This window comes from Aulonocara sp. 'chitande type north' Nkhata Bay, linkage group LG18, assembly GCF_057382095.1.
Source record: "Aulonocara sp. 'chitande type north' Nkhata Bay isolate Kocher_YH1m ecotype deep benthic linkage group LG18, A_spYH_male_GT1.1, whole genome shotgun sequence".
Taxonomy (NCBI): Eukaryota; Metazoa; Chordata; class Actinopteri; order Cichliformes; family Cichlidae; genus Aulonocara; species Aulonocara sp. 'chitande type north' Nkhata Bay.
In genome coordinates this window covers 16824812-16895882 of record NC_141361.1, presented here as the reverse complement: position 1 = coordinate 16895882, position 71071 = coordinate 16824812, and the positions used below count along the sequence as shown (strand labels likewise).

At 40.9% G+C, this 71071-nt stretch overlaps 5 protein-coding genes across 11 annotated transcripts; 2 read left to right on the top strand and 3 right to left on the bottom strand.

Moving 5' to 3' along the window:
• Nucleotides 1–28508: 28508 nt before the first annotated feature.
• On the bottom strand, nucleotides 28509–35446 carry snap47 (synaptosome associated protein 47). 4 transcript variants are annotated; one of them, XM_086271264.1, is made up of 5 exons: nucleotides 35161–35446; nucleotides 33913–34438; nucleotides 33285–33793; nucleotides 32856–32980; nucleotides 28509–30055 (listed from the first exon to the last, which is right to left on the bottom strand). In XM_086271264.1, the coding sequence occupies exons 2-5, from the start codon at nucleotides 34407–34409 to the stop codon at nucleotides 29909–29911; spliced, it is 1278 nt and encodes a 425-aa protein (XP_086127390.1). In that variant the 5' UTR covers nucleotides 34410–34438; nucleotides 35161–35446; the 3' UTR covers nucleotides 28509–29908. The 4 variants fall into 4 exon arrangements, with proteins under 4 accessions (XP_086127390.1, XP_086127391.1, XP_086127389.1 ...); XM_086271265.1 differs by lacking the exon at nucleotides 35161–35446 and adding an exon at nucleotides 34759–34836; XM_086271263.1 differs by lacking the exon at nucleotides 35161–35446 and adding an exon at nucleotides 34560–34828.
• On the top strand, nucleotides 34820–39439 carry jmjd4 (jumonji domain containing 4). Its single transcript, XM_086271262.1, has 6 exons — nucleotides 34820–35528; nucleotides 35613–35778; nucleotides 35864–35989; nucleotides 36081–36348; nucleotides 37763–37909; nucleotides 37998–39439. Exons 1-6 carry the CDS (start codon nucleotides 35276–35278, stop codon nucleotides 38331–38333), a joined length of 1296 nt encoding a protein of 431 aa, XP_086127388.1. The 5' UTR covers nucleotides 34820–35275; the 3' UTR covers nucleotides 38334–39439.
• Nucleotides 38647–42304, bottom strand: iba57 (iron-sulfur cluster assembly factor IBA57). Its single transcript, XM_086271268.1, has 3 exons — nucleotides 41763–42304; nucleotides 40457–40806; nucleotides 38647–39220 (listed from the first exon to the last, which is right to left on the bottom strand). The coding sequence occupies exons 1-3, from the start codon at nucleotides 42122–42124 to the stop codon at nucleotides 38829–38831; spliced, it is 1104 nt and encodes a 367-aa protein (XP_086127394.1). The 5' UTR covers nucleotides 42125–42304; the 3' UTR covers nucleotides 38647–38828.
• A 1141-nt stretch (nucleotides 42305–43445) lies between these two features.
• gjc2 (gap junction protein gamma 2) lies at nucleotides 43446–57234 on the bottom strand. 3 transcript variants are annotated; one of them, XM_086272032.1, is made up of 3 exons: nucleotides 57096–57234; nucleotides 48185–48314; nucleotides 43448–46069 (listed from the first exon to the last, which is right to left on the bottom strand). In XM_086272032.1, exon 3 carries the CDS (start codon nucleotides 46038–46040, stop codon nucleotides 44784–44786), a length of 1257 nt encoding a protein of 418 aa, XP_086128158.1. In that variant the 5' UTR covers nucleotides 46041–46069; nucleotides 48185–48314; nucleotides 57096–57234; the 3' UTR covers nucleotides 43448–44783. The 3 variants fall into 3 exon arrangements, with proteins under 3 accessions (XP_086128159.1, XP_086128160.1, XP_086128158.1); XM_086272033.1 differs by lacking the exon at nucleotides 48185–48314 and having other exon boundaries at nucleotides 43446–46069; nucleotides 57096–57161; XM_086272034.1 differs by lacking the exons at nucleotides 48185–48314; nucleotides 57096–57234 and adding an exon at nucleotides 47016–47062 and having other exon boundaries at nucleotides 43446–46069.
• Nucleotides 57235–63306: 6072 nt separating this feature from the next.
• Nucleotides 63307–70734, top strand: LOC147308297 (7-alpha-hydroxycholest-4-en-3-one 12-alpha-hydroxylase-like). Of its 2 annotated transcripts, XM_086271972.1 has the most exons (2): nucleotides 63307–63608; nucleotides 67786–70734. In XM_086271972.1, exons 1-2 carry the CDS (start codon nucleotides 63552–63554, stop codon nucleotides 69310–69312), a joined length of 1584 nt encoding a protein of 527 aa, XP_086128098.1. In that variant the 5' UTR covers nucleotides 63307–63551; the 3' UTR covers nucleotides 69313–70734. The 2 variants fall into 2 exon arrangements, with proteins under 2 accessions (XP_086128098.1, XP_086128097.1); XM_086271971.1 differs by lacking the exon at nucleotides 63307–63608 and having other exon boundaries at nucleotides 67791–70728.
• Nucleotides 70735–71071: the final 337 nt, after the last annotated feature.

Genomic DNA, 71071 nt, shown 5'->3' with positions numbered 1-71071 from the left:
GACCGATGAGACCAAAGTGGGGATGTTTGGTCAAATGCACAACATCATGCCTGACAAAAACCAAACACAGCAGATCAGCACAAACACCTCATACCAACTGGCAAGGACAGTGGTGTTATGGGCTTGTTCAAAGCCACACAACCAGGGCACCTTACAGTCACTGAGTTGACTTTGAGCTCCTCTGTGTGCCAAATTATTTTAGAGTCACATGTGAAGCCATTTCTCTGACAGCTAAAACTTTGATGAAATTGGGTCATGCAATGAGACAATGATCCCACATCACTGCAGTAGATCTACAACAGAATGGCTGAAAAAGAAAAGGTCAAGGTGTTACAACGGCCCAGTCAAAGTCCTAACCTCAACCTGACCAAAGAGAGTCGTGCATAAATAAAAGTCCACAAATGAACTACAGCAGGCCTTCATGAAGGTCCAAGTGTCTTTTTAATATAACTGCATCTTTTTGATTGAAATAAATCCTGAAGGCATATTGTAGAGGCTGTAGACTAACGCTATCCTCGACATTTAGACTGGTTAAAACTCATATTACGCAATTCTACCTTCCACTTTAAATTGCTAGCAAACTGTAATGCAGCTAACAAGTCAAAACCGATTGTATCTGTTAGTATTTTCTGACTACACCAATTTGAGAGTAGTAAAGGAACATAATTTTGATATAATCCACTTTGTCTTAAATAGTATTTCAACATGTTGTCTAAATCAGGAGTTAATGATGCCTTGAAAGCCTCAAAATGACAGATCCAGTCATCTGGGGGGCAAGAGACTGTCTAGCAAAGAGAGATTTAGGTAAACAAAACCAAAAAAAACCTCAAATAAAAACACACCTGTCACAGCCCAGAATGAATTAAGTCTACCTCGATTTTTCCCTTCTTTCCAACCACCATTTGACCTATGATGGCCACAAGAAGACGCGGGTGGTTTGGACTGACTGCAACCTGAACTGCCACATAAAATGACTCACCTGACGCTGGCTGGGCGTGACCATCGTCAGCTCACATTTTCCTCCAGCAGTTCTTTTTGCCAGCAAAGCCGAAGTTGAAACTGAAGCACAAACCCACCCAGCGCTTTTCGGCCCACTTGTTTTCTTTAGTGTATATGTTGCTGATGCAGAATGGATAGAAGGATGAAAAATGAGAATCAGTGAGTCACTTTATTTGCTTTTCTTCGTCTAATGGCAGGCACGATGTTTATCATGTTACTATGGTTGCTCTGAGGGTATCCCAAGTTCTGTGATGTGCTGTTTTCCACCATGTTTCCATGTATAGGGGTCATTCAAAAGTCTAAATATCCCCAAGACATGTATTTATGTTTTATTTTGACTGCAGGTAGCAGACAAACATGCAGTCCCTTGGAAACTCCCGTTTATGCGGCCAAATACTATACAGGGATAGTTGTCGCTCACTGTCAGGACTGCAATGATGCTATCTGTTGGTGTAAACTTGACAGGTACTACACATTTTGGCTACAGATCCTGTGAGGGTGGAGGGCCACAAGGGACCTTAAGGCAGTTATGCAAGGAAAGGTGTTTAAGCAGGAGGTAAAAGATGACATCAAGCAAAAACAACAACTGAATGCAGACTGTGTGAGGACTGTTTGTCCATCAACTTATTTGGGTGTTTGTTTACCAATGAATGTTGTTTATTGCTTTGGATGTTGGAAGTGGAAGCATTCTTTAAGACAATTACACCCACCACGTAAAAAATAATCTGTGAAAACATCATACCATTTTAAAAGTTGGTCTGCAGTTTTTAATCAGACATTATATTGTGAATTTTGCCATTTATGGAAACTTAGATTAATTAAAAAGCAGAAAACTACCAGGGCTTTTATCCATTTTTTTTACACATTTCTTTTTACAGTGTACTACCTCTAGTTAGTATCTTTCTGAAGGTTTTATACAGCAGCAGCAGCAGCAGCAGCAGCAACAGCATAATTACAACAAATACTCCTTTTGACTAATACAATTCGAAATGAACTCATACTGAAGTATGAACTCACAGTACTTCTGTTAAATATTTGCAGTATGTCAACACTAGGATTGCTTAAACAGTAACTAATTTGACAATCTTACGGTACTCTGGTGGCCTGGGGTTAAGGCACACACCATGAACCACAACATCCTGTACAAGGCTTTTGTGGCATGTCTTTCCCCATGACTCTTTCCCATCAGTTCCTGTGATCTGTCTAATGTACAATAGAAGCATAAAATAAATAGCCTAAAAATTGCCATGTACTTTGCCATGCAATAGAAAATAATATTGGATAATAATATCCTCCTGACCCATGGATAGATGTTATAGCCGAAGCCTCGAATCAAGTAAAACTTAAATATTTTTAAAGTGAAAATGATTGTAAATTTAGCATGATAAATATTTGAAGAGCAACACTGGTTTTCAAAAGACAAAACATAACTATGTCATTCAAAGCTGCAAAACACAACAAATATCTTTATCTCTGTTTAGACATCTTAAACTTATCTTATCAAGAGGGACTTCTGCTTTCCAAACACAGCCTCAATCTCTTTCCTCTCTAGTCCAAAGAGACATGCAAAGCAGCTCTCTAGTCTCAGGATGTCTGTACCCTGTTTGAAGTTTATCTAACTACCATATGTATTTGTTTTTCCCAGCAGAGTAAATGATGATTCTCTCTGTCCGCTTATCATCCAACGCTCCCATCTCCACCCACCCAAGTGCATGTTATTTATTATGAAATGACACCTCACTGTCCGGAGAGCCTCGCTGCAGTGGGCATGATTCACGGAGACACAGGATGAGACACAGGAAGACCATTAAAAAACCTATCAACATCATGATGCAGTCGGTGTACTAAGAGTAAGAAAAGGGGAAGCCAGCGAGAAGTCGTGAGTTCTTGTACTTTATTGATAGTCCAGATAATGGCGATATAATCCAACATTTATCCCTGACTTGACATGATTTTATTTTCAGTCATCTAAATCTTGTTTGACATTAATCTTCTCAGAGTCAGATTATACCACTGCGATCTAGGTTTAATTTTGAAACCTTATTGCCTGGAGGTAACTGTTGTTGTGATGTAGCTCTATATAAATAAACTGAATTGAATTGGTAACACTCTACTAACACGTAATATGTCATTTATTTAAATGAAACAATCATTTAAATAAATGATTTACATTTATTTACATCATTTATTTAAAATTTTGGCTTTAGTAACTCATCCAGTCAATGGGTTTTGGACTCTGATAGGGCCAATAGCATTCATAGTCTTTGTACTCCAGCTTTGGCAAGATGATGAGTGAGTGTGATTGCTGTACGGGTCTCTTGTGGTGAAGAGAGAGCTGAGAGTGAAGCTGTTGGTTTCCTGGGTAATCCACATTACTGGCCTCTGTTACTGATGTGCGCTTTGGATATTGACTAAACTAATGAGACTGCAACTGCAGGAGATGGAAATGAACATCTCCACCTGTGCATATGAAGATAGGGTGAAGAGCTCATTCAGTTCAGCTCCACATAAAAGGGAGGCAGCTGAGGTGATTCAGGCATCTGACTGGTGCTTCTTGGGCACCTCCTGGTGGCAGGAGGATGCCTCAAGGGCAGATGAATGAATGGTGATTTAGAAATGACTGGGTGTACACATAGAAGAGTTGGAGGAGGTGGCTAGGAAAAGCAAGGTTTGGGCATCTCTGTTTAGACTGCTGCCCCCACCCACCCAGACCGGGGATGAATGGATGGATGGATAAGAAGGTATAGCCATGGCTATATGTAGAACAATCTTAAATATTACATGCAATGAAAATTTTTGGTTTAATTATAGACATACGTACAACAATTAATTGGTAAGCTTTGAAAGATAGATTCCCCTTCATGTACCACACAATGGATTGGTCCACTGCCTACCATTCCCTAACTCCTCTACTTTGCAAACTATAAACAAAGAATGTGTGAGACACTGTTATTTACTTCTACTACTCAGTAAAATTAAACACATTTAACACAGATTATATCTTACTGGCTCTATTACCTCACTACTAAACTTTGTTCTGCAATGTGACTATGATAGGACTACTGGGCAGCTATAATTTCTGATGCATGTTTATGGAGGTCTGTGGACCATAAAATTATTATAATGATTTCATGTAATATTTCTGAAAAACTTTAATGAAAACAGCTATTAATGAAAATCGAAGGGAATGATATGCAGATATTAATTGAATTTTTAGAATTTTATTTTTAGCTTTGGCAATCTGGTTTAATGTTAAACATGAGCTAACTTTCTCCTTTTTCATATCTATCAAACAGACTTTGTACTGATACTAATCATCTCGCCTAACTCGTGGGATCTGAATCTCAATTTGAATAAAACAATTTTCCAAAGTGTCAAACAATTTCTTTAACAGCTTGTGTTCTGTGAAGGAAAAAATGACTTTCTGAGTAAAAGGCTGCAAATATTAACAGGAATCTGGTCTGTTTGAGTGCATTTAAAGACACGAATGATATATGTGGCATTACTAAAGCTATTGCAGACACACATGAACGGCCTTGGCAAATACATTGAAAATATACCGACAGTCGTAGATGTCTGAGCTCAAATGGCATGCATCAGTCTGAGCTGAAAAACATCCAGCATGCAATGTTTATGAAACTAAATCCTTAAGAGCCCAGAAATTTCAGCTCAGTGATAAATTTCCTTTTTGGATTTTTTCAGTCTTCAAATGCACTTAGATACACATTCAAGCTCCTTTGAAGACTGAAGGTGGACATATGGCTTTCCCTTTCCTCCCTTCAATTTACTGATACATACCAGGTGTTACACTTTGCAAGCTGAACTTCCCAAGATAAAGGTTTCTTTCCTAGTGGAAAAAAAACAAACTTATTGATGCGCTACTAATATTTATTGTATTATACTGTGGCAGAAATGAATTTGAGTTTCTTTGTCTGAGAGGCAAAGGATGCAAAGGAATTTGTTACGTCCCATGTGGTCCTCAGATGTTACTGTTATTACCACCGTGCTCAGGCAATTTATTATGGTGCCGTTTGTGGCCACAAAGAGACAAAAAGAAGCATGAATTTCCTGCATCCTGCAGAGGACAAAAGCTGCTATGAACTAAATGGAAAAAAAAAACGAACTCAAACAGCATTTTGGAAGGAATTTTGGAAGGGCATCAATAATAAACAGACATGCATGCATTATGCATAAAGGTCTCTTTTTTTTGTATATTCAGGTATACGGCTGTTTTACTGAACAATTTCGATAAGCTATTACTTTTTATATATATCAAATATGTATACTTAAGTTTGTTTACAAAAACTGATAATGTGATGTGCGATGAAGGTCATGTTTACGCGATTAGACATGTAAGGCCTTGTATCGGCAAACACCAGCCCACTTTCACTCACCCCCAGAAATCTGTAATAACAAAGCTGAGTCCTCATCAGGCACAGATGAAGTCAATTAATACTTTGTTATGTTTTACTGAACACAAATGATTGTTTAGTTTGACTATAAAAACAACCTACTCACAACACACTTTTCCATCAGTGCAAGTAACAGAAAAAAAACACACTGGTTTATTTCGTGGAAACAAAGTACAAAAACACAAATTTAAACAGTTATACAAGTTGTATAAATAACTGAATGGCACAGACTAAAAAACACAAACGCGAATGTGTTTGAGTACCTTCCGAGTCACCACACTGCTGCATTACTGACTGAAAATTTGAAAGTTGAGACACTGGGATGATAAGTGATTCTCTACCAGGTGTGCAAATCTGCACCATAAGCTCACTAAGTTTCTCTCAGCCCACTTGAGTGTAAATCCTCCGGAAAATTTCTGAGAGGAGACTTATAGTGAAATGAAAAGTCCTGCCCTGTCAGGAGGGACTGTAAGAACAATCCAGGTTTATGTTAACATTCCTGTCAAGTCTGTGTCACTCTTTTTTCATAATCACATTTAAAGTTTTAATCAGATTAATCATGTACAATACAAGCTTACCCCATGTGTGGTCTCCTACCCTCCACCCCACCCCAACCCAAATCCTATTATCACCCATTTTGATTACAGGATAATACCTGTGGGATATTATATCATTATTGTTGCTAATATTATTAATATACAAGCGACTGTTGTTAGAGTCGCATGTTTTCCCTTTTAGAATACCTTTTCAGTAGTGAAAAAGCGGACATGTAGTGTTACTGTATGGTCGGTGTGTTATCATAGGGCGAAAGATGCTACCACTGAATCCTATTACTCAAAAGCTTTTGGCAGTTAAATGTCAACAAACCAAGTTGGAAGGCTTATATTGGATATACAGCAGCTGTTCCTTCTATTTTAATATCATGTGAAGAGTGCATTAAGTAGTTTTTGATTCAGCTGCTAAATGTAGAGAGCATTACATTCATTTGTAAACTCTGCTGCTGTAAAATTTTCCCTGTTAAGCCTTAACGCGCTTGGCTCGTGTTATTTTTATCTACAGTGTTCACAGTGCTGAATCAAACTCTTTCTAATTAGAGGGAAGTGAGGGCATCGAGAGGCAGGGAGGTCTGAGGAAACCCAGCCACCGAAGGTGTGAAAGATGAGGACAGATGTTGTGCTGTCTCTGATGGTGAGGTCACTTTGATGGCTTTGACCTCATACACACGAGTCAGTAGGACTCTTGCAGCCAACAGGTCATAAATATATGCCTGGGATCGAGAGGCAGACATTACCAACATAGCGCTGCATGACCTAATGATCTGGCAGGCTATAGATGGCGTAGTGTGTTGTTTTGGTGTGCCTATACTACCATTCATTCACAATGCAACATAGATTTACTGCCCCGGTGTAATAGAAGGTACAAGTGATTTTTTTAAAGGATGGATTTCAGTTTATTTTTTCTCCACTTGGAGCAGTTTTCATTTTCTGTGCTTGCTATAGATATCATGCCAAGTAGGATGTCCTCGACCTTGTACTTGTGTGATAGCAAAGGTAATTACAAATTGGCTAATAGAGCACTCATTATAGCCTCATTATAAAAATTAGTGCTGGTCTAAACATGACCCGTGTTTGATAAGGTGCAAAGGGTCTTGATACAAAAAACAGTGATGCGTTGCCCACTGTTGGCAGGAATTCATAGTAACAGCACGGTCCCCATTATACCACACATCCATCACCTAGCAATGTTAGGTTTTGGGGAGGTTTGCTTAGTATGAGCTTTGTTTTCTGCAGATTACAAGATTGTTTGGGGACCACAAATATGATGACATTCATAACTGTTCCCAAGCTCTTCCCTGTTGTTTTGCAAAATGACTGTATCACTGATCACATCCCCGTACAGATCAGGCAATTCCAGTTGCAAAGCCGCATGGAGGATTTATTAGAACCAGATGGGCTGTGCTCCCTTACAAGCTCAGCCGAGTCGAAAAACACTGGGCTGGCTTCTCCCAGGCCTGCTTTGGGGGAACGGAGAGCGACTGGTCCACCCATTTCCTTTCCTTGCCCTTCCCAGGCATGTCAGAGAGGAGCCAAGCCAAAAACATCAAACCTGCAGTGGCTTTTGGACAGGCTAGTACTCGAACAGTGTGGTAATTACGGATGGCAAGAGGGAAGGTGTGCGGTAGAGAGGAAGGGGGGGGTGCCAGCCGGAATCATCCCATGACCAAAAGCTTTAAAAGTGCCACAAATGAACGAAAAAGAAAACAAACAAACAGATCACTAAAAAGCTCTGGCACTTTTTTCCCCCTCTGACATTCTCTTGACACTGACAGCATAACCAGCTAAGGTTGGGTTTCTTTATACTCACTGATCATTTACAGTGACACAACATAAAGCCCATTGGGTCACTGAGGTTATGAGGATATAAGGGAGAGTGAAGAATCATGGTCAACACAAACAGATTCACTGTCTTGTATATAATATCGATGGAGCTTGTGCCCTTCCTTGAATATATATCAGCTGTCTCCTACCTACTCTTTGAAGGCCCTCAGTTATTACCAGCAATTTACACTTCTCTCTACAACTGATTCAATTCTGTTAAGCCACCTGTTCTTCATTGGTCGGACATACTTCTGCTACCCCTCCACATCGCATAGCTAAGGCAACCACTTTGCTCCCATGGACTAAACCTGGCTGGCAGAAGTACAGTTAACAGAGGTTTTTAAAAGGCTTCTCTTGGACTGTGCAGGAATTTAGAAATTGTACTTATTTTGGTAAAGCCACAGAACATGCTCACCTATCCATTACCAAAAATGGTAGGGCTCTGCACAGGCCTCTTGTTAACAGACTGCTATTTGCAATTTTGATTTAAGACTTTGGGCCAACTTGCCTTGAAATCAAGTCTCAAGTAAAATTTCAGGCATGTGCATGGACTTAAGTTTAACAAAAAAAAAAATTTGTTTCCAAACAAAATGGTAAATGGCCTGCATTTGTATAGCACTTTTCTAGTCCCTAAGGACCCCAAAGCGCATCACAATACATTCAGTCATTCACCCATTCACACACACTGGCGATGGCAAGCTACATTGTAGCCACAGCCACCCTGGGGCGCACTGACAGAGGCGAGGCTGCCGGACACTGGCGCCACCGGGCCCTCTGACCACCACCAGTAGGCAAACATGGGGTTAATATCTTGCCCAAGGATATTTGGCATGCAGCCAGGAGGCAGCCTGGGATCGAACCACCAACCTTCTGATTAGTGGCTGACCTGCTCTGCCACCTGCGCTACAGCCACCCAATAAAAGAATATTTGTATGTTGTAACAATTTTTTGCACCTTTCTAAATATAAGTTGAGATAAATGCAAAATCAAAATCCCAATATTGCATTTTGCATTCTGTGTTTGCATGAATCTGTGTCAGAACAGAATTTGTCTTAACAGTTGTACTTTAAATACAGAGCACATTCACGCATTTGGGCAGTTATTGAAAGCATGAACATAAAAATGTTGAGTTACATTACAAGGATTTGGACTCAGCAGTGGGATATCAAGGCTCAGTTTTCCCATTCTCCCACCAGTTCCTTTTTGACATGTCTACATGAATCATGAACAATATTAGGTGTTGCAGAAGATGAATCTGCAGAATGATTCATTTGCTCCGATTTTGGGTGCAAAGCATCGGCAAACTTTATTTGCTCATTAAGGGCCTTGCTTATGATCCTTCACAGGGACCAGAAACTATTCAAACATATTTCCAAACAGGTGGAGAAACTTATGAGCATGGGTGGATTTCCTGAGGAGAAGCATAAAACAGAGGAGAAAACTGGAAAAGTTGCACAGCCCTATTAGGAGGATCTGGCGTTTTCTCTTGTTTGTAGTAAAGCAGTGGAATAATATAACATTACACAACTTTGTTTTGGGTGGCCTTCCATATCCCCCCAAGAAAATATAAACAGACGCTGTCCAGGGAATGCCCAAACATAATTCATTGCTTGAGGAGAAGATTTTCCTTACAGCTGCCATATTTTGCCATGACAAGTACATGTCTCAGAAGGATCATGTTAGAGAAACATGGCCAGAAGTACAGTTGATTTACTCCATGAGCTGCTCAAAATGAGAGGGCCTTTTGTTGCTAAACATTGATTGAGGAAACAGGTAAGTATCAAGGCCAAACCCCAAAACCAAGGACAGGGGCATGTCTGCAGTGCAGCAGTAATGATGGACAACTTGAGAAAGCAAGGAAGATGCTGATGTTAAAAATGACTAAAGACCTTGGAAGAACAAAACCGTTTATTATTTATCTCCCAAAGGTTTTGGTTTAGTATCAGTTTGCTTAGATTCATGTTTCTACTGAGACCTGTCGAGTCTGCAAGGCTCAGATGAGATCAGACGTGCAAGATTTACATGCTATTAAAACACACACGGGTGTACTACATTGCATTTCCCGGGAACAGCCAGAAGCCTAATAGGCAGTAAAACTGAGCTATTAGGAGGGTATTTGCCTGTGATATGCCACTCAGTGAGAAGAACATCAGTCAGCCACTGGAAAGGGCAAGCAAATAAATATTTATAAAAGTGTCAGGGCATTCAAAGGTTGCATGACTTACAAACTCCCCATTTATGGGCTCGGTTAATCATAGCTAGTAAATGAATAGTAGGAATCAATAGAAATTATACGAAATATTCAGTATTTAATATTCAGAATAGGAAAATGATGAAACAAGTTGCGGTTTTGCAAGGGGCAGCTCTGTCGTCAGCATGAGGCAAGCAGCTGTCAGGTTTTCCTGGCTCATTCCTCCATTATTTGTATAGCGCTTCTGTGATTTGACAGTTTTTGCACATTAAAGTTGCTCTTTTTGAACGATCTATAAATTATGTATAATACAGAAAGAAAACAAGCAGGAATTTGGGCATTTAAATTCACTGATCTCAACAGAAGGAAGGAAAACAATTGCTCAAACTGAAAGCAGCAAGAATCAGTCGGCAGGTTTAACCCATGACAAAATTAAGAAGAAGTCACTTTGGAGCATTGGGTTTTGTTTAAAAGAGTGAGACCAATCACGCGCTTGTCATGGATGCAAAAAATAAACTCTAAATTGCAACCTCTCATTATAATAAACTAGCTCGAAGTTTATAGAGTTCTTTCCCATAGGGGTTTGGACACTAATGACTTGGCATTTCAAATAACTAAGCACATTTGCTGGTTTATTCTTGAGAGTGTGATTAATGTAGGTAATGTGCATGTCAAAACTAGCATATTTTTCTATTTGAATGTGCTGTTGTGCAGGTGTAAATATTTGCAAAAGACAAATAAACAGATTTCAACCTGCTGATGGATACTAAAGCGTCTCTCTTTATCCTGTAGGCTGATGCGAGCCCTCGTGTCAAAGCAGCAGCCAGACCCTTGATGTGGTCAGTCATTTCCTCTGAGCTAGCCTTGCAACAGCATATGGGTTTGCAGGAGTGTGGGAAAAAAGCGGTGTGAAAGAGAAGAGAGGAAGTGTGTATTTATCTCTGTTGGTGGGGCATGATTTTAGACTTTGATCTGACCAGCTCCTGGACTGCCTTGTAGGCAACAGGAGCCTGATGGTCACTGTGTCAGCCATGAGTGGTCGGGCACAATGTTTGGGCACCAGCTATTTAGACGAGACAGTCCCCACATCCGGTGGAATAGCAGCAGGTGGAGTCAAGATTTGTTGACTGTTGCTACACTGTAAATGATTGACAGGGCATGGCATAACTTTTATGTAAGAAGATTATTATTATGTTGTTCAGTGTCATGACAACTTCCCTTTATGCCCAAACCAAGTTTTATTTATTATTGATCATTCAACAGCAATCAAAGGATTTAAACAGCCTTAATGGCAAGACAGACTCTGTTCAGCACTAATGAATCGTGAAGTGAGTTTCATGGTGGAAGATTTACAGTAAAGGATATGATATCATGGGGTTTGGTCTCTTTTGTAGCTATCCATCTTCAATCCATCTCCAAATCTTAGTCACTGAGCAAACAACCCTTTATTTGCTCTTCTCATTCTGCTAGGAGTGGCTGATTAAATGATCCATTTTCCATTGTCTGGAAAATTGTATATTTAATTAACGCACAGGCTGCATGTCAACACTTCCCCCAGTGTACAGAGTGAGATAATACAGTTGCGTTTACGTGTCATTGTGTCTTGAATCTGTAGACAACCCACACTTAAGTCTGCATTCAGAGTGCTTTTTACAAAATGGGGGTCCTTTGCCAGGAAAACCGTTTTCCCAGAATTTAGTTGCATCTCATGTTTGGTCATCCTCTCCTAATGCACGTATATCTACACTCAGGATTTCCACCTGCGGGTACACCCAGACCATCTCCAACTCCTGTGCTCACATGGAGGAAGTTGGTCAGCAAGAGTGCAAGCGGCATATGGTAGTAAATGGTGGCCTGAGAGAAGATTAGCTGCTTCTGTGTATATCTGGTGCTGACAGTTCACACAGACCCCTTTTTTCCACTGCCCCTGGGCGTATCAACACACTGTTTCCCTTCTCATAGGGCTATATCTCCTGGCCTCAGAGCTGACAGAAGACATTTTACATAGAAGGAGTGGGCATAGAAAGGACATGAGAGGACATGGAATATCAGAACAAAATCTAAATGTACTCAGAAACACATGCATTATATAAATGAATATTTATAATAAAACATGGCAGAAAGACAGTGCTTGTTTTGTGCTTGAGTTGTAATGACAGTGAGCAACAAGCAGTATTCAAACTTAATACAAACACATTAACAACGATGCTAAAAATATCACACATGAAGAAGAAGATAGGCTGGTAGAGGTATCTGCTGCAGCAAATAGCACTGGCTTTGGCATATCAGTTTGAGTAATAGTGTGAAGTGTTTGCATATAACAGGAATCCTGCTCACCAGCATGAACATGACTGAAATTCACTATAGTCACCTGAGCCACATAGCTGTGAATGAGCCACTGATAGCAACAATGAATCAGCAGATGCAAATGCAAATGCAGTAAGATGATGTAAACATATTCATCCCTTTGCTCTCTTATCAGTGAAAATATTAGTAGGCTGCACATAAGAAAACTTTTAAATTGATGCCCCCCTGGGGTAAGATATATAAAAGGCCTATCATCATCTTCTCTGCTTCCTTAGTGATATGACGTGTAGACATTGGACTGATCATCACAACTGTATCCATGAAACCAGGCAACACCTTGTCGTGACCAAGTTGCAACCTCTAGTTAACAGTCAAGAAGTAGTGTCACAACCTGCAATTTCATTAATGGCCACTTGAATCTGGCTCACAAAGTAAGTCATAATGAGCCCAAATAGATCTGCGAGTCCTAAAACCCAGAAATCTGTTACTATTTTTATCATTGCCATTTTGGATCAACATCTGGGATAAGATCAGCTGCCCCTCCCTGAGTCTGGCTGTGCCGGAGGTTTCTTCCTGTTACCAGGGAGTTTTTCCTTCCCACTGTTGCCAAGTGCTTGCTCATAGAGGGTCAACTTAATGCTGGGGTTTTCCCTAGTCTTATTGTAGGGTCTGAATAAACACATAAGAAAAGTCTTTACAGATATGCAACAGTGCCATTTCTATGGAACTGGGTGTCTTTTTTGCAGCCACAGATGTCACCTCCTACAGGCCAATAAAAACAATGCAGATTCAAGAAAATTCCGACTCTAAAGCTACATTCATCTTTTATACGGAACTGAAACTATATGTTGCTGAACAAACACATTTCTCATCTCATAATAACTATATAGGGTGATGTTTTTTTTGTTTTCTTAAATATTGTATACTTTTGATTTGCTGACAATTAAAATTAGGGGTGTAGCTCTTTTGATTGACAGCTGTGCTGACAAGAACAGCTGCTGCTGATACTGTCTGCTAGACTTCACCTCTGCTAATTTCACTAACAACTGGACCTATATGTTTGTTGAGTAGGTGTGTTTTGGTGCATTTATTATGAATTTATTTGAAAAAAAAAGACTTGCTGTGGATTACAGACCATTTTACAGACCATCCAAGAAGTTGTTCTACAGTTTTAGTGAGTGATATCTAGCATTTTATTACTTTTTAATTGCTATTTAGCAGGTATCTGTGATTAACGCTTGACTCAGTTCATTGATAGTTAACTGATAACAAGGCACCATGTGCTCTGGTCTGAATCATTTCTGGCTTAGGATTTAAAAAAAAACCCTAACAAGAGAGAGGACGAAATGCCAACAGTGAGGGGTTCAAAATGCAGAAACCAATGTCACGGTGACTAGGTCCATCTTTTATATCCAAGTCTATGGTTACAACCCAGCTCATAAGTCAAAACATAAAATGGAAACTGACACTAAAGTATATGAAAGCAATGGTTTTATCTTACATGAAGTTCAAATCTGGAATAATGTGTCAATGCGTTTCAGCTAGCTGAAAGTTTTGAGCCCCCCCTGAAGCTACTACATGCATGCCTTTACTCACACCTCCTCAGGTCTGGACAGCACAGGTCTTGGTGAAGTGTTGCTGCATGTTTTGCCAAAAAAGGTTGAGTAACAAGGTAGATGGGAGCTTCATGAAATCTAATAGACTGCTTTAAGTGATATCGCTTGAGGCAAAGACTTTTTAGCTTGCTAAACTATAAAGCTGACAGAACTGAGCCATATTATCTTGGTGGTAAATAGTGTTTGAACTTCTTGAAAAGGAGAAAAATGTGCAACATAAAAAAGGCCTTTGTGGCTTTAAATTTGATCCATTTTTTTCAGTACTGTGATTATATTACTGTTTTTCATATCAGATAAGGGGAAAGCTTACATGTAGCCGTGAAGGTGGTGGAATCCACTGAATCTGATCTTTGGCAAAGTTGCCTGACATGTATTTACTGTGGTTATTCAAGGTCAAAATCACCCAAGCATCCGGTTTCTATATTTGAATGTGTCCTAACAAACACATCCGATGTCTTCACCCCTGACTGACTCCTCAGTGTGTACTTCAGGCACCCATTAGAGCACCCATCTGCCTCATTATTTTTATTAATGATGTTCCTTCCTTCCCTGTCACATCAAAGGTTTTAACTTATGGTTCTAGCGATACTGGTGGTCATTAGGAAAGCTCAAAGTGTGGGATCCCATCTGGAGTGTCTCACACCAAAAGCTGTCAGGCCAGCAAAGCTGCTCCAGCAAACTTTCAGCAGTTGTCTCAACCAGGTCCCATGTTGTGGACTACGGGGCTGAGAGAGACAGAAAGTCTGTGGATTGTAATTCTCCACGCAGATGGCTCACTGAGTGCACCAGAAAAAGTAGTCATATTATTTGGAAAAGTCTTTAAGGGGAAAATTAATGAATATTCAGCATGGATGTAGTGGACAGGAGCTGGCGAATAAAAAATTTATTACAATGAAATGAGGTTCTCATATCAACAGAAAAATAATTCCCAAAGTATGAAAAAAATGTATATCTCCTTCCAGCTTTTAATTATTTATCCATATCAAATTGCCAATCATTACGAAAAAATCCAATTGTTACTGATTAGCATAAATAAATGAGAAGTAAATATTGACACTTGGAGCCTTGACAGTTATGCAGGCCTAAAAAAACTTTCCATTTGTAGTCACGCACAGTAATGTCATCACTTAAAGGGAATTTAACCCTCCCGAGTATTAACAATGCCAGAAAGTTTTGCAGAGCAGGTTCAAGCACCTGACGTCACAAGCTGTGGTGGGAGTAGGGTCTTTCATATAGGCTGGCAAGGGTGTGGTTCTCTGAGCCCAGAGACCATTAAACTGTCACCACTCTATTTCTGTAGTGGGACTACAGAAGGGGTTCTCTCGTCCCCTGCAGCACTGGTAATGATGAGATTTGAGGCTGGGCAGCCACTTTGCCATGTGTGCAATTTAAACTCAAGATTGTATTTGCAGCTACTGTTGAGCTGTGGCAAGTGCGTGCATGCAAGGTGTTACGGGCACACTTTGCTTGCATGTTTCTTTTGCAGATGCATGTTCAACACTTTAAGAAAGTTGAATTATAGTTGTTCAAAAAGGGGCAATTAAAACCGATTGAATGTAATTGCCAGGTACTGTATGTGAGTATATCCACAGGCATCTCTGTTACACACTCTGTTAATCGGTAGCTATAGCAACCAATGTTTTTGTGTTAATCACTGTCAACTTACAGTTTACAATTTACTCAAATCAAGGGTTGCATTGCAAAGAGCAGTTTTGCTCTTGTTATACCTTCTTATTTTAAGACTGGGATGTTGTTCGTGAAGCCTTTAATTTTCTTACAGGAATGGAAATGTAAGTTTAATTACACAAAAGGACACATATTGAATCTATGACTTCATAAAAAAGAAACCTTGACTGAATGAAGAAAAGCACGAAACTGTAACCATTGAGAATATTTTACACCAATGGCAGTATAGTCTTCAGTACAGGAACCTTTAATAATTTTGCTCCTCTAAGATGTTGAATTGGTTGCTTAAATTAAACATAAGCCCTGACCTTAAACACATGGCCTTTACCCTGTTAGTCCTTTGTCTGCTACATCAGCAAAATAGCACAAAGATACTGTAGCACCCCCTTGTGTTGTGACACAGCTAAAGGTTAAAAGGTCTAAACCAATGGGGGTTTTAACGTTATCAAATGTAACGTTCAAAATTAAACTAAATCACATTACTGCATTATCACTGCTGATAGGGGCAGGGAGGACATTAAACATTGTAACTCAAAGACTGAAAGAGACCACAAACATAATATGTAACCTCACGACTTGGTTATACTTTTTCAGCACATTTCGCTCTGGAGAATTTCACAAGCACTCAGTGACGAAGCTGGGCGGTATGAGGGCATCCCCTTGGCCTTTATGGCTTACGCACAGAGAAGAGTAGAATGGCTTGTGTTGGCTAATCCTCTAGCCAAACACAGCCAGACACTGAGTTGCTCTGGCATAATTAGAACCTGCTGTAGATGTCTGAAGTATTACCTCATTGCAAAGAACATGGCTTCCCCAGCTAACAGCCCCAGCTGGCTGGATCTGGATTCTGTTCCACTACTGATCAATGGGGAGCTCCCTACAATAACATTTACCACTGGTGCTGTATATTGACCAAATCGAACAAGAGGAGAGGTATGGTAGGCAAGATTCGCTTCTCCGTCAAGCTCTTTGCTGAGGGGAGGCCAGTTTTCCGTGTATGAAACTGGCTTTCATGCAGTTATAAGGGTCTTACCCCAAAGGTCATGCAGTACAAATGTATATGGATATGGACTCTATCCAGAGCTGGGACTGGGCACTCCTCGTTTTTGATGGATGTTTTTCTAGTATCCCAGTGTTGTAAATGTGCTTACACTTTTATACTCACCAGGGGAGACTGTAAAGTGCAGAGTAAAGTCGGACTTTGCAGTGAAACAGTATTTTCTTCCATAACAGCTGATAAATGTTTGATGTATTAATAAAGGAATTATTACAGAACTTATATCACATAAGACTATGTTCTGTTATCAATACACAAACACAATACTATTTATGGGTGCTTCCCACAGCTCTGCAGAGTCTCAGTCAAGCACTTTGGCTGAATTGTTCCTGTGTATTTACACTGCAAATAGCAATACAAATACCAATCACATAGGCTGCTAGGGATTGATTTTGTACAAGTTACAAATGGGTGATAGACATATGCATGCCTGCAAGAGATTTATCTTCATTTCTTTCCCCAGTTTCATAATGATTTCACTGCTAGTCTGTCTGAAGCACATTTTAATAATTTTCATATCTCAGAGGAAATGTGTAATTACTGGCTGATATTTTCTCAGGGATATGAGTGTTTTTAATATTCGAGACGTGGTGTCATTGACATCAGGCACATATTTGTGGATGTGCTTTGCTGGTTGTGAGTCATGTTGTCACGGCGGGGTGCGCCGATGTGTGCGGAAACAGGACCCAAAAGCAGATGATGACGAGGAATAGTAATGATTAACAGAAAAGTGAACCTTTATTGCGATGACGGCAGGAAATGAACCAAGAGACCAAAGCAAACAGGCAAAACACTAAGAAACAAAACACTGAAGGTACTAAGACCAAAAACTATAACTATGACCAAGGTGGAAAATAAACAGGCTATGACTATGACTGTAACTCTGGTGAGAATAAACAGACGAACTGACAATGGCATGAAGAAAACAAAAGGCTTAAATACAGACATGAGGTGATCAGGGGAAGTGGCGACACATGAGGAAACAGCTGACTGACATGAATCTAATGACAGGACCAGGAGGAGTGAAACTAAATACAATGACCAAAGAACACATGACACTGTCAGAATAAAACAGGAAACACTAAAACTAGACATGACAATACAAACTTAACATACCAAATATGTGATGAATAATGCAAGAACTCAAACAGAAAACCCAGGAGCAATAACTGCCTAAACTAAAGGCAAATAGGAAATAACACAAAACTAACAACATCTCAAAAAATAAGAACAATACAAAGAAAACTCAAAGTGCTGGGTCGGAGACCCAGCCTGTGACACATGTCATGACTCGTCTGTGTGCGTTCCATAACCCCTGGTCCCGACAGAAAACCACATCACAAAGAAAATGGTGGTAATTGTTTTTGTGACGGGAAGAAAAATCACATTTGTCAGGAATTCTGAAGTGTGCAAGTCATATTAATCACCAGATATAGCCAGATATAGCCTAATGCATTGGTGGTGATGTCAGCTCAGGTCAGCTGCAGAAGACATGGGTCCGATTTCTCAAATCTATCACTAAATGATTTATATCTGAGGTATGCCTTGGTGGGAAAAATTCAGGATTTGGCAGTGATTGTACACAACTAATGGGAGAATGAATAAATTTACATGCATCAGTTGGATGGAACATTAAGAGGACTCCCTTGGTGTTTTCTCCAAGCGGCAACTTCTGGGACTGAAAAATTTAGTCAATGGAAAAAGTCTTCACAGGCCCACGTTAAAATGCCAATTTGGCCTGAAACTAACATGGTATAAAGACTAGCTTATCAATTCATAATAAATATATGCATTTGTTTTTGTTTCTTTCTTTTCTTTAACAACTGAAATTTTTAAGATTTAGCAAGTCACAGGTGCTGCTAGACCTCACTAGCACTAGTCTCCATTGTGTTTTGCCATTGTAAACTCTTTTTAGTGTGGTTATTTGACAAATATTATGAGTTGCTGTGTGGTAGAGCAAATCCAAAACATCTTTCCTGCTGTTTTGGTAAGTCTTATTCTAGTATTTCTTTATTTTGTTGGATGATATCTTTGTATAGATGCAACTAGCTAACCAAGCTTGCTAGTGTTTGATGGAATTGCTAAGGTAACCATTAGCACTAGCACTGTAACACCAACACTGTATCACAACACACAACACAGATATCTGCTAAGTTATTAGTTAGTGCTTAACCATCTTATCGTCTTCTATCTATCTATCTATCTATCTATCTATCTATCTATCTATCTATCTATCTATCAGTAAGTCTTCAAAATGGAGTGGGGCACAGAAACCAGTGGGCAACTTTATTGTGGTTCTATCCATCTATACTGTCTGTGAATTTCTGTGGTATATTAAAATGTTTTAGTTGAACACTTAATGGTCACTTGGTTTAAAAATACATTACTCAAGTACATAGTTCAGACTGTAAATCCATTGGTGCACAAAAGCTCATGTGTAGCAATGAACTTAGCTTTATTTTAAAATGAACATGGTCCTTTACTATCGAAAACCCCTTGACAGAGGATGTCCATTTTGATTTATGGAGAGGAAATAGCAGCTTCCTCCTTGCGGGTGGGCCTGTAAAATGTCCCACCTCATTCTGGTATGGTGGCCTTGTGTAAGCAGCAGCATAAGCCCAAATCACAAGAGGTCACAGTCTCCAGGAGTGAGTCGCAAGCCTCGGATTACAGCTTAGTCACTGTAGAGAAAAACTCCCAGATGTAGCTTCACTTTGACAGGCGAAACAGAGCGAAGATACTTGATCAGCGGAAAGGAAGGGCTGTCCTTTGCATATGTTTAAAGGCCATAATGGAGTGAATCCCTCAATGATTGAGAAGGTAACAGAAATGTCTGATTGAAGCAAGATAGTTTAAAATCATAGCATGCGTAGAAGTTACTTTAAATGATTTGGAAGACAAAAAGCTCTGGTATTCTGGTATTCTTTATAAGGGAGTAATGAGTGAAATGTCATATGAAGGTAATAATAAAACCAGACATGGTCTCATAGCTGAGTGCTCATTTACTGCTTCGCTGGTTCTCAATACCTTTTTCAGTAGACTATAAAAGTGCAAAATGAATTCACATAATCGATGGTGGTTACTACCTCCCCAAAGACTTCAAGGAGAATGTATCAAGCACAGGTGTGCACATGTAAAAACCATAACAAAATCACAGTATGTGACTTTATAAAATGATAACTTTATTTGACACCTGGAAAAAAAATTTAATATCACTGCTCAGTGGGCATATAAAACTAAAACAATCATCCTAGGAGGTTAATAGGGGTCTATAACCATGAATATTTTTGCAAAGCAGTCCAAAACAGTTCAGATCTCATGAGTGCCTACAACAAAGCAACTAATTTTCTTTTACATGGTCAGGTTTGCTGCTTACGCAAAGCTGTGACGTCTATGCTCGGTTGATTTCAGCATCACCTCAGCGAGATGTTCTCATGCCGTCATTGAAAAATATGTTTCTGTAGGACTGGAGACTGTTATGTCTCTAGCTGCTTCATAACACTGCAACTGAGCTAACAACCACAAAATTGACTTTCTCAGAGGTCCGTCATATCTCTCCGGAAAACAAATTGTGAGGACCAAACTAATAAACTCAAGCTCTTAAACACAGTGAAACGTTAGAACGCAATAAATCAAGTTAAGGATCTTGACAACAATGGGTGTGAACAAGTAAGGGACCAAGCAAAACTCTGGTCTGTCACTCATTGGAGTTTAAGAATGAATTGAAGTGCATTAAATGCAGTGTATCGTCTGTAATGCTTGCTATATAAAACTGAATGTAAGTTTCTGCTCATAAATATGGGAGTATATTGCTTTTAATACTTTTTTTAAAAAACAACAACAAAAAAAACAATGAAACGATAATGATTGTGTGCTGTAATTCTACGAGGCATTTTCCATTACTATACCAAAGGTTGTTCATTTTTCAATGGCCATAATCACTACAGAGCTGGATGAACTCCACTGTAAGAAAAAGCAAGCAAAGCATTTGGAATGATCTGCCTTTAAAATTATAATTTAATTTGTTATTTGGTACTCAGCTAAATCCACCCTAAAGTCATAAAGGTAAATGCTTAATGAGGTAAGGAGAAGAAGCCAGATCTTGGCGCTTGATACCCATTAAAACTGTAATTGCTGGTGTGATGTCATTATTAAGCATGTTATTAATATTTAAATGAAGATGAGCATTTAAAAAAACGAATGCAGAAAACTGGGGAATCCTGTGTCTAAATACATTATCTTTCCCCTGTATATGTCAGCCAGTTGTTTTATGAAAAGGGAAAGACTCATTATACGTCTTCCTGTTTACACATGAAAGCAATTTTTAATGATTTACCCCTCTAATTTGGAGATTGAAGCTTACCACTAATGACAGAACACAGTTACATACGGATCTCACTGTAGTCCTGAAAACCACAGAGGATGGTGGAAAGTGACTCATTTTGTTACATATATAGACATAGTGATTCCACCTCTCTTTCACCAGAATGGAAGGAATGTTTTGATAGACCCATCCCACACACGCATCCATACAGAGTGAAAAACAGCCACAAAAGAAGGCCCTAAAATGATTCTGCAGACACTCTTATTACACTGTTATTAAATAATAATATCATACAACTACAATACCTTTAAACGTGTGAGTTCAAGCCTAAAAAAATCATTTTAGGATTTGCATAATGGCAAACCAGCAGACACCTAAACAATGCAGACAGAAAGAACATACCATAAAGGAAACATAATGTTGCTCACCAACAAATGCTGCTCAGTAATTGCATTTTCAGATGCAGAAAGTGGCGTGATAAAGTAAAGCAGTGACCCTCATAGTTTTAACAGAAAGTTGGCAAGAATTGTTGAAGCTGTTAGAACACAGACAGGAAACTCTGGCTTCCAACTTGAGGTGGACTGACAGCAAATATGAAAAATGGTAGATGAACAAAGTGTATCAGTGCTGACAGCAGTAGTAGGGAATAAAGCACAAACAGGATTTCCTTCACAAAGCCACCCTGAAGCAACAATACTGGAATGCTAGATGGTAGTAGCAGCTAATATTGAATGCCTTTTTCTTAAGGGTATGTTGAGTATACGTAGCAAAGCAAGTCCAGAAATACTCAAGACCCAGTGCTTCAGCGATAAAGAATACATCAAAGAGCAAAGTAGATGATTGTACCATCATTGTCATCTTTGTCATCTTGGAACATTTAATGTCTGCTGGTATTAAATATTTTTAAATTCATTTGCAATTCAAGTATCTTGTGGTAAATTAATGGTTAAATAGTTGGTCCGTGGTTGTGATAAATGACAAATTATGCTGCGCCATGAGCCTGAAAAACTCACAACCAATTTGTTCCAGACAATCCTACACATCAGCTCCAGTCTGGAATTGTTTTTTTGGATAAAGCCGGGCTCTTTCTCAGAAGAAAAGAACGCAAATATTCAATGCTTCTGACTTTCAAAACATTGGTCTACCACAGGTGCAAGTTTTCCATACCAATTAGCAAGTGCTCCACCCACAAATTTTCCATCAAAATAAACTGGGAACACATAAAAATTGCACATTAAAATGGGAGTGATTGTCTTTGATATTCAATGCTTTAATTGAAACCAGGCAGCTAAATTACAGAGCTCTGTTTTGACGGCTTCATGGTTTCCATCAGTAAAAGGGGATTCCTGAATGATATCCTGAGGAACACTAGATTTCCTTTTAGAGGAAAACCAAACAGGGTAGCACGTCATTGTTTTGCACTGGCTCCATGGTCAACTGGCATTATAGTTTTTCTTAACCTGTAATGGACACTGGGTCAAAGGTTCATAATGTTTCTGTCTGCCAGTCACACATGTTGTGCATAGGTTTAGTATCCACTTCACATATGGCATGGCTGGGTAAACATCTGTTAATCTTTTTTTCAGCTTCTCAATAGTTCACCAGACTATGGTCTCGCTGTGTGTACTCAATCTTCTCCAATTACATAGTTGCTGGCTGCTCCCTTGAGGTTACGTGGACAAAACGTTTGGGTATTGCGGAAGGAGTTTCCACAAAATAGGTGTTGTCCAAAAATTCCTTGCACTTATGGAAATAAACCCACAAAAAGAGGACACGTTATAGAGACTGAGAAAAGTAGAGAGAAGAAACTTGAAATTTGGTTGAATCAACTCGAGTTTGTTTTTTTCTTTTTTTCATTGGTAGCTTTTCTTTTGCAAATTCTGATGAAATCAAATAATTTATGAGGAAACCTCTTTCAGCAGACATTCAAGTAAAAACATACAGAAAATCAAATCTGTCTCTTAGTAGTTGAAGGACATGTGCACACAACAGAAGTTTCACTTCATTTCTAAATTAAACGCATTCTTAAACCAAAATGATTGCAATTATTCTTTCCATTGTGGTTGCGTTGACTTCATAAATCACAAGTCCTGGATGGTATTAGCCTGGCAGCTTCCTTTTGGAATTTTCAAAAGAAAATGTCACAATTATTCCAGTCTCAACTCGATGGTCCCCACCCTCATTACAGACCCGGTCTATTGTACTGGCACGGTTTAGTCAAACATCCTTCAAGCTTTGTGTTGATGTAAAGCTATCTGCGTTCACAAACTGTAGCATATGGACAGTAACTTCACAGGCCCCTCTGACAAGGCTGTTTTTACCATGTTGGCAGGAAGCCAGACCAGGCTGTCAGCCCTGGCTCCTTTTCCCAAGTTCCACCCAGACGCTGCATGCGCCGTCATCCTGCTGAAATGTAAACCCCAGATTCAGCTGTGTTTGTTATGGTTGCGCCGGCCCTCGGTGAACACACAACGCTGTCACAACGTACCTATAACAGCGGGGCAATCTTTCAACAACAATCTATTTGGTCAGCTGCAATTACATCACTAGGTGGTCAAACGCACAAGTTAGCTGGAATGATAATTAGGATTATTACATGGGCACTCTTAGAGAGGGTCAAACACGAAGTTTTTATTTTCTAACACACCTCGACATTTAACGCAGCGCTTTAAGTCAAATGCTTTTAAGTATGTATTCACAGGGGCTCAACTTGACCCCAGTGGACTGTGTTCACAAGAGCACCATCATCATTGTTTTTGCTATTTAAAAGCATGTCTCCTGTACCCCATTGGTGCTTTTAATCATCCGACTATAGCATAAACAGTAGTTTAGCCTGAACACTAGTGTTGCTCTTGAGATCATTGGCCTGCTGCACTAATGGCTATTTACTTTGCAGAGAAAATGAGTAACCAACAAAGTCTATTTTTATCCCGAAATGACCCCCGAGTCAGACCCACTGAGGTGACGGGTGACACATCCGTAACTTTAATCAAACCATTGGGCCTGCAGGCTGCACGCTAGTGCAACAACCTTTGTGTGATTAATTTTCTTTTCCTCTTTCTGTCCTCTTATCGGTTCATGGGACCCAGAGTCACCATAGCATAGCAAATGCCAAGAGAAACTAATGTTGAAATATAAATCCATAGTATGTCTGCAACTAGCTGGGGGTCTGTGCAGTGTGGCATCAGTCGGGTGGGTAATTTATCGTGGGAGCTAAGTGTTTCCATTTGCAGTAAGAGCCACTAAAAACAGCCTCGCTGAAGATTTCTGGGGGGCCTGCTTGTAAAAGTTCTGATGCGGTACGAGCTGGCTTATGGCCTGACAACCTGTTTGGGGAGCTGTATAGATGGACTTTTAATGAATACATAATCCAGTCATCACAAAAAGGAGCCCTCAAACTTGCCAAAGCTGCAGGTCTGGATTGTTGTGTTCTCATACACCTTAAGCAGAAAAATGAAATGTAGAGATTTGGTTTTTCCAAAGAAAATAAACAAGACCTGCAATGAAATTTTTATTGCTACTACTACTACTACTATAAGTATTACTATTGCTATTATTACTGCTGTTAGGGCTATTATCATTTTTATGAAAAAAGCGTGGAAAAAATGTACTGACTTTAAAAATAAAACCATTTCTATGATGATATACTGTATAATAACAGAGTGTAACGTAAACATTTAAATGCATTTCATATACCTGGTGGACACTCCCCCAACACACACTCTTTCCAACACAACACCAACCAAATAAATTATGGTAAATTAATTTTTTTTATTCAATGAAAATTTCATGCTGTGATTGACTGGTAACGAGACCAGGACCAGGTTCTCCTCTTAGGCTCCAGCACCCCCTGTGACTCTGAAGCTGCTAAGAAAATGGATGGATCAATGGATGGAAAACTGACCATCAGCAACCCACTCCTGCCATCTACTGATTCCCATGAGTACACATTAAGGATCATTTTGCTAGAACAATATTTTCGTTTTTCACCATATTATCAGACCCTGTATTCGTGCGTGAATGAGAGAATGCAATCCTACATGAGCACAGAAATCATGATAGATAAGAATATGATCTGACGTACAACTTCTGAGTAATGGCACACAGTGCTTTTAAACACTTTACATTTAATATAGCCCCCCCCCCCCCCCCCCCCAACCCAATTTGTGTTCTGTACAAAATACCGTCTAAAAAGTGCTGCAATATCTAATATCAAATTCTTGTTTACATTTTCATCTTATTCAGTTATAGTTCAGTAAGTAAGAAGAGCTTATTTATGAAGCAGTTTTCAAAGTCAAGCACTCACAATGAACTGTACAGAAAAAAAGAGTAAAATAAATAAGGATATGATGTACCACACTAGCATAATCAAGTTGAAAACTGTTGAAAACTGTTTCAGTCAATCAGTACATACATTTGTAGTCTGTTAGCTGCACATTGCACTCGATATAAACTGAGCCATTCTCAGGACTTGCGTGTATATCACTATAAGTAATATTATGCAAGTTATATAACATTCATACAAGAAATGCAAACACCTTGGCAGATTTCAGGTAGATTGTAATGTGGGGTTTCTCTTGGAGTTCATTTGAGGCTGATACTACTGTATACAACCACAACCATGTTTAGTTTGGCCGGCTAGCTGTTAACTCTGTCTTGCAGAAATGGGAAAGGTTGGTGAAACAAAAGCCAGAAAACCAAAGTACCAAGGAAAGCATAATGATGTGCAATGGCATATGATATCATCATGCAGCTCAGCATTTGGGAAAGTACCGCATAACCAAAGCACATTTATGATTGTACTAAACTGAAAGAAAGAACATTTCCAAAGAGCAGTTTCATAAACATTGTGTATTTCTATTTTTAAAAATAAAACTCAAATTCAAATCTACAGGTTACCTCATCCCTGCAAAAAATGTTTGTATCTGACCTAAGCAAAAGAGGCAAGGTTATCAAACTGACACGCACAAACAAGAAGAGGATGTTTGATGTCATCTCATTTTCTGTTTGAGACTACATACACACCGCCTAGTTGGACTCAAGCACCTTCCCTACAGGAATGTTTTCTCCCAGTTCTAACATTAACCAACAGGCCTTATTTCCTGAAACCAGAAACTCCCTCAGCAAAAGGAAACCCAGCAACACCTGCACTAGAAACAGGCTGTCCAGGACGTGAGTCAAAAATCAGGCCATTAGACTCAGACATGGTCTAATAGAGCAGTGGAAGCTAAATTTCTCTAATATTTTATTTATGTATAGTAGATCTGCTCCTCGTCAACAATTACTCATGAAAATAGATGTGTAATACTAAAACACATTTATATAAAAACCCATTAATTTCAAACTATAATTGCTGCATCATTTACACATTGCCAAGCAACACAAAGAAAAGTGCTTCAACTTTAACATAAATATAAAACACTGAAGAGCTGGATGGTTTTTTCTGGGATGATGAATACACCCTTTTCTCTTGCAGTCACATGACTCCATATTTTGGAGTGCAGTGCAACCGACTTGTAGCCCACAAACTTTGGCTGGTTTTTTTTTCCCTGCAGCAGTTGATTGATTGGCCATCAGTGCAGACACGCTCCTTGAATGAGAGCGCTCACCACAGAACTATCAAGTAAACAGATTGGAAGTCAAGGCCAGCAAAATCTCTTGTGTCTTCATACCATCCATTGGGAAAGTAAAGCCGGATCTCGTGTATCTGTGGTCAGACAAGACCGCCACCACTTCCTCGTATTGCTAGGCTGCTTGAAAACCACGCCAGTGTGTGTTCTATTTCCCCTAACCTTTTTTAAGGATTGGAATTCACATAACCATGTGGTATGCTTCTGGAGTTTGGGACTTTCAAAACTCTGTTTATCACAGAAATCAACCAAAAAATGACCCACAGTAAAAACATTCTCACTTGTGCAGAAGAAAGCATAACATCTCACTGAGGCCTTCCTTTTTTTGTTTAGTTTTGAGTGTCACATCTTTCCTGGTGGGCTCTGTTTAATAGAAGTGATAAGTTCATGCTAACTGGGACCAAACTGTTGAATGAGGCTGCCAGTCTTTCAAACCTCTTTATGAAAGACTTCTTCCTGATTCATAATTAATTACTCAGACACTTGCCAAATCAAATGTGGTCTCCTGTTGACATGAAGTAGTCCCCCCTTCTGGTAAAAGCAGTCCAGCTGGGGTGGTCAAACCAATGCCAACAGCCCCGGTGCCAACAGGATGTTATAATATTAGAGGGAATAAAGTGAGCGACTTCCTCACAACAGCATGCACAGCGACCGATACCATAATGAACTGTTTTCAAGTCTTCTGTTACAGTTTGTCACATGTGAGCTGACTGTGAGGGGTGTTTCCCAATTACTTTCTGTTAAGACCTAAAGCCTGGTTAAAACTCATTTCACTGGCCCATTTCACAAGTCCCCACAAATAGTAATCCTATTTTTTCATCTAAAAAAAGTCAGTCGTATCTCATTCTTTAATGGTCATTTTCTCTCTAGACGCTATATAGGGGAACACTTTTTAGAAGAGATGCAAATTGTGATGAATATAGTTCATGTGTATCATGGAGCAAAACACCCTGAAAAACTACATTTTCAGACGTTTGCCATTTCCCATCATCAGTAGGCTCCAATGTGACATTTTATAGCTAGAAAGAATGACATATACGTTGGTAAATTAGATATGATTAATGCGTTGGTGAAGTGATGTTTTTATAGCAGATTTAATATTACTTTGTTTGTCATTTATTTTTTATTATCAGAAAGCTCCATCTGGTCAGATGGAAAAACAGACAAATGTGGGAGAGTGGATTTGCACAAAAGGAAATGGCTTTTAATGGACAGATGCAAGGTTATCAATGGCTACATCCTAATGCAATTAAGAGGATGTATGTTGTATCACAAGACAACTGATCAGTTTTATTCTCAAAATGATCAACAATATATATATATATATACATATTTAAACGTGGCCCTAATACTCCCCAGAGCTTGGACATCAACATCATTGAAGCAGTGTGAGATCGTCTTGAGAGTGAATGGAACAAAAGGCAGCCAGTCTTCAGTTCCTATTTCCCTAAAAAAAAAGGGTAACCCAAGACATTTGCACAGCACTATAGCTAATGCCGTCACCCCGAGTGCAACTAACAAGCATGTTGGTGGTTGTGTGGTGGAGAAAAATGATAAAAATGAAACCAGACTCGTTAAACAGTGAACGGAATAATATACAGTAGTACAGTACACATCTTAGTCTGGACAGTATACATTACACTTAGTTCAAGGGGGTGTTATTTGAGGTAATGAGTGTAACAAGAACATGCTGTAACAAGCTGCTTGTCGAAGTAATGTCACCCTGCACTGCTGACAAAAGTACTGAGGGTGAACCAAAACAAAAGACTCAAAGACGCTAAGAGGCCTGCAAAGGGAGACTGCAGTGTGTGATCGTATAATTGAAGCACACGCCTTTGACAAGCACAATGACACAGATTACGGCAACTGTAAGCAGCAGTTTCAAAAAAGAACAAACAAACTACTTGTTTAACTTCAGTTTTATTTACATTATATGCTTTCCAGACCTTGAATGGTGAAAGGAATTCATTCATTGCTTATAATGGTAGTATAGTGCAGACGGTCTTCCCTTGTATTTAGAATGAGCGGTTTAGTTTCATTCGTTGTCACGGTAATTATCACAGGAAAAAGTAAACATTGATAAGATTTTTAAACTAGACATATATTTAAATTAACCTAGTGTCTAATTACACATTCACAGCGACAACAGACTGTTATAACATTACAGAATTACATTGTATGTATCATTTACAGATAATACAGGCTTAGAGGAGAATAGAGGTATATACAATAGATGTGGATCGGTAGTGTTTTCTGTTTAAAGGTCCAAGAACTTGTTGCAAATTTACATTTTTCAGCAATATATTGATATTGATGGAAGATTTTCCCTCGATGTTATGCAAAGCAGCATTATTGGGACATGCAACACTAAAAGGGATACGTGATACACAGAACCTGAGAAAGACAGAGACGGTTATAAAAGGAAATAATGGCAGTCGATTATCAAAGAGAGACCCAACATGCAGCTTGTTTTAAATGAGTTACTGCAGAATGAATGTACAATATATTCTCTTTTCATTTCGGGATGTCTTGTTCTGTACTGCAGATGTGGAGGGTATATACTGCTGCCTGTCTACCCTGAAATCATCTGCTTATTTTTCACCTGCCAACTTCACAGGGAGCGCACGACGTGCACTTGAGATTCCTGCCAGCTCCCACTCAGGTGACATGACTGATCAGTATGAATCACTGGGGCATTAAAATCGATGGGCTCCATCATTGGGTTCCCACTGGTAATATTTTAAATTGGGGTTAACTGGCTACATTTTTTTTCTGTCATGTGCCGATTAGGCTTATATACTAACACCTATTTGCCAGTATTCAGAGGACATCTGTCTTTCAAAATGTTGTGCAGCTGAGAGAATTAAAGCCAAATGCAAAGGCCACAGCTGAAAAATATGCATTCACAGGGAGAGCATTTACTCGTGCTATGGCCAATTAAATGTTTTGACCATTTCCAACAGAGAAGGGCAAATTTAGAATTGATAAGATGCAATTTAGCAAAAAGTTCAAGTTTTCTCATGTAGAAATGTGCACAGCCACATGTTATCTACTTTCTCTAAAACAAACAATTGTGTTCTTTTTAATACCAAAGTGAAAACTTTAAAGATGTCTTGTTTTAAGTGGCCATTGCTGTACTTCCCAAGAATTGGTGGCCATCAAATGCAACTAAATTAATTTTGAGACTACACACAAGTCCTTGTTGATGTGCGTTTTTCATGGTTCTCAAACTGCATGTGAACAGTAAAAAGGTGTACGGTGTTTTTCTCAGGACACTGAGCCTATGTGCATCTCCTTAAGCGTCAGGACTACAGGAGTCTTTTCATGCGACAGGTGTGCTTCTCTATGTGCATGGTGGCCCGGTCTGTGGAGCTCGTCAGGACATCCAGGGCTTCATCCTGGCGTTCCAGCTCAGTTTCAGCCTCCAAGGCAAGGTTCTTTAGCTGCATGAGCATCTGAAAGCACACCCACACACCACAGCACAATAAAAAGACACAACGTTTTGTGTTAATAAGAAGTAAGGCACATTAAAACAACACCACATATGGAGAGACATAGACATTGGTCCTTTCTAACGCTTAAACCATCTGATTTAAGCGTTAGAAAGGCTTGCTGTTAATTGTGCGCTGATCAGAAAGGAACAATGGAATTCACCACAATAATAGCTGTTATTCATTTTGCAGATGAAACTTGATGACACACAGAGGGGGAAGTCTTGGCTTGATTCTTGGGATCGGTGATATCATACTGGGTTTTTTCCCTCACTTTCAGTGACTTTAAGGGATATCACAACTACATGACCATGATCCAGCAACTACATATGCTGTAGTTGATGGAACAGTTTTAATATATTGTGATGTGCCAAGCAAAGCCTAATAAACACTCACCTCAAACCCTACCACTATGGTTACTTAACTGGTAGTATTTTATGCTACATGATCTGCCTCACACACGCACGCACGCACGCACGCACACACACACACACACACATTATGTCATTATGTTCTCTGGCTGGTTTATGTGGACATTTCAGCTGAGCACAAAAACAGCTCGAGTTAGCAGTTTGAAAAACAGATAATATGTCAATACACACCAAGGAACAACGATATTCATTCACTCAGGTCTGTGACTTTACAATTTAAACTGAGAGGACATGACTGAATCACACCTTGCAGTTAACATTCACAAGAGCTTCGGTGTGTCATAGAAAAACAGTAAAAATGAACACTTCTTGCCGCTGTTTATATAATGGCTAGGGGACTTAAGTCATGTAGAAACCCTTCAAATCAAACATTTAGGCTAGAGCTAAAAGAAAAAATATATTAGCAAAAAAAAGTCTGAGTGTCTTGTGTATTAGGTGCGGTAACTTTGGGACTGTGCATTAGCAGCACACTCAATTTCATATTCTTACAGCATATTTTTAGCAAGTGGGAATTTCCAACCACAAACAATAATAAAACATACAAATGCTGACACCAAAAAGACTATTTGGCACGGCACTTAGGGCAGGACATGAAACTGAGTACAAGTTATCAGTACCAGTTGGCCCACAGTGATTCTAATCTTGACATGGATTACAGTAAGAGCAGGGTGTGTACAAAAGCATAGCATTAAGGCAAAACTGGCACGCTTTGAAATGTAACCCATTATCAGCCGCAGATAACATGCCATTTAAAGCACAATAGGCTAGCCAGTGATTGGCCTGGTGCTATTATTGCTATGGTGTGCTTGTTTCTTTTTTATATTATTATCCATCCATCAATCTTCTTCTGCTTATCATGAAGAAGGTTGGAGGCAGAGGAGGGGGCTGGAGCCTATCTGTCATGGGGTGAGAGGTCAGGTCAGCAGTTTACTGCAGAGCGAGACAACCGTTCACGCTCATATTCACCTCTACGTACATTTAAGAATCACCAATTGACCGAACATGCAGAGCAGTGGTTAGCACTGTTGCCTCACAGTAAGAAATTCCTGGGTTTCATTCCACTGGCTCGCTGGGGCCTTTCTGTGTGGAGGTTGCAGGTTTTCCCTGTGTACATTAGTTCTTGCCAGGAATGTTGTTAGGTCCTCAGAGATATTATGTTATATACTACTATAAGGCTGCAAGCAAATCTTAAATGGACTGGTTCTTATATAGTGTTGCTTTAATCTACTGGAGCACTCAAAGCGCTTTATACAACTTGCCTCATTCACCCATTCAAACACATTCATATAAGCACTTTTTTCTATCCCTCTATCTATAAAATTCACACTCCAATAAATGCATCCGAGAGCAACTTAGGGTCTTGCCCAAAGATACTTTGGCAAAGTGACCAAACAGCCAACCTTTAGATTAGTAGATGACCTACTCTACCTCCTGAGCTACAGCATGAAGCTATTTGTTAACCCCAACACAGTATTTGTCTATGGTGTCACTGCTGCTGTTGACAAGACATTTGTATGTTGTTGCTTCAGTTTTTGATTTGAGGAGTTGAGGGCGGTAATGATGTCATGAAAAACTTTGAGTTAATATGTTTATGTGTTAATATGTAATGCAAAGCCATCTTTGTCTGCTACATATTTCAATACTGGCACATTTGCACCATTATTAACTGTATTTGCTTGGTTTCTTCTCACTTGTAAATGTTAATATAGTTTTTTTCCTTTACATATAGTAGAGCCTTGTAGACTGAAGTCACTCATTAACTTTGATCATTTAAACATTATATGATAAAACAAAGAGCAACTTTCTGAAAGTTTTACATGAAAAATCCTAGTCTAAGCAACCTGTAATAGTGATTCACACACACATTATAAAAAAATTAAAAAATAAAACTTGCCCAAATCACGGGTCTGAATTTGCGTCACTGTGTAGGTCTTGCCACCACAGACCGTGTCTGTAACAGCATTCAGCGCTGTGAGGTTCTGAATGGAAAGACATTGTAGGTTCTGACCAAATAACTAACCGTGTTTCTTTTCCTCTCTTAAAACCAGGATGGACATTGGTTTGTGGTCTCACCAAATAACATTTTAAACATACAGGATGAAAAATAAAATAAAAAATCATTATGGTGAATTGTGGTTTGGACTGGAAACATCAAAATACGTGTTGCTGAGACTCTGGGATTATTTACAATAGCAGCTACCCCTATTTGAATCAATCCGTTCCCGGAGCACACACGGCTTTTCATTTGTGTTACTTGTCTTGTGAATACAAATATGAAACATTTTAAGGCCACGGTAGTGTAGTCATAAATTTGGGAGTCCAGCTTTTCTCACCTGTTTGAGTTCCTGGGCCTCAGCCTGACTGACAGATGGCTGGAAGACATGCACCTGCAACTGGGACAGCTCTCCAGCGGGGACCTCCAGTGGGAGCTCTGTCTCTTGGCACGTCTGCAGTAAACCTGACTCCATGGGTGGAGATGGTGAAAAAGTGCAGAGTACATATGTTGTTTATGAGGAAACCAGACAGTAAACTCAGAGTACAGCAACTGAGGCAATCAGGGTGAAGTGACTCATCAAAATACATTTCTGTCAAGGAGACACCAATAACCATGATGAAATGTTTTTACATGTGGCTGCACACTTATAAATACACAGAGGTGGAAATGCAGACCTTTACTGCCACTTAGTGGTCAAATCTATACCAGGCATGGAAACCACTGTGGAATAAGAGTGTCTTTATTTATTTTTTGATGTGTTCCTTACCTTCAGTCCAGCTTTTCCCTTCTGTGTCACGTGGCGATGAAACTGGAGTTGTCTTAAAATCTGTGTATTCGCTTGTGAACTCTATCTTCTTTTTGTACTGCATCTCTAACACGGACAAAGCCTCTGGCATCTTGGCGGACAGGAGCCTGTAACATATGTCTGGCTTCCCGATGAAACGCTGCCTGACGGTAATCTCATAGGGGCTGTGCACCCTGATTTCATCAATTTCATTTCGCTCAAATCTGTGAAGGAGCTGGCAGTTTGTGTTTCGCACCTCCAGCGAGGACACTAGCACCGACAAACATCCTGGCTTCAAGTCCGATTCTCCACCTTTGGACAGCACTGCTGGGATGCTTGTGATTAACTTATTTCTGCTGGAGCCCCTGGCTGCTGAAGAAGAAGCAGTAGCTGCAGCTCTCGCAGCATCATCGGCCTTTGCATCCTGCTGGGTCTTCCAGGGGAGTTTACCAAAAGGCCACCAGGAAGGAGACTCCAGTTCTGACAGAAGTCTGTAATACAGAGGCAGGAGGAACTGATGTTAGTCATAAATTAGGCCTTGTTATAGTTAGCCAAGCAATATAAACAAGACATGTGCAAAACTTCAATAACTAAAAATATCTTAAGATACTTGTCAGCCACGCCCAAGTCAGAGTCAATCTTCTCCAGGCCCTGCATCATATTGTCAAACTGCTCTCCCTGATGGCCAAGGACTCTGCCAGTGTCCTCCAATCTTTTCTGGGCCCCTGCCACCAGGCTGATCAGCTCTCTTCCCTTCGAAGGCTGAGCCTCAGCCCGCTGGGCTTCTGAGCTGGGAGAGAGAAGCCGCTCTCTCCAGAAATGCTCTAACACATTATAAACCACCACCCTGTTGGGCTTAAGGGAACCAAACCAATGTTTCACGTTGCCTTCTTCAAGTACTGTGAGAGTGCTGAAGATGAAACTAGATGACTCCATCTTGATCTCCACGATCCTTGAGAGACGGAAGCTTGCAAGACTCTCCTTGCTCTGGTTGGAGACGAAGCACACCGTGGTTCTGGTGAGAGAGAGGGTTCCGTTTTCCCACCGTTTCTCACTGTTGATGTAATAGGAGCCTGGCCAGCTGTGGATGGGAACGTCCCGGCTCATTGTGATGGAAGGAGATAAGACAGGTTCACCTGTCAGGGGGACAAATAGGTATCAGTTTAACATGCACATAGGTACTGCTGCAGGTTAAGATGAAATTACATCAGAAGCACTTTGTACTGAGTGATCTACGAGTCGTGATGAAGAACATACTTTCTTTTGAGTGTAATCCAGACAGCAAGATGAGCTCAGTCGAGGCGTTCACACTGGCAGCTTCAGCTCTCTAGCCAGCTGACCGCATTACGCGTGCGTCATTATAATGTTATAACCCTTTTAACGTGTTTTATATCCTCTCGGTGCAATTAAACCCACACCACATTAATCGTCAACACCGGGCTGGGCATTACGTTACCTCGTAGTCCTCTCAGTAACTCGGCTGTTTGTTGCGGAAGTGACGTCACGCTCGAGCACGGCCGTATTTACCGTCCGACTTGGGGGGGAAAAAAACTTGCTGTCAAAAAAAAGAAGCACTATTGCGAAAATGTCTGGCGAAAAATAATGAAAGCGGCGGCGGTTTCGGCGCTTTCCAAGCGATACGAAAAACATAACGTTAATATAATGTATTAAATATATATATGTATGTGACGTGACAAAATATAAATAGCAACGGTTTTATATGTGCGTCGTTCAGGAGTCCCAACATGCGCTAATGTGTAGCGGCTTGTCATAGTGGAAAATTGCGTTTTTCTTAGCTTAGTATCTTTTTCTAGCTTAACCAGATTTTCAAATGTGGCAGAAACGTGAGAATACGTACGCGGTGTAATGGCGAGTTAATCTTCCAGTTAGCTTTTCCCCCTCACAGTTCCCCCGCTGTCCAAACCCTGACAGCTGAGCTTGCTAAATAGCTAGCCGAGGGCTTGTTTACCATCATGGACAGGGAGGCGTACCGTAACTGCAGCAGCCTGGTCAAAATACCAAGGCAGTCATATGAACAGTTTTGGTCTTCGCATTTTGTAGATTACATTGACAAGGAGCTTAGCTATTCCAAGTTTTTCAAGAAATATCTGCTCCCCAATCACCCTTGTATGTTTTCAAGGAGATTCACAGAGGAGTGGAAGTGTAGGAAACAGTGGGTGACTGAGGATGGGAAACCTAATTTCCAGAAATTGCTGCAAGAGTTTGGTAAAACAAACATGCATTACTGTGTAAATGTCTGCAAAGATAATCTGTGATAATTCTTAATAACTGTTACTGTTTCAATCACAGATGAGACTCCAGTCCCTGTTGCAAACTGCAATGCGAAGGAGTACAATGCCAACCCCAAACAAGTCATGCCTTTTAAAGAATTTATACACTACTGGAGGGAATACATCTTGAATGGACACTCATCACCCAAAGGATGCCTCTATCTTAAAGACTGGCACATGTCAAGGTATCACAGTAATATTAATCCAAAGAAAAATGTTTACACCATTGTATGAAAAATATGTAACTATCCTTTGTAAATTTCTCCACAGGGACTTTCCAGAACATAATGTTTACACCACACCAGTGTTCTTTACTTCTGACTGGCTCAATGAATACTGGGACACCCTCGAAGTGGATGACTACCGATTTGTCTACATGGGACCTAAAGGGTCATGGTATGAAAACATTATTTCAAAAAAACCAAACAAAACATAAGCTTATATAAAATGTTTCATGATCTGACCCAGTGCACTTCCTTGTTACCAGGACACCATTCCACTCTGATGTGTTCCGTTCATACAGTTGGTCTGCAAACATCTGTGGCAGGAAGAAGTGGCTCTTGTATCCTCCAGGTCAGGAGGAGTTTTTACGAGACACTCACGGCAACCTCTCTTATGATGTTACGTCAGCTGAACTTCGAGACAGAGGCCTTTTTCCACACGCTGAAGAAGCCTGCCAACCTCTTGAAATCATTCAGGAGGCAGGAGAAATCATTTTTGTGCCTAGTGGTTGGCATCATCAAGTTTATAACCTGGTAAGAGCTGTAGAGGGATATCTACTGGTGATCTAGAGGAAAATGCCTCTATCTTAAAGTATTATAAAAGACAAGTTGCATTTCTTACTATGAGAAGTGTTCTGTTAGACTGAATGTAAACACCAGCCACAATGTTAGGTACACGTGTTCAGCTGCTCGTTAACACAATTATCTAACTCAGTGCATTAAGGCATGTAGACATGGTCAAAATGACCTGCTGAAGTTCATATTGAGTATCAGAATTAGGGAAAAAGGCCATTTAAGTGGTTTTGAATGTGATTGTTTGTGCCATACCGGCTGGTCTTAGTATTTTAGAAACTTTTCCCAGCTTAGAGAATGCTCTGAAAAACAGAAAATATCCAGTGAGCGACAGTTCTCGATGAGGTAGCAGCAATTCAATTAACCACTCGTTAGAAACAAGTTTTGCAAGAATAGCACTTCTGAACTTAAAACATGTCAGACAGGGCTACAGCAACAGAACACCATGCCTGGCTACTCCTTTGAGCTAAGAACCCTCAAAGCGGCCCGTGTGTGCAAAAGAAAACGTCACACACAACGCGCTCTGTTCAGACCCAGACCAAACAGAATTGTTTGACTGATGGCCCTTAATATAAAGACTTGTTTCGGACTTTACGTTTCCCAATTTTGCTTTAAGTTATGAAGTTATTTTGTTGTTTGCATATGGCCTAATAATTATCCTTATTGCTGTTTTAGAGAGGAGCGGTGCTTGAAAGGATAGTTGCAGATTGCTGTCAGAATCTGCAGATTATGCAGTACAAATAAAATGTTCACGTTTCTCCACCGTTGTCTTCCCAACAGTTTCACTGGATGGCCAGGAAGCGTTCTTGGGCGCTTCTCTGGCGCTGACAATTGGTGTCTGTCTTGTATCAGTGACGTAAAAGACGGATTTAATGCGACATGACCATTCAAACAGCAGTCGCTTTCTAAAACATCAGATATGTATTGGATTCAGTACCACATACGAAAATATTGGATTTGTGCTGTTCACACAGTCATACCATGATCGGATATGGGTCGCATAGGGTCAAAAAGTCAGATTTGATGCGCTTTCGCGTGCAGTGTGAACATACCCTAATAGTCTAATGGACTGGATTACTTACTACGTACTAGATGACAAGAGCCCTAATAATGTTTTTTCAAATTAGGTTTTAAACAAAATTCATGTTTTGTTTAACATTACACACATTTACAGACACACTCATGTTTCAATACAGCAGCTCTGGTTTATCTCCTCCAGTCAACATATCTTTCATAAATTTAAACCTTGTGTATATTTTTTGGTAGAAATATGGCTTTTTGCAGGAAATGATGACATCACAGTTACTCTAAGTTGTATAACACTGCGTTTTATTTATCACCAGTTTGACATATTAAAACATTCTGTTTCATACAGGAGGACACCATCTCTATTAATCATAACTGGCTAAATGGCTGCAACATTGACATCATGTGGCAGTTTCTTCAGACTGAACTGTCATCTGTTCAAAAAGAGATAAATGAGTGGAGAAACACGATGGACTCGTGGCATCAGCACTGCCAGGTACAATGCATGGAAATTTTCAGTCATGTCATTTAAATGTGCTTCTGCTCTGATCATAATAGCAATTGCTTGGTGCGTTTCATTTTAGGTAATTATGAAGGCTTGCTCCGGTATCAATTATGGAGAATTTGCCTCATTTTTGAAAATCATTGCCAACAACAGAATGGCTTTCCTTAACGCTTGTTCCTCTGGGGATTCCTCCGATTACTCACGTCATCTCTCAGAGATTCTCACCACGTTGGGACCTTACCATGCGGCCTTTGACCTACAAAGAGTAGCTCATATAATCGAATGCCTCCTGTGCAATGAAGACTTTAAGCGACTCGATCACTCAACATTGACTCTGCAGCCAGAAACAATGTTACAGCAAATTCGTAACACCATACAGTCCACAAGAGGGCAGCATCTCCTTTATCAGGAGTAATGTGTTCGGCCTCTCACCATTGTTATCGACTGGAAATAGCTTGAATGAAAAGTGCCCGTTTGCAAAAGTGCAAAAAAAAAAAAAGGATGATACATCTGTTACTGCATCTTTGGGTTGAGTTGAACTGGAATCTCAAATATTGTTTGTGAATGTCTTGCATTTGTTTTTGCACTGACAGATTAAACACATTAAATATCTGAGTTTTCTCTTTTAAATATTTATTGAATAATCACCAACACTATTTGTGTCCAGTATGAACAGAGCTGTGATAAATCTATGATAGTTCAGTGGTAAATAATACTTAAGCAAAAAATCAAAAACACACAAACTTGGGCTTTATTGCAAAAAAATAAAATTAAAAATACCCAAACATGGACCAGTGCCACACAGCTGTTAAGCAATGACAGTGTAACATACTGTACTTGAGGGTTATGTCCATGAGAAGTCTGTCAGATGTGATGCATGTCATTTTTAGGGAGCTTTAAAACATTCCCTTCAGTTACATTTCGCATCTTCAGGCCACCAGTCTGGCACGGAGGCTTCGAGTGTCACTGTAGTGTCGTCAGAAGATCTGAGCGTCAACACCTCTTTGGCGTGCGCCATGCGGATCAGACTTAGGCCCAGTTCTCCTGTCCCTGCTCTGTGCTTCCCAGCTGGCTTGCCTGACTGGGTTAACAGTGCCGTTCCTTCCTCGAGGTGTTCCACTGGAGATGACAAGCGTACTGGCATCAGGCGTTTTCGAATCACACCAGTGTGATGAGTCCTGGCTGTGAGTTCCTGGCCAATGTAACAGCCCTTGCTAAAGCTGATACCCTGCATGTAGACAAGATTGGACTCTAGTGGTAATGCAACCCCAGGAGGAAGGTCTTTGACTCCCTCAGGTAGACCTAGACAACAAAAACAGCAAAGGACACAAACATGCGTCATAAAATAAGAGTTCTTTTTCAGACAAATAAATGCTTCTCAGAACCACCCCCTCCTCCTTTTGTCTGTGCTTGTCTGTCTCTTTGTTAGCAGTCTAGCATCCACAGCTTTCAAGATATCATGTTTAAATTTTGTGTGATGGTAGATTCCAATGCCACCTCGAGCCGATTTTAACTTTGGTGAGAATACAGTAAAGGTCACACCAAAACTAAAAATCAGCAAAAACTTCATATTACCCACAATTTTTTTTATAGATCATTGTCAAACTTCGCAACAATATTCCAGGTCTTGGGGGACACTGAGGTTGGCTAAGCATTTGACCTCGACCTTAATTTCTCATAGCCCAAGGTCAAAGTTGACCTAGAAAAGAAATTGGAAATAAAAAACCCCATAGAGTATAACATATCATATGAAAGTGCATGGAGAGAGCTGCACGATACTTTTTTTCAATACAACACCCTATGACCTCACAACAAAAATCACACACTGCATGAATTTATCTTCATCTCAGGATCTAGCTAGCAGGTTTTTTTTTCCTGGAGCCTATCCCAGCTACGGTAGGGCGAGAGGCAATAACTAAGTAAGTAAAATGTCTTTATATAGCGCTTCTTAAAACAGGAAGTTTTTTCAAAGTGCTTCACATGGGAATAAAAGCATATCAAACAAAACAATAAACACTATAAATAGGGTATAATAGCATATCCAATAAAACAGTTTGCTACACGTGGCAGATCTGTCGCAAGCCTAACACAGAGAGACACAACTATTAACACTCATGGGCAATTTAGAATGGCCAATTAAACTAAACCCACTAACTGCATGTCTGGACTGTGGGAGGAAGCTGGAGTACCCAGAGAGAACCCAGGCAAACACGGGGAGAACAAAACTCCACACAGAAAGGCCCTGGCCAGGTGGTGGAATTGAACTCAGGACGTTCTTGCTGTGAGGCTAATCACCATGCCACCGTGCTGCCCATAAATCTTATTTTTGTCCTTATCTGGCTAAAGATAATAGAGCATATTGTATTAAAAGCAACCTGTCCTCCCACTGTTATAAAAACACCCCCCCCCCTCCCAAAAAAAAAAAAAAAAAAAAAAAAAAAAAAATTCAGAGCTTTAGTAAAGCCCTTGCCCTTCGGAATAAGTTGCTCTCTCTCTCCGGGTGTTCTTGTTTGTCTTTGTTCAAAGCTGGTGTCATACCTATGGCATAGCGATGTCTGTGATAGTCTTCAGTGTCTCCTTTCTGACAGGACGCAATGACTTTGAGAGGATCAACATCACTCTGTAGCACAAATCTCCAGCCCATTTGCTGAGTTCTTGGATCAGCCTCCCATGCCAGAGCTTTATCAGGGGAAGAAAGCTCAGGCTTACTGAACTCTTGACCTGGCTTGTTTTGCTGGGACAGCACAGCCCACACAGAGAGCTCTGAACAAGGGCTAATGTTGACTTTTCTGCGGAGGTTGTATACTTTCAAGTGTTTCAAGATGGAGTCCTTAATTGTGTTGTCACACTCCAGGAAAACACCGTATCCTCCTTCTGTTTCTTTTAATCTGAAAGCAAATATAACTGGATGAGTGACTCAGAAGAATGCAAAACAACATGAAAGCAAACACACGCAGATGTTTTCACTTATTTTGGTTGGGTGACCTTTGGTGGAACTTTGATGGAGCATCTGTGGTCACCCACTGTGTCTTACAGATAGGAGGGCTAATAATTCTCTCCTTATGAGAATGTAATTTTTAACAGGATTTGCTGTAACATCAAATACTGTCAAACAGAGCAAGGAGTTTTTAAACACAGCTTTACAAAGTACTACAAAGACTAGTAAAAATGCTGTTTAGATATCAAGATGAGTTATGAGTAGTGAGAACTGCAACAACTGCAACTTTTCAAAACTGGGGATATTTACAACCAGGTGTACAAGAATATCATCTTAAATAGTTTAAGGTATAGAAAACGTGGTTCACCCAACAATGTACATCAAAACTAAAAGAACATTGATCATGTGTCAGTCACTAAAAATTTGAGATGCTAATATTGCAAAATGTCTTTTTGCAGTTTATTAGAGAAGTTATATTCTATAATTTAGATGTACTCAAGTACAGCATACATGACAAACGCTTTTTAATATAGAATTTTAAAAATGGTTTCTACTTCAACCATCAACATTAGTCGTTTTTGCTTTTTAAAGTTTTATTAACATTATTTTTAGTAACAGTAAAAAATAGGCAAGTGATAAAGAAGAGCTGTTGTTGTTCCCGTGCTGAATTTTACAGCTTATTAAATAAGGGTTTGTCAGCCTGAGCTCGTTTTCTGTCATACAATTTGGTTTTTTCCGGGGTTTAAAAAAATAGAAGGAAAAAGAAAATAAGCTTATGTCGGCCAGTGTGACGCCTCGGGGAAAAAAAACGCCTTTACGTAAGCAGTAAGCAGACACACCCTCTTGATAACGCGTTTACTGAATGCACTTATAAGCGTTTGAACAGTGCTCTAAGTTTGCTCTTACCTGTACAATATGATGTCATATAGTGTCCTTCCTTGCACGTTTAGCATGTGTGCGTATAAAGCTCTGTGTTCAGGCTCATCCAGCACCGCCATGTCATTGGTTATAATACCTTGGAGAAACGCGCTCGTGTCTTGTCCCTGAATTTTCAGCAGGCTCCTGTGCGGAAGGTAATAGCACACAAATTGCCCCTGGGAGTGTTTAGGATTACCGGTGTCCTGGCTGTACCTCCTGACACGGATCCCAGCTGGAGCTAATACACTTGAGAGAAGGGTTACACACAAACCTCCGGGTTTTTTCCTGGCGTAAACACCGAGCCCGGAGGCGGACGCCAGCACTCCCCGAGCAAAGCACAAAACCCCCATGATGTACAGTGGCACGGGAGTGTACTGAGTCGTAAAAAGACTGCCTACTCCACTAAAAACGACAGTGGACAGCTAAATACCAAGGATATCACAGCGTACTCTGCACAAACAGCTCCATTTTGAAATCCCACAATGCATTGCTCGATAGCACGTGTGTGTCAGTGAGCGATATTTGTTCCCGTCGTTTTCTCGTGAGGTATGGGACGCTTATTGATAGAATAAAAGCTCTCCTACTATCCCTTTATAAATAGTTATCAGATTGTAAAACATAAAAACGACACACAGAACAGCAAAGCAGCAAAAATCAAAGTTATTAAAGTTGCTTGTTTGCGAGTTTTTTGCATATTCCTCAGTAATGATATCATTTTCAAATTTTGAGTGATAGGTAGACAACAAGAACAGCTCGAGCTGATTTAATTTTGTCAAACGTCTCACCAAATGTAAAAATAATCAGTAAAAACTTTGTATTACACACATTTTTTTTATTACAATCTTCAAACTTCACAAAGGCCTTGAGGGACATGAGTACCTAGGTTGGCTAAATATATGACAGATAGTGCTCAAGGTCAAAATCGACTTTGAAAATAAAATGTAAAGAAACCATATTGAGTAATATAGCATATGAAAGGGCATGGAGAGAGCTGTACAGCCCTCTGTAGAATGACACCATAACAGGCTGATACCAGTTTGTAATAAAAACATCAAAGTTTTAGTCTAGGCCAGGGGTGTTGAACTCCAGGCCTCGAGGGCCGGTGTCCTGCAGGTTTTAGATCTCACTCTGGGTCAACACACCTGAATCAAGTGATCAGTTCATTACCAGCCTCTGGAGAACTTCAAGACATGTTGAGGAGGTAATTTAGCCATTTAAATCACCTGTGTTGGATCAAGGACACATCTAAAAACCTGCAGGACACCGGCCCTCGAGGCCTGGAGTTCGACACCTGTGGTCTAGGCCTTGGCCTTCAGGGGGAGTAACGCTCTGTGAATGTTCTTGTTTTAATACTATCGTGGTGCTGTGAATCTGTAAGTCAGCGGAGTAGCCAGCTCCCACATTGTGATGTTGATCTTTCATTAGCTGTGATTTTATAAGACAACAGATTAAAATAATTAAATGTAGGGCAACTAATATTATTTGGGCAAATGGAATGAGAGATAGTCTGAAAATTTCCTATATGTACCTTAATAGATGCATATGCACAGTCTGTAGAGCTTAAGGTTTGGCATTGATTACATAAAAAGGAGAAATAGCCTTTATTTTATTTGAATGCAGTTTGCCCAGATTAATATGAGCACAAATAGAAATGAAACTATGTCAGTAAGTAAGTGAATATACTCATTTATTTACTTAAGTAAGAATATCTAAAAGCTAAACAAACAAACAAAAAAGGTATCTCTTCAGCTTAGGTTTAAAAAGGTTCAGAGTCGATGCTTGTCTGAGGTCACTTGGGAGAAATTCCAAAGTCCTGGTGCAATGACAGGAAAGGTATGACCCCATTTTAAGATAAGGCTCAACCAGCAGATGGTCAGAAGTGATTGAGAAGGACCTGCAGTAACATCCTAACTTTCTTCAATGCTCTAATTTTTAGTCAGACTTCAATAAAAAAAACAACTTTAAAGCGTTTGCACTTTTAGAAACACTTTCTTTATTAGCACAGAGTGACAAAAGCAGAGTGCTGCTGTAAAGACAGAAATCTGAGGTTTCAAACAAGTTTATCTTTGTTTCATAAATAAAATACTTGAACAGTCTTTTAAGGTTTGAGGCACTTTGTTGTATGAAAACAGCGAAGGCAGGATTAACCATTATTATGAAAGCAATTATAGAAACAGAAAAAAGGTAATAATCTCATTTAACATGCCAAGACTTAGGAGCTTATTGAATAGCTAAGGACAGGATTTGTACTATAGCCTATGTCTATGCTGTATGTTCCCAGCTGCAAAGCATGCATCATCTGCTTCAGATTGCATAAAATCAGTATTTAGTCTATTTTCTATTTACTTACCTCTTTCTGTTCAAATGTGACACTGCAAGGCTTTGGGACACATTGATTGGCGATGACACTAAAAAGATTTAAAGCTTTCAGTGTCAAACAGTTATATGTATATAATTTTACATTTAATTTTCTTGAGGGGACACTCATCCATACTACATCCAGAAATACTTCTAATTTTAAACATGCATCTTTCTAATAATAATAACATTCATCATTCTTCAGAATGAGCCATTGTGCATGTGTACAGTGTCTTAGACTGCATTTTCAGGTTTAGATCCACTTGTGTCCTTTCAAAGTAAAATTTCTTCAAATCAGTCATGGTAATTCGCTTGAAGCAGTCTGTTTATGCTTTGACATTTTAATTGGAAGTAGATGAATAAACTGAGCAAGCATTTGTTAGCCTATAACCAAAATCTATTGCAAGAACAATATGACACGCTACAGTAACAAAGAAGATTTATGACACTGGAGTTAATAATTCCTTCGTGTTTATTTTCTATTCCCCCAAATTGTCTTCCTACTTTGTACTTCTTTAAAATAGTGAGACTGAAATTTCACTTGTTATCGTCCAAAGTTGTATCTCACACAAACACATCCTCCACCTGGGTCACTTTGAAATTCTGGGGACTTGATAGTTTTCACTGTTATCTACTAAAGGAAATTTATCACTAGATCCAGACAGAAGTCTTCCCATTTTTTACAATGGATGCAGCCTTCTCTGTGGCTGACTTGGGTCTTGCTCCTTGTTTCTCTTGGACTGTATTAACTCGATTCTGCTCAGCCATAGTGCCTCCCGACACAGGACTACTGGTTCTGGAGGTTTGTTGGTTGTTTTTGGTTTGGTAGGTTTGAAAAGCCATATCAAGCTGCTCTTGTGCAACCCGTAGATGCCGGTGCAGACTTGCAAGATCAGAGGGGATATTCTCATCTGGGCTGGTGCACTGCTGCTCCTGGGCCACATTGGCCATATTCTGCTCATGTGTGATGAGGCTGTTGGGGATCCTGCTAGGCTTTTCTGTCTTCATCACAAGATTGTACCCTGGAGGGGACGCTGGGATGTTACGGGAGAATGGGTAGCCGTATGACATCCGCTGGCCACGGTTCCTCTTCATGCGAAGAGTATCCCGAAAAGTGCCAATCCCCAAGTGAAGCATCTCACAGACATTTAGCACGAGACAAAGACAGCTTACCACATACATAATTAGGAGGAAGATTGTTTTTTCTGTGGGCCTGGAGATGAAACAGTCCACTCTGTGTGGGCAGGGCACCCTGTTGCATACATACGAAGGATTAACTCGAAAACCATAAAGGAGGTACTGTCCAGCAAGGAAAGCAATTTCAAAAATAGCTCTTGACATGAGTTGGAGGACATAGATTCTCATCAGGCCTTCTTGCATTATTTTTCTGCGGCCATCGTATTTTGGTGGGTCTTTGCTAGTACTGCTTACTGGTTCAGGTTTGGCCTCCTGCACCTCCAGTGTATCCTCATAGATCATTGGCTCCGCATCGTCATCTTCCTCCTCCTCTAAGACTTCCTGCAGATGGTGGCTCTCTCTCCATCTCAAGTGAGGAGGTGGCTTTTTGCGAAGTCTTTGCTGCTTCCTGCGCTCCTCCTCTGAACTTCGGGCAATCTTGTGGATGGCATAACCCATGTACATGACAGAGGGAGTGGAGATCATGATGATCTGGAAGACCCAGAAGCGAACATGCGAGAGGGGAGCGAATGCGTCATAGCATACGTTGTCACAGCCTGGTTGCTTGGTGTTGCAGGTGAACTTGGTCTGCTCGTCCGAGTAGATGGACTCACCTCCGACTGCTGTGAGCACAATGCGAAAGATGATGAGCACAGTCAGCCACACTTTCCCCACGAAGGTGGAGTGGTTGTGGATCTCTTCCAGGAGGCGAGTGAGAAAGCTCCAGCTCATGTTGCTCTAAGAAGCTTTTCAACTAGAATCTGTTAAAAAGAAAATAAGATAAGTAATAATTAAATGTAAGTAAGGAACTATTCAAGAGATGTTTTGGACTGATGATGTGAACATTTTACATTTTAGCAAACTGTCATTTAGAACTGTAATGAACTCGAGTCTTTGACTAATCAACCCATTGTATTCATTGTGTGGTGTTCTCTAACTAAAATGGTTTTAAGTGACAATTAAATTAATTTTTTTTACTCTGTATAAAGATACAATTACCAAAAATATACCAAAATATTATTAAAAAAACCCCGCAGCTTTTTAGATCCCAGGAAGACGATGACAAGAAAACAAACCCAGAAGTAATTTACAGTCCCTGAACAGCAAAGCATCTGAGTTTCCTTAAACTTAAGACCAAATTATAGTCTTAAAATATTTTCTGTTAGTGAAGTTTTTGCTGAAAAGTGTGGCGTCATTTTTCAAGAGAAAGGCAATTATTGCAAATTAATTTTAATTTTATAATGAAGGTGTTTCACTGATTTTGTTGCTATCTCAGACTTAAACAGTCACTTTGCAAGCATACTTGCCGAAACATACAGTGTGGACCTGTGACCAGCTCACTTGGCTACTTCTTTTTGTAAAGGCTATTTCTCTTTTCAAGTGATTGCACAGCCACAAATAAACAAAGGCTTGTGTTGATGCATAGGGTAAAGTCATTAGGACATCCTGGAATAGTTTTTGACATGGTTGAAATAGTACAAAATAGCTCAGGGAAGATTAAAAGACAAAAAGAAAGCATTCCATCAGCCAAACAAACAAACGCGCCATCAATCATTTGATTAGACAGAACAAAACCGATTGCTACAAGAAAAGAACTCGAGCCAGTTCGGAAACCAAAGAGCGCCTCTTCAGAAACATACTGCAAGCTTTGTTTTAAAACTCCACGCCAATGATCCTACACAGAAATGAGATCTCACAGTGTCATACTCTTCTCATAGCCTGCATCACAACTGACTCAGTGAGGCAACTGTAATGGAGGGAAACAGCGTAGTACTTCTGTCCCTTCATTCATGGTTCACGGTGATCTCATGAATGCAACACTGCATTCCCTGGCGTGTGATGTGCCATCTCTGCTGCCATCTGAGAGAACAGGAGAGGCTTGTTGCTCTGCCACGAGGCCTCCCCTGCAGATCCAGCACTGCTGACGCTGGGGAGGGCTACGGCGTCATGGAGGCAGATGGCACCTATGGTGGGCAGTTCACTTCTGCCCCAGGATGGCATGACAGAAGGGCTGTTTCATGTAGGATGCAATGAATTTGCTGTGTAGCTTAACATCAACCTTATTCGTATAACAACTCCTATACATTTACACTCGCTGCTGATGTGTTTTGAAAACCGTTTTAGAAAATTTTATATAAGTTTTGTGCAGTTTTGTTTGTATTGCAGAGCTGCAGCAATTTCAGCCCAATGAGCCCCTTGAGCTTTAAATGTCTGTAGAACCTGATAGATTTTCTTAGGTTATTTTTTAGGATTAATATAAATTGGCCTACATTAGTAGTAGAGTAACTATTCTTATTAATTACATGTAAAAATTAAGGTTGGATATTTAATTTAATTTAATTTAATGCTGTAATATTTTTCCAAATCATTAAAAAGAGGAAGAGCTGCCATGTTTTTTGTCAAATGTCCCAGAATCTGTTTATTGTGTAAATAACAGGGAGGTATTTAGTGAAGCAGTTAGAGGTAGTTATATAGGACATTACACAAAATATTTAAAATGTGTGGTTTATGCATCTTGACAATAATGTTTTACATAAAACCATATTATGAATGGGAACTCTGGCTAAATTAGAGTAGTATCGTAAAATATTTTTAGTGACGAGCTTCCTCTTGGATTGGGACATATTTTTTGCACTGTACAATATAAAACAACTGCTACACATTTTTCCATTTAGTTGCTTTGCATATGTCAGAGTGTTTGATATTTGAAAGACTGCTGCAGTAGTGTCAAAATGTCTTTCAGCAAGGTTTTTTTTTTCTGAAACACGTCCACGCAAACACATCCATGCTGCCATGATGCAAGTCTGTAGTTGAAAAAATACTAAAATATCTAGTTGGTTTAGACTAGAGAAGAAAGTCGGCTAGAAACAACTCACCTGGAAAAGTTGCACATGTTTCCCCCATCCTGAAGGTCTCCTTTGCCCTCTCTAGATATCCCCTCCACAGTCTGATCCATGGAATACCACTTCCATCCTAATGTCCTGGCCTTCTCCGTCTTACTGATCACTTCCAGAATCACAAAAAAATAAGAAAAATGACTAAACCTGTTGAACTGGAATTTCTTTTCATCCCGTTTTTCCACTCTGTTAAGAAGTGAAGTCTCGCCGCTGTGAATGCCTCACATTCTAGCCTGTGTCTGGTTTCTATTACACCAGCCTCCTGCCCAAGAAGGAAGTATAAAAAAAACAGAGAGGCAGAGAAGAAAAAATCCTCCTCTGGCAACTGACCCTCATCCAAGGGTTCAGACTTGAGGATATGGTACTGCAGATTGAAACGAACACCCAGCTGAGGGAGGACGTTAATCTCAACACAGTCAACCTCCCCCCAACGCTCGTGTGCAACATTTGTAACACAGATGATGGAAGTATCGCTCTCTCTCTCTTTCTCTACTTTTTCTCACTTTGTCATCGTCTTTATCACGTTCTGTTTCCGACAACATACAATAAGCACCTCAGCTTCTAGCACCTTTATATTTTAATGACTGATAAACACTTTTAGTTCTCTCAAAAGATCATTTAAGACATCACTACATTTTCCTCTATCCCACTCTTTCTGTCACATACAAGCATATCAACAAAAAATAAATGCAGACAGGCAACCTCTCTATTATCAATTACATAACAGTTTACAGTGGGTGACGGTCATGAAAAAACAACTTTGGGGAGGCCAGTAAGTGTAAGGACAGCAGTGTCACTGAGATATAAGCCACCTTGCCTCAATACAGATCCGCTAGAATGTAACCAGCAGGTATGCTCAGTTATATCAAGTGTCATAATATTTAGATCTTCTGTCCAGGCAGATGGCCAGATAGAAGCAGTGGACAGGTCGCAGTCATTGCTGCGGCTACACGTCTTTTCCCAACTTGGTGTTTATACTTAAAGCTTTCACCTTGGTCTGTGAAGTGCAGCGGCATACATTGTTACTAAAGAGACGTAATGGCCTTTATTTTATCATGATAAAAAGACTTGTGCTATATGAACAGAAATCTCACACACATACACGTGCATTACATTAATTGCTTCAGAAATGAAACACCGAAATACAGATGATGAAGTGATTCATGGAAGATTAGAAGTAAGAATTCTTCCATCAAGTTTTGGAAGAGATTTAAACTCGACTACTTTTAATAGAAGACAGATAAACTGGTTAGTGTCTGGCTTGCATTAATGAAATGTGCCTGGTCATTGTCACGTTGGCCATATTATTATAAAGTTACTTTCACCAGATCCCCAATAACTCTTTAATTATGATCTGTGTACAGCTATAAAGCAGAGAATAACGTTCAACAACATCAGCAAGTCCACCATCAATCAAATCACAGTTTCAACTCAGAAATGATGCAAAATTCTTGATCTCCAGTGTCTTTAAACACTGTTGCAATATTATGAGCGCAGGAAGCCAACAAAAATAAATGCCCAGATTAAAACAATAGCAGTAAAAAAGAAGTCTGCATTAAAATCTCATTCTTTTTGAGTCATTTGTGGTCTTAATAAATCTTTGAGTGCTAGCCATCTGGGCCTGTAGGAGCCTTCCTCCAGAGGCCTCGCCTTCAAGGCTCGCCTCTCCATTTGACTGAGGAGATGCGGTGTAGCAAGCACCACTGGTGCAGCAGTGAGGAAAAGAAGATAGGGGATGCTTCTGGAATGGCTTGAGCATTTGGCGTTTGGACATGTGCTTTCCCTAAGGGACCATTAAGCACGTGCTTTTAAGTTGTAACGCACTGCTCTCCCTCTAAAGTCCTTCCATCATCCAGAAGACGCAGATGGTCCAGTGAAGATAGCTAAGAAGTGAACATTTGTGTGACTTGAAATTGAAGTCAGTTAGAGTTTATGTTCCTCAACAGTTGTATAAATTGCTCACTGTTGATGTGAACTGCATTTATCACTCTGGTATCATAACATTCTGAGCAAAGGAAGCACTCAGAATATTAGAAGAGATTAATATGCAGATGTATTCAGTCAAGATTAGAACCATTATCTACTAAAACACCTTATGTAATCAAAAATATATGCCTGAGTATTACCTTTTTCATTTTATTTATAAATAACTGTTTGCAGGATTACTGGTTTTACAGCAGAAGATTAAGAAAAAATTGACATGATATGAAAATTGATAGTGGCAGTGACAAACAATAAAAACTCAGCTTTTGCGTGCATTTAAATGCATGAGATGCACAAAGTTACTGAATAAAAACAACCCATAGAGTCAACCCATTGGCTGTTTAGCTTTGGATACACAGTCATTGTGTCCTTGGACAAGTCAGACTGTTCTAGCTTTGGGAAACTGAAGTTCATGTTGATAAGTATTGATTGGACTGCCCTGAGCCAGGAAAATATTACAGTATTCCCCTGTAAGACATTGTTTGACTTTGCTGTTGTTACAAGGACTGGCCACATGTAACAGCCAAAAGAGGGTGTTTAATATTCATTAAGGTTATATTTATTGTTATATGTTAAACAGATCACTTAAAATAAAGAGAAAGACACTGGAATGTCTCATGAATTTACCAGATTAAAAAAAGGTTTTAAAAATACACTGAATTGAATACTCACTATATAAACCATTTCATAACCATTTTCATAGCCCCTGGTTCATGTATACTGTATACTTATACTTCATGCATCAGTATTCCAACCAAATAAATGTAAGTTTTGAGTCGCAGACGGTTACGTCTTAAGAGGTCACTGCAAGCTTTTAAGTTTTGTGGACTAGTGACTGCTGAATGATGCAGCATGGAGGAGCGAACATCTCAACAACTGTCCTTGGACGCCGCTGATGACATCACAACAGGTTTATCCGCATGTATTTACTGAACAAAGTTGATGCGAGTAGACTGGGGGCTGTGAAGGTCTGTGTTTATGTAACAGATCGAGCTCCACCATGTGACTTGGATGTGTCCCACCCTCTGGGAGAAAAGAGTGACACAAGACACCCGAGCAAAAACATGCAACTTGGCTCTTGGACTCCTCCTCTCTGATCCTCTGCTACCACTATCATTAAACTACTCTTACCAGGCTGTGAAGGGCTGTCCCACAGGCAGCCTGAGAGTGGTGGCAGTCCCATCGCATTTGTTCATTTTTCTCCCAGTTTCTCAGCTGAGCATCTCCTACCCCCGGGGTGAGTGCGTCCCGTGCCAGTTTCACTAAGGCTGGACTCCACTGAAGCGACTGCATGAAAAGCCTTGAGGAGGATGCCAACAACTTCCCTCAGACAGGGCTCTGCGTCCCCCACACATGAGCAAAGCAACTCGTATTGAGTGTGCATTACATTACGCTGACAAAGGAAGTGAAAGTTCATATTTGTTTAGTTTCAATATTAAAGTGTCGACTTGGTTATTATTTTTGAATGTGTTAAATGAACAGAGAAAATAAAACATTAAGAGTCCGATATGCAGGTAAAAGCTCTCGTCTTCATGCACGTCCATATTCACTTAAAGATAAATATGACAAATAGCATGCAACACTGCAGCAAATCTGGCAGTCACAGGGATTTTAAAGAGCTCTATTACTAACAGAGATAATATATCCACACTCCCATTGATCTATAGGGGGAAGATTAAAACATTATTATTATGTAAACTTCAGAGCTATATCAGGCCAGCCTTCATTGCCAGTTAAAAATTAACTCATTAGTAGTTGTCTCATTAGGTAGTTTACAATATTGAACTATTCTCACCTGTAGAACTGACTGTATGGCTGTGGTGAATGTGACACGGATGAATTATGCAATGTTTTTAGTTAAATCTTCTCAGATATGTAATTTGATTTGAGTTTAAATAAAAATATTTGCATGGAACCAGTTGTCTAGTTAAATTTGAAAGTGAGTAACACATCTTAACACAGAGTAATCTTTATTAACCAAAAGAGCTATAGAGCCCTATAGAAGAAAAAGCAGCTGAAAAGTTTGGAAAGCAGAAGAAAATTTGCCGTCTTAAACAAGAAAAGAAATGAAATCGTAGGTTATCCAGTTCACAATCCCTCACAGTTCACAGGTTAGTATCCATAAAACGACCTTGACCTTGACCTTTATCTCAGGCACAGTTTGGATGAAAACACACTGGGAGATTACTGAGTGCAGGTTTCACAAAAATCTGGCCAGTGCCCTGGGAGGAGCAGAGATTCTTGTGAAATATGACCTTGAACTTAACCTTGATTTGTGTAACAACTGATTAGGTGATCATGTGTGTTTATTCTGACCGATACTGTTGAGGAAGTATTGACAGATACCTCCTCCATTGGCATGAGCTCATAGGTCTGTTTGTAAGCTATAACCTAATACAGAGTTTCAGTGTTAAATTCTGAAAGATAACCGAATTTTAGAGAAATTTTAAAAGTTTTCAAAATGTTATAAAAAAATGGTAGCAACATAAAAACTTTGACTAATATTGTAAAATTCAACGTATAAACATAACGACATTCACTGTGTAACTTGACCACCGTTATTCATATGATGACTTTCTGATTAGGTTTTCCATCAGAGCAATACAATCCAACTCACAACTAGCCATCAAAAAGAAAGAATTGAAATAACAGTGCTTTGCTTGCAGAGCTGTGAGGCCTTGATCTTTGACGTTATCTTGTCTTAAATGTCTATGTCAGGGAATGAGCTGGGGCAAGCTCAAAGGAGCAGCAGACCTAGTCAGGGTTCATTTGCACTATCAGGGGTATGTTAAGGCAGCTCCTTCCTTCTTCTGGGCATCTTAGTGCCGTTGCCTTTCTCTAACTGAGTGAACTCCAGACACTGATAGCAACGCTGCAGGACATCCTCAGATAACAGCAAGATACTTTTTTAAAAAAATCTTTAATCTTCTAATGTTGTAAATTAATACAATCAGGATCATAACTCCACCTATGGTTACATTGTATAGTACTATAGTACTTAACACATATAACAATTAAAGTCTTAATCTTGTGATAAGAAAAGTTAATCTACTCCGGAGAATATTAACCTTCAAGGTCACTGTGATTGTTACCAAGTAAATATGCAACTATTCATGCAGCTATTCATTATACCACTGAATGCATGTTAAGTGTACAGTAGTATTCATATTTTTTTAGATTTGAACAACTACATGTGTTAAATCTTGTTCATTTTATCCTTCTGGCATTGCCATTATTAGCCACTAGATGGCAAGCATGTACTCATTTAAAACACACCAAGTTTGACTCCTGCTGAACTCTTAACAGACATTTAAAAGGTGTTTGACTGTTGCACAACCTAAGGCAAACAGGTGACTGACCTATTTAGGCTTTGATTAGGTGGAATACTAGCAGCCCTGTTTCTCTAAGAACTTTGAAAGCGTGTGCAAACAATAAAAATAACCTGTTCCAGAGTTAACGACTAAATCTTTTACGGAGGGCTCTGGAAGAATATTTTAAGGCATTTAATGCATCAGATTATATACCAAGGAGTGCAGAACAGTTGAAATTGATGTTATTATTTTCTATCACAGTCTATGTTAACATGGCACAAAAACTTCAGACGGAAATCCCTGCAGAGACTGCCTAGCAATCAACATTTAGATTTAGAGTAGAGCAAGCGAGGTTGTTAGGCATGACTGCGTGCTTTTTCAGGCTTTCACACATTGCTTCCCTGAGAAACTCCCCACATTTCTGCACTATTGTTTTTTTCTTGTTGTTCAGTTTTTCTGTTTAAGAAAAGTAGGAACTGCAATATAGCACAAAATATTGAAGTAACAGTACTGTGAAAAGGTTTTGAGTCATGTCTCATTTCTCTCTTTGGCTCTCCGAGGATTCGGACGCATCTTTCACCCTCTCCCTCCCTTATCTTCCCTGCTGCTGCTTCTATGTCTTCGTCTAGTCTCGTCTAACTCTAACCCTCAAATAGTTTCTCAGTCTTTGTTGTCTAATACCTAAAGAATTATGGATTTGATCAACTGGTCCCATAACAAAATTCACACCCTCCTGGGTTTGGGAGTGCCCGATTGTCCTGCGGGGACGGTTGCTGCTGGATATTCGATGGTCAGTTGCGTCGTGTGTCTGGCGACACTCTTGGTGGAGGACATTGAATGACATCTACCAATTCGGAACCACGATAACAGAGTTCTGGCTGATTGGAGCTGGCTCGGACTTGGCTTGTCGAAGAACAAGAAGCGGCTACAGCTGTTCAAAATCCCATAAAGCTGGCCGACATGATAGACGATGGGCAAGGCTGTGAGTAAGACTGTGTTAATGAACACAATATGGATAAGATCTTGGAGAAGAAGAACAGGAATTAAGGGAATTGAGAGAATTGGTGACCAGTGACGGACATTAGACCAACTATAAAAATTGGATGCAGTTGTTCGCACTAACTCAAACATTCACCATCTTTACTCATGTGGCTATCCCACTGGCGCCAGCTGAAGACCTGCCAGGGTCGAAGTGGACTGGAACAAAAAATTCTTCCCATTATAACAGATTGTTGTCAGAACTCTTTGTCCCTCCATCAAGGCCACCTACACACACACACACACACACACGCACGAAACATGTACAGTGATACTGATACTATCACCAACCCTCCCCCGAATCTAACGCCTCCTCCCATGCTTACCTCCCATGGACAGCGCACCAGCTGGAGGCGCGATTGAAGATTGCAGCGGTCCCAGATCCAGCTGTACACACTGGAATATTCTCCCATGTTGCTTGTCTGTGTTTTATTGTGTTATGGTGTGTTGATATCTGTGCATTCCTAGATTATCCTTTTGTGTTACACATTTCAATGTTTTTTTTTCCCGTGACCCGTCTCCCCAATGTGATGTGTGTGTATTGTATGTACGGTTGGTAAGGTCTGTCATCTCGATTGTGGGCAACTGCAGTTGACAAATAAAGGCTATCTCATCTCTCTCATCATCTTCATATTTTACTTCTAAGGAGCCAAACTTTCTGGGGTCATTAAAGCCATGTAACACTCACCAATGAAGCCTTCAAGCATAAAAAGATACCTGAAGCAGGGATGAACGGTGTTGTGTCTACACATAAACAGAAAATGTAAAGAGACTCCCTTTTAAGTTGTATCTTTAGGCACTTTGTTATTAGTAGCCTCTTGCAAAACACATATTTTTATCCCATTTCTTTTGTTGAATATATCAAATATAAAAAAAGATAAGGTAATTCACCTGGTATAAAATAGTATTTTTCCATCAACAAGTGATTCCCAATGTGCAAACTTGTCACATCTCAGTACTTTTCATAGTGTGTTCCTAAAAATCAGAGGAAATTGGATGTGTGGAGGACAAAAGAACAAGTGGCAGGCCTAGAAAACTACAGCAGATGAAGAGTATCTGAAAGTAATGTCTTTAAAAGCTCTGACACAGGACCTGAGAGATGCAGCTAGCCCTGCAGTCGGTCCATCAGTTGTTCACTGACACCTCAAAAAGAAATGATCTTGGTGGAAGTGAGACCATTTCAGTACTGAAAATCAGTGTAAAGAAGAGGCCAGCAGAGAAGTACAACAGCAGTGTCTACAGTCATTGGTAAAATATAGTTCAGTCTTTGGTTCCATTTCAGCCAAAGTAAATATATTGCACCTTGAAGCATGGTAACAGTCACATAGCGTGAATAAACGGTAGTGTAGCAATTTCTTAACCACAGTATGATGTTACTTTGCCTTTTGACGACAAAAGGCATAACGGTATCTCACTGGCGTCACTATCACCGTAAAAGAGGCTACAGTGCATAATTTTTCCAAGACTATTATAGCACAACAGCAACAGTATCATCCTGAAGAACGGTAACTTACCATAACACGGTGTCACGGTATGACGCTGGCAACAGTGACTCAAATATGTTACCGTAAAGTGGAGACAAAACTACGGTGGTGTTGGGGATCTTGTAAAAAAAAATGATGGAATTATGAGCCCAAAAAGATACCGTCAGATTTTGATCCACCATGTATGTAAGCATTTAACTGACAACAGCTTTATTTTTCAGCATCACAATGATCTCAAACACTACCAATCCAGTAAAGCATACGAGGACAGAAAAACACACAATGGAAAACTATCAGTCATGGACTGACCTCCCCAAAACATTATCAGTATTATTATTTAAGAAGTGTACAATCATCTTGCCAGAGGATAGAACAAAAAACAGCCAACACCCAAAGAAGAGCTTTTAAAATCCTTCAAGAAAACTGGAGAACTATCATGAAGGTTACTGCCCAATAGAAGCTTGAAGCCCTTCTCCTCACATACAAGATTTTGAATTATCAGGCCCCAACTTATCACCTGATCCTTCACAATAGGTGAAGGAACTAATTTTCTACAACGTCTTTTAACTTGAGAAGGCCAGCGGATGTTTTTTCTCTTGGTAATGGTTAATTTGATAACATTCACTCGATTGACTAATACTCAGAACAATGGGACACAATGAACTCAGCAAAGACGTAAGAAGGAGAACTTGCTGTGCACAAGTTGAAAAGGTCACTTGAAGCATTTTCTAAAAAAAACTGCAGAATCCCAGATCATCAGTTCAAACAATTATGCATAACTGCAAGTTATTCAGATGTGTCACCACTTTGCCAAAGTCTGGTTATCAGTAGTTATTATTCATCTTTGGCTCTCTTCCACAGCGTGTCTTTTTTCCTGTCTCCTATTTAATGAAGCCAAAAAAGCTATAAAGTACAAAAAAGAAAAAAAGAATTGACTTATTCTGAGGGGATCAATGGGAGGCACTCACTGATTTCCCGTCTACTGATGCATAAATTAATTTTTAAGCTTTAAAACTAATGTTCAGCATAATCCACAGCACTACAGTCAAAGGACAATAAAAGACTTGCACCTACCTGTCCATGTGGGTAAAGAAGAAAGTGTGTTTAGAATTTATAGTAACGCACGCTGGGCAGGCATCCAGAAGCATCCTTTCATTGCTAAAGCTCAGAAGAAGGATGAGCAAGACAATAGGGGCCTTTTTATCCAAAACCCCTCACCACCAAGTACAGGCAGGACACTCAGGAAAGCAGCATCCTGCCAAAGGCCCCATTGTTCCCGGCTCATGTGCCTCTATTGCCATGACCATCGACAGTTTATTTTGTTTCCAGGAACAGGCCTATTTAACTTACTGAGAGATTTATCAGTTAACATTAAACCTAAGAAATATTTGTGGGTGCATGAGTCAGATTACTTCCCCAAATTATAAACTGTTATCTGCTGGTTAAAACAGCAGATAACCAGTGTTAGTCAAGTTACTTGAAAAAAGTAATCAGTAACTAATTAGTGATTACTTCCCCCCAAAAGTAATCCTGTTACTTTAGTAAGTAATTAGTTACTTAGTTTCTTAGTTACTTTTTAAAAACATGATTTAGAACCTGAATAGGTAATAAAGCGATAGATCCTTCAGCCCGATTCTACTAAAATGTAATCAAATGAAGAAGTCTCTTTTTAAAACTTGTTTTATTAGTTTTAATATTTTAACTTTATGCATCAAGCAAAAATTAAATTATGTGCAACATTCTCTGACTGGAAGAAATTTGTTTAACATTTAAACCTATTTTCTGCACATTCCAGCACATAAAATAAAATAGTTTTTTTGTGTTTACACTCACTCTTTCAAATAGAAGTAAGTAAAACACAGCAGAAAATAAATAACATCAAAGACTCAGCGGTCCTGTTGCTCTATTTTTTATCTGTTGAGCAGGAGTTGAGTAAGGAGTGGGGCAGGCGGATGTTTGCCCTGGTGCAGGTGTGTCGCAGCCTTTATGTCAGTGGAAGAATCCACGAGTTTCTCTGTGAATTTCACATTCCCGTGGTAGCGCACTCGGTGCTTGCTTGGAAGTTTAGGGGGGTTTTTTCGCTGTAAAAAGAAGTTATCTTCCCACGCACGATGGACGCTAATGTTTTTGTCACTTTTTACGGAATTAAACTCAAAGTAAGGTCAGTACTTCCACGCTTTAAACGCTGCACGCTCATACTCTCGCCGCACTCGATATATTATCCATTGTTGATCTGCACACAGCTGTTGTCACGAACGTCGCACTCGCTTACGTCATTGACATGAGACACTCTCGCAAAAAAATCACGGTTTTAGTAATGCAGTATCGCAGCGTGCTTACGGGAAAGTAACGGTAATCGAATTACCTTTTTTGCAATAGTAATCCCTTACTTTACTCATTACTTGAAAAAAGTAATCGGATTATCTCTGCAGATAACACTTATCACTTTGTGTTGTTTTAAGCTGAAGAAATTGTGATTAAGTATGTAAATGTCCTGAGCTTTAATAACAATAATACTTTGAAATATATATGTGCCTCATGTTAATTCCTCCTCAGTAGCTTTTCTTTTTGTCTTTTTTTCTGTCAGAAAGGTTAAACAAGAACTAAAACCTGGTGGCAGCTGCTTACCTATTTCCCAACTAGCTGCCAGATCGGGTGGATTTAGATGTGCAATTCTCCCATTTATCTAGGCTTGGGACCAGCACTAGGAGTACATTAACCCTGAGGTTGGGTAAGAACTACCAAGCCACAGTTCATACAAATTAATGCAGATGTGAAACACAGGCAAAGGAATAATCGAATTATTGACTGGTGTGGAATCATTGGCACAGCTTCTTTAAAACCGTCCGATAGGGCCCTGCTTTTTTGTCATAATAGTGACGGCACTCTGAGCGGAGAGAAAGGAAAAAATTTGTGTTCAAGACAGAAACAACTGCTGACCCCAGTCCAGCAGCCAGACCCTAAACTTCAAAAGGACACAAAAGCAGTGACGAGCAGTCAGGCTTGCAGAACTGTGGCCTCCATTTCTACCTGTTTCTAAAATATTACATGTTTATAACATATGATATTTCTGTTCATACCTAAAGCTTGTGACAGCAAATGTGTCAGCTTTTTTCTTTTTCAATTCAAATGTTTTGTCCTGTAGACATTACTGTGTACTTTATGATGTGTTTTTTTGCCCTACATTTAGCCTAAAGTATATTTTTTATGTATAAAGTCTTACTGGGTGATCTCTTTTCTTGCCTGTGTAAATTCTTTGTTTTATGTGTATATGTGTTGATGCTAAGCTTAGTTTAAGAGATGTTAATCTCAGCAGACGTTTTGTTTGAAATTAAGGCGTAATAGATAAATAAAAAACAATGTGAAATAGGTCCGTGAAGGTTCTCAGTCAGCCAGGTCTGTGTAGTCTAGATGCTTTTCTTTCCAAACTCCTTAGATTACAATGTGAAATAGGTGTAAAAACAATAGCAGTGAGACTCAAAGAGAAGGACTAACATGGATTGGGAAATGTACTCCTGATGTGAGAACTGCATCTGAAATCTGAACCTCCTTGCTTTGCTTTGATAATTATGACCACTTTTAGGTGAGTATTGTTCCCTACAGTTGAAATAGATCTAAACACCAAAACAGAGCATATAGCAAGCAGATCTCTGATGTGTGTGCTCAGCAATAAACAACACTAAATATTTTAACCCTCAAGGAGCTTGTAAAACATAGTGTGAGAGTGAAGTTAACCTCTCCTTTCTTCAAACTATTGAGGCACTTTTGAGTTTCTAAATGAGACCTGTATTTACAATGGTAATGTGAATTTAATTTATATAGCACATTTCATTCCAAGTAAACTCAATGTGCTTAACATATAAGATTAAATCATTAAAAAAATCTATGTAGGTCTACTATGCCTTAAGGCAACGAAACAACAAAGCAAGATTTAGACCAAAAAAATCTTGCTTAACAAGGTTTTATATGTAAGATTTTAAACACAAGGCTGTGTGTTATGTAACAATATAGTGGAATTTAGGGTATAAAGTCACTTCCTCTGTGTGTGTTGTTGTGCATTTGATCCCCTCACAGCTTTAATAAATACCTGAAACATTCATTAATATGATTTTTACACCCAACACTTAGACATTTAGTCCATTTTAAACCAAAATCTTAAATCAATAGGATGAAGTTAAAGATCTCATTGGACATAAGACAAATGGACTGTTAATATGACCACACTCTAAATACTTTCAGAAATCACTGAAAGTTTTTTAAGCCATCATGTTTACAAACAGAAAGATTGACGTTCATTCAAACGCTACCAAAAATATAGTCTCCATGGTAGTGGAAGGAAGGAAAGTTTCAGGCCTGCTTTAATGAGCAGACCTTTGCTCCTCCCCCAGCACGCAGGATGGGTTTCTGGAAATTTTTCACTAAATAAAAACTATGTCCTCAAGTAAACAGTGTTAAAACCTGTTTACTTCTTAGTTATAATTTGCTAGAACAACATGTGATGTTGATGTCCAATTCTGGTGAAAATAAACCAGAATGAAGGACTTGTCACGCCTTCGCTGGCAGATCCGTGGAGTGGAGAGAGCGTGGACCCAATTGCAGACAGTGACGACAGACTGAAACTCAGAGTGTATTTTTATTGGCAAAAAGAACAGAATACAAAAAAAGCAGAAAGCAACAAACTTTTTTTCTGTCCTTCGACAGAGCCACCATCGAGTGTGTAATAATCTATTGCATCTAGCTGCACGGTGGCTCAGAGGAAAGCACTCCAAAGGGGTCATTAACACCGCTCAAAGGATCACTGGCTGCCCTCTCCCCACACTGGAAGATCTTCATAATACCCGCTGTATTAAAAAAGCTCAGAACATAATAAAAGATACCCCACACTCCCTGTTTGAACTGTTGCCCTCGGGCACACAGTACAGAGCAATCAGTGTAATGACAAATGGACTCAAACACAGCTTTTACCCAACCGCAATAACATGTCTGAATGCTGCTTCTGAAAAAATCACACCACTTTTATAATGATCTATGCACTGCCTGAAGCATGTGTGGGAATGTATGTGAATGTTTGCTCATACTATTTTTTTTAGCACTTTAAGTATTTTTTTCATTGATTTTATTCAATTTTGTTGTTTTTTTATATTTTTATATTTCTATGGATGATGCACTGATCAGAGACCACGTTTAATTTTGTTGTACCTGCAACAATGATAATAAATAAAGGGTGGGCCATTTATATGGATACACCGTAATAACATGGGAATGGTTGGTGATATTAAAGTCCTCCTCAAGGGTTGCATTGACAATCCAACACAATGGGCAGCACATTGAACACATTTTATGAGTAGTCAGAAACTTGTAAATAACTCATGAAAGAGTAAAGTTACGTTGAAACCAAGCACACCATTGTTTTTCTTGTGACATTACCAATAAGTTTGATGTGTCACATGGTCCTCTTCCTATTGAAAAAACAAAGTTGTATCCAAGATGGCCGACTTCTAAATGGCCACCATGGTCACCACCCATCTTGAGGAGTTTGCCCCCTCACATATACTACTGTGTTTGCAGATACACCATACTGCCAAAAGTATTTGCTGGTCTGTCTTCCCACTCATATGAACGTGAGTGACATCCTATTCTTGATAAATAGGGTTTAATATTAATTTAACTCCCCTGGGAAGGCTTGCCATATTGTTTAGGAATGTGTTTAGGGGAATTTTTGAGCATTCTTGCGTTCTTTCCACTGGATTTACGGGGGAAAGCCCAACTCCTGAGAATCACCCCCACATCATAATCTCCCCTCCACCAAACTTTAGATTTGGCACAATGAGAAAGGGAGAGACTGATCGTTAAGACACAGAGCAAAGAACGAATGCATTTCAGCGGTCTTGTAGATCATCACCTTCACAACCAGAGAACTAAACTGGTGCCTGATTTTAATCTCTGAAAAGAAAAAAGGCATGGCCCGAATGAGCTGATATTTTATATTTTTATTTAGCTATCCTAAACTCTTCTGCAAAAAAAATAAGGCCATTTGGCAGGCCTAGTGTCAAAACCTGTTTTTTTCATGGTTGGCTGTGTGGCAGGCAGGAAAAAGGACCCAAAATGCAGGACTCTCAGAGACAGGACTTAAACTGAAAACGCAGCTTTATTGCTGGAAAAACTCCTCAAAATAAGACTCACAAGAATAGAACAAAAACTCTGAACAGAGGTGCTGGAATACTGGACCACGACAAACACACAGCATGGAGAAAGTACAACACGACAGAGAGCACAGGAAAACACAGGGCTTATATACACAGGGAAGTAATCAGGGAATGAGAAACAGGAGGGAGACACAGCTGGGAGAAATTAGGTTAACAAGACAAGGGAGAAGTAAAACTGAACACACTGACATGAGACATGAACTTTCAAAGTAAAACAGGAAACCAGAAACAATTCACAAAGATGCGGACTGAGAAACATGGACTTTACACAGAGGGACACACGAGCAGAGAAGACTAAGCACAGAACTAAACCTATACTAAACATGAGGGCAAGAGAACAAAGCCTAAATCAGAATAATTATAATAAATGTCAAGAGATTTATTCTAAAAGACACTTCTTCAGCTGAGAGTCTAAGAGTGAAGACACACACACGCTGCAGATTTTTCTTGCAAGGGTGGTCGCAGAGCGCTCACACGAGAGTGGGGGCCCTGTGATCAGCGCTCTGTTCTTGCACTTGTCTTTATTTAGACACAAGAAAAATAAAAACATTTGTTCAGTGGAATGTTGATACGTGAGCATGTGCGTGTGTGTGTGTGTGTGTGTGTGTGCGAGGTCAGAATTGGGGAAGATTCAGATAGAAAAATCAGAACACGTTTTATAAAGGACAATCAGTTCTAAGCAAGGAAAAGGTCATCATGCAGTATTCTATCACATGTAAACTTATATCACTAAAAGCTTATACTGGCTACTTAGTACAATTTTCCATTGACAATAATCAACACAGGATAGCTAAGGAATCAGAACATAAATATAATGAACATAATCTAGAAAAACACCAAAATAAAAGAAACCGAAAAAGCTGGGTCAAAATTACCCAGAACAGTGACAGTTTTCTTCTTAGTTATAATTTACTTGAACACTGACTGACTGTTCCTAAACAATTCTGGTAAAAAATAAACCAGAATCACGCATCTAGTGTCAACAGCATGCAATGCCATTGACCCCTCAAAACTTTATTTTTCTTACTTATGATTAACTAGAGTGATATTTGTTGCCAGTGTGCACTCATTGCTCCACAATCTCTTCATACCTGCTGTCATAGAGCTGTTAACATAAACATAATATCACTGCAGGCTACAGTATGTTCTTTTGGATTTCGAAAGAGGGGAATCTCTAGGACAATTGGAAAATCGTGTCCTCAATTGATACTTAAGTACATTTTTTTTTTTTTTTAGTAAACAATTCCAAACAAATTCGCAGAAACCTATCCTGGGGGAGGAGCAAAGGTCTGTTCATTATAGCAGGCCTGAAACTTTCCTTCAGATGAATCTGTGCTGGTTAACTGAATCAGTCATGGAGCTGCTACTGTCACGGATCGCTGTGCGGCAGGCAGGAGTAGGACCCAAAATGCAGGACTCACAGGCACGAGGGAATGAACTCAAAACTCAGCTTTATTCGCTGGCAGAACAGACATATAAACTAAACCAAACTGGGAAACCATAAACTAAGAACTCACAGAGAGACACACAGGGAGATCCACACAGCAAGAGGGACGACGTCACACTGAACAGAGGGAGACGCAGACAGAAATACACAGAGGGTTAACGAGGGAAGTGGGAGCACACGGGGAACACAGCTGACACAGATAATCATAACGAGACAGGGCAGGAGTGAACACAACATGACGCATACTGACGAGAGACTGTCAAAGTAAAACAGGAAGTACAGAGGTTCAGACAAGAGGAGAGAGCACGGGGAGAACACAGACATAACAGGCTGGGGAAAACATGGAATAAAACACGAAAGGGGACAAGGGCTCATGAATACATAGAGGGGCACACGGGGGGGTGAGAGTCACAAAGGGAAAGCACACAGGGAACCACATAATAGGGCAACTCAGGAAACAGAACCTAAACAGGGAACTGAATACAAAAATACAAGAAAACTAAGAACACTGGGCCAACATGGCCCAGGACCATGACAGTACCCCCCCCTCAAGGGCTGGCTCCAGACAGCCCAAACACAGAGAAACAAAACCAAACAGAAAACAACCCAGGGCGGGCGGCGGGGGCCCAGGACGGAGGGCCCGGAACAGAAAACAAAAGAGCACAGCAAACACCGGAGCCCAAGAAAATAACCCAAACACAGAGCAGTTCAGGGGGCCGACCGTGCGCAAGGCAACGGCGGCGACGCGGAAATAGTTCAGGAGGCCGGCCGTGCGCAAGGCAACGGCGGCGACGCGGAAACAGTTCAGGAGGCCGGCCGTGCGCAAGGCAACGGCGGCGGCGAAGGAGACGACGGAGCAGTTCAGGAGGCCGACCGCGCGCAAGGCAACGGCGGCGGCGAAGGAGACGACGGAGCAGTTCAGGAGGCCGACCGCGCGCAAGGCAACGGCGGCGGCGAAGGAGACGACGGAGCAGTTCAGGAGGCCGACCGCGCGCAAGGCAACGGCGGCGGCGAAGGAGACGACGGAGCAGTTCAGGAGGCCGACCGCGCGCAAGGCAACGGCGGCGGCGAAGGAGACGACGGAGCAGTTCAGGAGGCCGACCGCGCGGAAGGCGGCGGCGGCGAAGGAGACGACGGAGCAGTTCAGGAGGCCGACCGCGCGGAAGGCAGCGGCAGCCCTCCAGTCTCAGGCGTGCTGGCCATGGCCTGGTGGGCGCAGGACCAGACGAGGCAGCTGATGAGGAGGCTGGACCAGACGAGGCAGCTGATGAGGAGGCTGGACCAGACGAGGCAGCTGATGAGGAGGCTGGACCAGACGAGGCAGCTGATGAGGAGGCTGCGGCAGACGAGGCAGCTGATGAGGAGGCTGCGGCAGACGAAGGCTCTGAAGAGGAGGCTGCGGCAGACGAAGGCTCTGAAGAGGAGGCTGCGGCAGACGAAGGCTCTGAAGAGGAGGCTGCGGCAGACGAAGGCTCTGAAGAGGAGGCTGCGGCAGACGAAGGCTCTGAAGAGGAGGCTGCGGCAGACGAAGGCTCTGAAGAGGAGGCTGCGGCAGACGAAGGCTCGGAGGCCGGGCCAGGCGAGGTTGCAGAGGCTGAGGCCGGGCCAGGCGAGGTTGCAGAGGCTGAGGCCGGGCCAGGCGAGGTTGCAGAGGCTGAGGCCGGGCCAGGCGAGGTTGCAGAGGCTGAGGCCGGGCCAGGCGAGGTTGCAGAGGCTGAGGCCGGGCCAGGCGATGACGAGGCGGTCGCAGATGGCGGCTGGACAGGCTCCTCGGGCCCTCCAGCTGATGCGGCGTGAGGCTGAACGGGCCCCTCGGACCCTCCAGCGGAGACAGGAGGCTGAACGGGCCCCTCGGACCCTCCAGCGGAGACAGGAGGCTGAACGGGCCCCTCGGACCCTCCAGCGGAGACAGGAGGCTGAACGGGCCCCTCGGACCCTCCAGCGGAGACAGGAGGCTGAACGGGCCTCTCGGACCCTCCAGCGGAGACAGGAGGCTGAACGGGCCTCTCGGACCCTCCAGCGGAGACAGGAGGCTGAACGGGCCTCTCGGACCCTCCAGCGGAGACAGGAGGCTGAACGGGCCTCTCGGACCCTCCAGCGGAGACAGGGAGGTGCTGGCCGGGCTCACTGGAACCCCCAGCGGACGAGGTAGATGGCGGCGTGGGAGCCGCGGAGTCCTGGATGAGCTCATCCGAGCTTCCAGCAGGAGCTGAAGTAGAGCCAGAGAGGATTGGGACCCCGGGCTCAATGTTAAGCTGGCTAGAAAACCGCACTGCTACGGGGAACTGGGCCAAAGGTTCAGGTGCGAGCTGAGCTGCTGGACACACGGGGACCTGAGCTGCTGGACACACGGGGACCTGAGCTGCTAACGGTGGAGAAGTAAATGACTGCACAGGGGACTGAACTGATGTCTGTAGTAACGGTGGTGGTGAGAGTGGAGTAGGTGGTGGAGTTAATGACTTCACAGGGGAATGAACTAGAGGTAGTGATGGTTGTGGTGCTGGTGGTTGAGTGGGAGACTGCACTGGAGACTGCACTGGAGACTGCACTGGAGACTGCACTGGAGACTGCACTGGAGACTGCACTGGGGGCACTGGAGACTGCACTGGGGGCACTGGAGACTGCACTGGGGACACTGGAGACTGCACTGATGGTTGTAGTGGAGGTGTAACGGGTGAAGGAGTGGCTGAAGTGGCTGTGGGTCGGACGGCTAGTGGCTCAGCTACAGGGTATGGTAACGGCAGGGCTATGGGTTGAATGACTGACTGAGTAGCAGCCTGAGTGGCTGGGTGTAGTGACGGTTGTGGTGGAAGAGAAACAGGTGGTAGTGTGGATGATGGAGCTAAGGGCGACTGAGTGGCAGACCGAACTGATGACTGAAGCGATGGTAGAGGTGAAAATGGAGCGTGTGGTGGAGTTAATGGCTGAGCTAGCGGCGAGGGAGCTAACTGAGCTGCGGGTGGCGGCGAGGGAGCTAACTGAGCTGCGGGTGGCGGCGAGGGAGCTAACTGAGCTGCGGGTGGCGGCGAGGGAGCTAACTGAGCTGGAAGTAGCAGCGAGGGAGCTAACTGAGCTGGAAGTAGCAGCGAGGGAGCCGACGGAGCTTCTGGCAGCACAGAAGGTGAATTAGAAGGCCGAATGTCCGGCTGTGGGGTGGCGCGTCGGCGGCGTGAATGCCGTTTCTTTTTTGATGATGGCTCTGACGGGCCGAGCGGCTCCGCATCCGGCCCTTCAGGCAGGTGGGTAGTAGCAGCTGGGGGATGAAGGTGGAGCTCGTTGCGGATTAAGTCCTGTTCGAGTGGGTGGAGCGCACTGAGTAGCCAGGGAAGACCAGAGATTAAACGCTGTAGTTTGGTTTCCACGGCGCGGCGAAATTCCTTTCCCTCATGTTCGAGCCACAGATGCAGGAGTTTTTCCACGGAGTAGATAATGTCCAGACGCAGTTCTTCTGGTGGGTTGAGTGCTGCTGGGTCCATATCTGGTGACGTCGTACTGTCACGGATCGCTGTGCGGCAGGCAGGAGTAGGACCCAAAATGCAGGACTCACAGGCACGAGGGAATGAACTCAAAACTCAGCTTTATTCGCTGGCAGAACAGACATATAAACTAAACCAAACTGGGAAACCATAAACTAAGAACTCACAGAGAGACACACAGGGAGATCCACACAGCAAGAGGGACGACGTCACACTGAACAGAGGGAGACGCAGACAGAAATACACAGAGGGTTAACGAGGGAAGTGGGAGCACACGGGGAACACAGCTGACACAGATAATCATAACGAGACAGGGCAGGAGTGAACACAACATGACGCATACTGACGAGAGACTGTCAAAGTAAAACAGGAAGTACAGAGGTTCAGACAAGAGGAGAGAGCACGGGGAGAACACAGACATAACAGGCTGGGGAAAACATGGAATAAAACACGAAAGGGGACAAGGGCTCATGAATACATAGAGGGGCACACGGGGGGGTGAGAGTCACAAAGGGAAAGCACACAGGGAACCACATAATAGGGCAACTCAGGAAACAGAACCTAAACAGGGAACTGAATACAAAAATACAAGAAAACTAAGAACACTGGGCCAACATGGCCCAGGACCATGACAGCTGCTGCCGATACTTCTTGGCTTTCTTGCTTGTCTGGTCGGAGGGCTGTACCTTCTCGGAGTGTTCAGACAGCGGCGACCAGGAGAACCCCCCCTCGATAAAGGGCTCATTCCTTGGTTGGGTCATGTCTTAGAGTTTCGCAGGAACACCTTGAAGTTCCTAGAGAGAATGGAGAAGAAGCACGGTGATATATTTACAGTACAGCTGGGAGGGTTTTATATTACATTTGTCCAGGACCCTTTTTCATTTGGGGGATTCATTAAGGAGAGTCGGGACAAACTGGACGCTCGAAAGGTTGCTCTGCATCTGGCGCACAGAGTGTTTGGATATAAAGCTGTTGAAGGGTGGCACGGTATTCTCCGCATTACCAGCAACAAGCACCTGAAGGGGGAAAGTCTGCAAGAACTGACCCAGTCTTTTATGAGTAATTTGCAGAACATGATGTTGCACAACATTGGATCAGCTGCAGAGGACAGGACCTGGAAAGAAGATGGACTGTTCAGGTACAGCTACAATGTTGTTTTCAGAGCTGGATATTTGGCCTTGTTTGGCAATGTGCCACCCAAGTCAGAACAAAGTGAGGAGAAAGCCAAAGAGAAAGACAGAGCTGAATCAGAAGCTTTGTTTCAGGAGTTTCGTAAATATGACCAGCTCTTCCCCAGACTGGCGTATGGGGTCCTCCCACCGATGGAAAAGTTGGCTGCAGAGAGGTTGAAGGCATACTTCTGGGATGTTCTGTCAATACTGAAAATGAAAACCAAGGACAATATCAGTGGCTGGGTGTGGGACATACAGCAGGGTAAAGAGGAGATGGGCATCGATATGTCAATGATAAACAGATACATGTTTGTGCTTCTTTGGGCCTCTCAGAGCAACACAGGGCCTTCTTCATTCTGGCTGCTGCTCTTCCTCATGAAACACCCAGAAGCCATGAAAGCAGTGAAGGAAGAAGTGGATAAAGTTCTGAAAGAATCTGGACAGGAGGTCCGGCCTGGTGGTCCTTTGGTCTACCTGACCCGTGAAATGCTGTTGAAAACACCGATCCTGGACAGTGCTGTCGAAGAGAACCTCCGACTCACTGCTGCACCCCTCCTCACCAGGGCAGTGATAAAGGACATGACCTTCAAAATGGCTGATGGGCGTGAATATTTACTTCGCAAGGGTGACAGAATTGCAATCTTTCCTTTCAATTCTGTCCACCATGATCCAGAGATCCATCCTGAGCCGCATTCATTCAAATATGACCGCTTCCTGAATCCAGACGGGACCAGGAAAACTGATTTTTACAAAGCAGGAAAGAAGGTAAAATATTACACCATGCCCTGGGGATCTGGGGTCTCCATGTGCCCTGGCCGTTTCTTTGCCACCAATGAGCTGAAACAGTTTGTTTTCCTCATGTTGGTCTATTTTGAACTTGAGCTGATAAATCCTGATGAGAAGATTCCTGAAACTGACCTCAGTCGATACGGATTTGGAACGATGCAACCTGTCAGAGATGTCCAGTTCAGATACAGACTCAGATATTAAGCCAATCAGATAAAAACAAAAGTCTTATCTTTAAACACCTTTTTTTGTATAATTCTTTGGATGATACATGGAGACTTATAAAATGAAGCATGGGAACACATGTATTGCAGATTTTCTGTTACATTTTCCATATCCAAATTAAGTAGAATTTTTCTGAAAATCAGTGCCAGCCGTCCATCTCCTTCTATTTATCCAGTCCAGGATTGCAGTGGAATTGGAGCCTTTTCCAGCTGTTATAGGGCAAGAGGCTGGATACACAATGGAGAGAAAACAGATTTGTTTTTTTGTTGTTAAAATTTCAGATTTTTGAATTTTTTTTTTATTCTGCTTCTGCACACTTTGTTACTCTGTGAACAAGTCTTTAATTGGAATAAGTCTACATGTGTATTGCATTTGTACTGGTCTCATTACATATGTATATCTGTGCATTTAGTCTGGTTTGTTGAGGTTAGCAAAGAGTTTCATATGGAGTTCTCTTGTTTTCTTTGATTTGATTTGTTATATTTGTTATTTCTAGGGCTTTGTATCTTCTTCAGTTTTACCCATTGCCATGCAGAACTGCACACATCTGCAAGCCACATGGTCTGTTTTGTCATTTGCATTATCTATAACTGAACTGACTCCTCCCAGGTGCCAGCTTCTTTATTTTGATAGTGCAGCAGTCAAAAGTATATAGAAAAGAGGGGAGTGATAACAGGGAAAGACACACAGCAAAGGGCCAACATTGAGCTGTATAGAATATGGTCACCTGCTCAGCCAGTGGGGTTTAATCTCGGAATTCAAAACAATAAAGTCATGACCCAAACCTTTTTTATCTCTTGTGCAGAAAATTACCCGAGTCGAACTTGTTTTCTTAATAGAATGAACTAGAACAACAGCTGATGTCAATGTCCAACCCACTTGTCCTCATTTTCCTGATACCTGCCGTCTGAGTTGTATGTTTTGAGAGAGGGGAGACAACCCCCCACCCCCACCCCCACCCCGCAAATTGCATACATATGCAATTACAAGGAGAGCATCACAAAACAAGTTAAAAAGGGTCACATATAACCAGGCTGAACAACAACAACCCAAATTCATCAAGAATCTAATATGGAATCGCGTCATACTGTATCACTGTCATCAGGTGGGGTCAATGCAAAGCAAACATAGCCTATGTTTCACCTGATGGGGTAAAATGTTGCTGTCGATCTGTGACTGTAGACATTAAAAAGTCCATAGGAAAGATGGTAGCTGATTAAACAAGTGCACACACGCATGCGCATACAGTGACATTTTATACCTTCTCCAGAACACTGTATATACTATGGCCAAAAGTTTCGATCATGATGCTGATCCAGAATTCTTCCCTTTTTATATAAAAATAAAGTAATAAAATTTTTTAAAAAAAGCAATAAATATAAAATAATGTATTTATGATGATTCAATTTTTACAATATTTAAACCGTAGAGATACAATAATTTTTCTGCTGAAGAATCATCATTTTGTTATATTTGAAATATAAATCTAATATAATCTGTATTTTCTTTAAAATACTGTGTGTGTGTGTGTGTGTGTGTGTGTGTGTGTGTGTGTGTGTGTGTGTGTGTGTGTGTGTGTGTGTGTGTGTGTGTGTGTGTGTGTGTTTGAATATCGTAATTATAATAAGAGCTACAAACCTCTGACACCCTTACCCAGTTAGCTAGCGGCTAATGACTACCACTACTTCTGTAGTTAATAAAAGGACAGGTAATGTTTTGTTGCTCTGTCGCTCAGTGC

Excerpts from the sequence above, each read along its gene's own strand:
- snap47 (XM_086271264.1), bottom strand. The coding sequence starts at position 34,409 with ATGAGCCGGGACGTTCCCATCCACAGCTGGCCAGGCTCCTATTACATC. Across the intron at positions 32,981-33,284 it reads AGGGAAAAGCTGGACTGAAG|GTTTACTGCAGACGTGCCAA; the intron begins GTAAGGAACACA and ends CCATGGAGTCAG. Across the intron at positions 30,056-32,855 it reads AGGCCCAGGAACTCAAACAG|ATGCTCATGCAGCTAAAGAA; the intron begins GTGAGAAAAGCT and ends GTGTGCTTTCAG.
- LOC147308297 (XM_086271972.1), top strand. The coding sequence starts at position 63,552 with ATGAATCTGTGCTGGTTAACTGAATCAGTCATGGAGCTGCTACTGTCA. Across the intron at positions 63,609-67,785 it reads TGCTACTGTCACGGATCGCT|CTGCTGCCGATACTTCTTGG; the intron begins GTGCGGCAGGCA and ends GGACCATGACAG.
- iba57 (XM_086271268.1), bottom strand. The coding sequence starts at position 42,124 with ATGGGGGTTTTGTGCTTTGCTCGGGGAGTGCTGGCGTCCGCCTCCGGG. Across the intron at positions 40,807-41,762 it reads TATGACATCATATTGTACAG|ATTAAAAGAAACAGAAGGAG; the intron begins GTAAGAGCAAAC and ends ATTTGCTTTCAG. Across the intron at positions 39,221-40,456 it reads CAGACATCGCTATGCCATAG|GTCTACCTGAGGGAGTCAAA; the intron begins GTATGACACCAG and ends TTTGTTGTCTAG.
- gjc2 (XM_086272032.1), bottom strand. The coding sequence starts at position 46,040 with ATGAGCTGGAGCTTTCTCACTCGCCTCCTGGAAGAGATCCACAACCAC.
- jmjd4 (XM_086271262.1), top strand. The coding sequence starts at position 35,276 with ATGGACAGGGAGGCGTACCGTAACTGCAGCAGCCTGGTCAAAATACCA. Across the intron at positions 36,349-37,762 it reads ATCATCAAGTTTATAACCTG|GAGGACACCATCTCTATTAA; the intron begins GTAAGAGCTGTA and ends TGTTTCATACAG. Across the intron at positions 37,910-37,997 it reads CGTGGCATCAGCACTGCCAG|GTAATTATGAAGGCTTGCTC; the intron begins GTACAATGCATG and ends GTTTCATTTTAG.